General features: G+C 36.4%; 1 long non-coding RNA gene across 6 annotated transcripts; it reads right to left on the reverse strand.

Annotated features, from left to right (window-relative positions):
* Window positions 1-3,701: 3,701 nt before the first annotated feature.
* Window positions 3,702-46,023, reverse strand: Gm31409. Of its 6 annotated transcripts, none has more exons than XR_003948209.1 (6): window positions 45,892-46,023; window positions 19,138-19,209; window positions 17,598-17,725; window positions 16,851-16,948; window positions 12,049-12,103; window positions 3,702-7,772 (listed from the first exon to the last, which is right to left on the reverse strand). It is a non-coding gene; the product is annotated as a predicted gene, 31409 (long non-coding RNA). The 6 variants fall into 6 exon arrangements; XR_379704.3 differs by having other exon boundaries at window positions 7,748-7,772; window positions 16,758-16,948; XR_871006.3 differs by lacking the exon at window positions 19,138-19,209.
* Window positions 46,024-72,089: the final 26,066 nt, after the last annotated feature.

Consider the following 72,089-nt stretch of genomic DNA (forward strand, 5'->3'; position numbering starts at 1 on the left):
TCAGCAGAGACTATGAAAATCAGGAGAGGCTAGAACAGTGTTCTAAAGTTTCTTAGAGACCACAGATGCTAACACAAACTACTATACTGAGGATGGAGAAAAGTTTTATTTAGACTATGGCTTCAGGGGAATCAATGTATAGAAGCCTTTCTTTGTTATTTTGGCCTGTGATAGCAAGGTATGTCATATATAGTATTAATATTCAGCATAGAATGACCTGTTCATGTCATTACAGCCAGGAAGCAAAGAAAGGAGAGGCCTAAGTCCTGGTTTATTACCCAGGACTATTAGGTATGATCTACCCTAACTGCCTTTGCAAGGGTCTCGGTATTAAGGTTTCTACCAGCTCTCATAGGTATCATAGATTAGGCAGCCAAACGTTAGCACAAGCTTCTCTAGTAATATTCAAAATACAAAGTATAAGAGAATAATGATTACAGCGAATTGCTGACAATTTTAACTGGCTCTCTTTCTAATATATAAAACTCACCTCCATCAGTCAACAATTCCAAACATGTATGATGTATCTCAGCACTTACTCCTATGGAAACTACTTGTTTGTTGTTGTTTTAAAGAAAGAATTCCCCACATTGTAGCCCAGGCTGATTTTGAACTCATGGCAATTTTAGCATATGAACAAATAATGGAGTTTCTCAAATTCCTGGATTACACATGTTAAGTCACTAAGTCTGACACTGTTTTTTAATATCAAAGTTATTTTTGATTAACACATACTTACTAAGAAATAAAACCTATCTGTTAATTAATGATCCTGTCAAGGATACATTTTTGAAGCATTAGCTGACCCTAAAAATAATAGGCACTTCATAATGTCCCTGCAGTCACTATGTTGGCCCCAGTTTCTTCATCTGTAAAATCAAAGATTGCAATGATTACAGTTGTCCCTTAACTTGTAGCTCTGAAACTTGACACGGGTTCTATTTGTTAAATGCTATCCTGTCAATCTTATGAAAAGGCAATAAAAAGTTACAGTTGCCATTAAAAAAAAAAGATACTCTGGCATAATTTAGAATCTTCCCGATTTTGCAGTAACATAAACGTGAAAATAGAAGTAATCAGTAAAAATATTTTCCAAAAGCATTTCTTTTTTTTTAATATTTTTATTAGGTATTTCCTCATTTACACTTCCAATGCTATCCCAAAAGTCCCCCTAAACTCACCCAAACTCCCGTACCCACCCACTCCCACTTTTTGGCCCTCGCGTTCCCCTATACTGGGGCATATAAAGTTTGCAAGTCCAATGGGCCTCTCTTTCCAGTGATGGCCAACTAGGCCATCTTTTAATACATATGCAGCTAGAGTCAAGAGCTCTGGGGTACTGGTTAGTTCATAATGTTGTTCCACCTATAGGGTTGCAGATCCCTTTAGCTCCTTGGGTAATTTCTCTAGCTGCTCCATTGGGGGCCCTGTGCTCCATCCAATAGCTGATTGTGAGCATCCACTTCTGTGTTTGCTAGGTCCCGGCATAGTCTCACAAGAGAGAGCTATATCTGGGTCCTTTCAGCAAAATCTTGCTAGTGTATGCAATGTGTCAGTGTTTGGAAGCTGATTATGGGATGGATCCCCGGATATGGTAGTCTCTAGATGGTCCATCCATTCGTCACAGCTCCAAACTTTGTAACTCCTACCATGGGTGTTTTGTTCCCAATTCTAAGAAGGGGCAAAGTGTTCAAACTTTTGTCTTCGTTCTTATTGAGTTTCATGCGTTTAGCAAATTGTATCTTATATCTTGGGTATCCTAAGTTTCTGGGCTAATATCCACTTATCAGTGAGTACATATTGTGTGAGTTCCTTTGTGATTGGGTTACCTCACTCAGGATGATGCCCTCCAGGTCCATCCATTTGCCTAGGAATTTCATAGACTCATTCTTTTAAATAGCTGAGTAGTACTCCATTGTGTAAATGTACCACATTTTCTGTATCCATTCCTCTGTTGAGGGGCATCTGGGTTCTTTCCAGCTTCTGGCTATTATAAACAAGGCTGCTATGAACATAGAGGAGCATGTGTCCTTCTTACCGGTTGGGACATCTTCTGGATATATGCCCAGGAGAGGTATTGTGGGATACTCCGGTATTATTATGTCCAATTTTCTGAGGAACCGCCAGACTGATTTCCAGAGTGGTTGTACAAGCTTGCAATCCCAACAATGGAGGAGTGTTCCTCTTTCTCCACATCCTCTCCAGCATCTGCTGTCACCTGAATTTTTGAACTTAGTCATTCTGACTGATGTGAGGTGGAATCTCAGGGTTGTTTTGATTTGCATTTCCCTGATGATTAAGAATGTTGAACATTTTTTCAGGTGCTTCTCTGCCATTCGGTATTCCTCAGGTGAGAATTCTTTGTTCAACTCTGAGCCCCATTATTAATGGGGTTATTTGATTTCCTGGAGTCCACCTTCCTGAGTTCTTTATATATAGTGGATATTAGTCCCCTATCTGATTCTTTTATCCCCTTGCTAACACTTGTGGACTTAGCTGTTGCTGTCTCATTCCAAAGGCTCAATGATTAAGTTTTACTTCCTGCTAAAACTTTTTGTTAGCTTTATTAGAGTCAATTGAAAGAAGTATCTTCTTAAGCAAACTCTAGACAAGAATATTGGTGGTATAGTGTGATGTATAAAGGTAAGAAAATATATAATTCGTATTTCTTTTCTTTTCAATATTATATGTAAAAGAGGAATCAAGGCTTCTTTTTTTCATTTTTTATTAAGTATTTAGCTGGAATCAAGGCTTCTTACAATAGTCATAGAAAGGGGAAAGCCCCTCCTGCCATTTTTGGGGGGAAAAAAGAAATATAATGCTTCAACAATGCTTTATAATGCTATAGTGAGCAAACTAAAGCCAGCTGCTTCAATTATTGGTACAATGTTTTTATTAAATACCAACACATAAAAACATAATTCATAGACATTTGAAGTAGGAAAAGTTACAAGATACTTTTACTTTATAATAACCTGGAGCCAGAGGTATAGTCTAGGGTTATTCAGTATTAATATAGTATTGTGATAACACAATTTCAGTGTATGTTTAAAATATGAATTAATTGGAAGAAAACTATTTGGCTTTAAAAATTTGCCAAAAAGAGATATATTATTAAATACAAATTATTCATTTCAATGAGATTGCTTGAGTTCAGTTACTTAATTAGTTTTAAATGCTGAAGATTTGCTTCTTTATTAACTTTTAATATCTGTCACATCTCTGGCTAATTTTAAAGTTTTTCTCTTTATTATCATGATGATGATGATGGTGGTGGTGGTGGTGGTCATGTGACAGTAGCTGTGGGTCCTAGTTTCTATTGTCAACTTGATATAATGTAGAGTCACCTGGTGTGGGAGAACCTTGTGTGGGGAATAGCTTAGATGAGATTTCTATAGTCACACCTTGAGAGATTGTTTTGTTTTGTTTTGTTTTTTGATTTATGATTGATTTGGGAGGGTCCAGCCCACTATGTGTGGCACCATCCCTAGGCAGGTGGTCCTGAGTTATACAAGAAAGGTAGCAGAGCATGAGCCAATGAATAAGTCAGCAAGCAATGCTCTTCCATGGTTTCTGCTTGAGTTTCTGTCTGAGCTCCTGCCCTGACTTCCCTTCACTATAAATGGTGACAATCTTCCCCAAGTTGATTTTTGGTCTGTGTTTGATCACAGAGACAGTAAAGAAAGTTAAAACAGTGACCATTCAACATGGTATTGATTTTATTTTTCATTCAATCAAGTGTAGTACTCAACAAGTTTCATGCACTGATGCTCTTGGCATTGAATATTGATGAATAAAGATATGCACTTTCATGTTCATTACAGAGTGATAGTTGGAGAGAAGTATTTACTTAATTGTCACACCTAACATCAACTTAGCTTCAGAGTAATGTGTCCTTCCAATTCCTTTGTCAAAGCCCCAACACTCATTTCTTCAGAATGCTATTATATTTGATATGAAGAACTTTAAGGGAAGTTTGGGTTCCTGTAATCCAAACTAATTGATAACTTTATTTCAAGAAAGAAAAAAACAAACTACACCCACAAGGATGCCAGGTATGTGTGAGCATATCACAAATCTATGTGACAACACAGGGAGACAGAGACTATCTGTTGCACAAGAAGAGGAACATCTGTGGAAATAATCCAGAGCCATAGTGAACCAGACCGAATGGGTGCTAGGTGAAAGAACCCATAGGTTGTTTTGGAGAACTTTGCATTTACTATGAGGACTCACCTCATCCAGGTTTAGCATGAGACTATTCTATTAGCTAGTACATGCCCAGTGGCCTTGGTTCATCTCTTCAGACATCCACATTCTACTATGAGGGTATACCACTGCTTTTTCTCCTTTGTTCTGACCCCAGTTTTGTTCCCAGGAAGTACTGGGTGATATTCAGAGACTTCCTAAGAGGCAGATTTCAGTTGAGAACAGATGTTGTTAAAGTCATCCTATTGAGTTGAGGAACTACATGCTCTATGCTGTCAGGAGCCAGGACTGAGATGTGGTGACTTTGTACTGGTAGGGCCCTCAGAGTGAGATATGAACTGGACTTCTTTTTTCCCACGTTCCATCCTTGATGGTGTCAAACCCTTTCCCATGAATTCCCAGGTGTGTGTGCGTGCGCGCGCACACGTGTGTGTGTGTGTGTGTGTGTGTGTGAGTGTGTGCATGCGTGCGTGTGTGTGTGTGCACATGCATAAGCTCAAAAACACAGAAATCTGAAAATACATTCTTACTACACAATCTAAATGAGATCTAAAGGACGTTGGAGGGGAGTTTGATTTGCCTTGATACTATAAAGAGCTTCTTAGTGACTGTGGACATGAAAGATTTTAATAATTCCTAGAACATATTAATCTTCAGACAAAATAATCTCCATGTATAAGTACCATACATATCTGGCATATAAACTCCAAAGAAATTATGGCCTATGAACCTGGATACCACATTCACCAGCTGTGTAGCACAGAGAAAAAATAGCAGACTGTGAAACTCTATCCTCTTGCGTTTATTTAGATGCCTAGAAATAGTGTCTATGAAATGACTTACTTGGTGTCAGGCAAATGGCCTCTGTTCACTAAATGGTTCTATACTCATTATCATTGTTTCTTGATTAATGCAAATCTAACCACCATCATCTCAGCAGGCCTCGTTTTAGCACTCACATGACAGACATCAAAATCAAAATTGACCTTAGCAATGATTTACATTGGTCTCCTCATTTTTTTCAGAGAAAATTAATGCCCAGAGAAATTAAATGACTTGCCTGAGGTTACGGAGTCAGTTGGTGGCGGTGACAGCCCCAGCCACAGAGCATGTGTTTTTTTGCTCAGGTTCCAAATACTTTTCCTTTTAGAATATTTCATTAATGGCAGTAGCCATAGCCTAATAAACAAGTATCTGTAAATGTGGACTAATTGCATATGGACAGCCAATGAACTGAAAAGGACAGAATGATGGTTAAGGCTAAGTATTATGGTAGGGCTGCAAATTCACACTTAGGCTAACTCTGATGTACACAGTAATTGAAGGTTCTCACTCATCCAACAAATCTAATCTTCCTCACAGGCCACAACCCAGCCAAACAGGGGCAGGGTTCCTGGTGGATATTTTAACTGGCTAATTAGCAGTGTCTCACACTCTGCTACTTTTTTTTTCCTGGAAAGTGTTGTGTTTTACAGAATGTCCCTCACATAAGTGACATTATGCCCTGGCAGAAGCTGGAGGAAACACGGTGGCCATTGTCCTCTGTGCCCTTGGATTGTCCTAGGTCATGGCAATAGAGTAGTGGTTTTATATTCAGGGTTCTTATCGTCTATTTCAACGCTTATGTGCATTTATTCTTTGTTTCCTGAACACTTTAAGACACAGTTATTCTTTATATGTGTTTTAAAATATGCATGCAGTATCAGACTAGGGTGTTTTTGTAGCAGCTTCTGTACCACAAACACTCGTACCAGGAAAACCCTCAGTGGGTCTTTTGGCTTTGAGATCAACTCTTATTTTGGGACCAAGACACAAGAGTAAGAGCTTCATTTCTATCCACCATGTAGAGCAGTGTTCTCTCTCTCTCTCTCTCTCTCTCTCTCTCTCTCTCTCTCTCTCTCTCTCTCTCTCTCTCTCTCTCTCTTCTCTCTCTCTCTCAAAACTGTCACACTGCCATTCTTTCATGAGTCTGGGTGTGTGTGCCGAAGTGAAGCCATATCAACACAAACTTCACACTGTGAATTTGTCTACTCAGAAATCACAGTGAAAGTGGGAAAAATATTTCCTGCCAATTACTTCCACACCATAGTCTGAAGTTTGAAAGGAGTGAGGTGATGTTCAACCCCCAAGTTCCACACATTGCACATTTTTATTTGCTCTCTGTCTTCTTTCCCAGATCTCAGTAGCTAATGAGGAACTCTTCTTCTCTTCTTCTGAAACCTACTCAAGATTCCTCTCCAAGCATGACTCCCCGTGTCTGCTCAGCAATTTCACAAACACGGAATGCCTGGACTCAATTACAATAGGGTAGAAGCCAGGCTTAATTAAGACAAATATTAATTTACTACATTCTCCCAGAAAAATATTTTTCATTATAACATTTATGAAGAGTTACACCAGGTTATGTCAAAAAAATGTCTGAACCTCTTAGAAGATTTACCTTCTCCTAGGGTATATGAATGTATGCTATGCCACACTGGAAGGCAATGGTAGATAGTGACTCCATTCTCTCCTACCATATTTAGTGCCTAAGGTTCTGGAATGTCTCCTGACATTTTTTTTCTGTTCTTGCATATCTCATCCCTACTTCCCCACTAATTAAATAATATCAATTTTATCCTACTTATGCACATAAAGAAGCAGAATCGGAATTTAAATAGAAATAAAACCCATACCAAAGTTTCATGCCATAACAATATTTAGTCATTAACAGCTTAGCTCACACCTGCATTTCCCAAATCTTCTTCATTCACTTCCTAGAATCTTATTTTAAATAATACCCATACAGTAAAGTTTCACAAATAAATGCCATTGGCCATTTAAATTTTTCTTTCCCCCTGATTGCATACATTTCAAAATAAAATTCCTCTTTCAAAATACTTAAATAACTATATTTTCTGAATGACTATCAAATATCACTTTTTACAACTTTCCAAAGTCAGTTGAATAAAGATGTCATATTTTGTGGAATAAATGTGTGTTCCAATGTACTATTCACGGTCTAGTTATTCATGTGTAACCAAGACTTTATTGTAATTCTGTCTCTATTATTTTCTTTCTTTGCTTCAGTACAGAGTATCAAACTGACTGGCTCACGTATGTAGCCAATCACACTGCCATTCACCTACAACCCCACTCCTTAATCCTGGCTCGATCAAGGCATTTGTGTTTGATTCACTACTGCTAATACTCTTCTTTCTTTTAATTCATCCATTTGTTCTTTCTTTTTCTCCACTGCCCTGTTACTGTCCCCTTTTTTGTATTTGAATTCATTCTTTTTTTTTTTTTTTTGTTTTTTTTTTTTTTTTGTTTTTAAAGCCTGGGCACACAAGCACCACTCCTCTGCTTCTTTTGCATGCCTTTTTTTTTTTTCTTTTTAAGAAAGATTTATTAATTTATTTCATTTATATGAGTACACTGGAGTTGTCTTCAGACACCAGAAGAGGGCATCAGATCCCATTACAGATGGTTTTGAGCCACCATGGGGTTCCTGGGAATTGAACTCAGGACCTCTGGAAGTTCTAGAAGTCAGTGCTCTTAACTGCTGAGCCATCTCTTCAGCTCTGGAATAAGAAGAACAACAATATCAACCAACCAGAACCCCCAGAATTCCCAGGGACTAAACCACAACCAAAGAGGGACACATGGAGGGACCCATGGCTCCAGCTGTATATGTAGCAGAAGATGGCTTTATTGGTCCTGAGAAGGTTTAATGTCCCAGTGTAGAAGAATGCCAGGACAGGGAAGTGAGAGTGGGTGGGTTGGTAAGCAGGGGGACGGAGGTTTGGATTGGGAGTTTTGGGAGGGGAAATGAATAAAGGTGCTAACATTTGGAATGTAAATAAAGAAAATATCCAAATAAACGGAGGGACCTTAGGACCTTAGATGAAATGCCCTTCAGTCAGGAGAGAGGACTCATAAAGCCAGCCTCCAACAGGAAGACAAGGGCATCAAATGAGGGGGGGGGCAAGCCATAGTCAAAACTCTGATCCATAATTGTTCCTGTTTGCAACAATTACAGGGATGAAAATGGAGAGGAGCCTGAGGAAAAGAAGGTCCAGCGACAGGTCCAAAGAGGGATTCAGTTCAAGGAGAGTTCCCAAGGCCTGACACTATTACTGAAGCTATGGAGTGCTCACAAAAAAGGGACCTAGCATGACCTCAAGGAGCTGGAGGAACTACCCAGGGAGCTGGGGTGGGGGGGATCTGCAACCCTATAGGTGGAACAACAATATGAACTAACTAGTACCCCCACAGAGCTCATGTCTCTAGTTGCATATGTATCAGAAGATGGCCTGGTCGGCCATCAGTGGAAAGAGAGGCCCATTGATCCTGCAGACCTTATATGCCTCAGTACAGGGGAACACCAGGGCCAAGAGGTGGGAGTGGGTGGGTGAGGGAGTGGGTGTGGGAGGGTAGGGGGGACTTTTGGGATAGCATTGGAAATGTAAATGAAATAAATACCTAATAATAATAATTAAAAAAAAGAAGACCCAACAAGCAGCTGAAAGAGAAAAAGATAGTTGCACCCAACCAATGGACAGAAGCAACTGATCCCTGTTGTTGAATTAGGAAGGCTGATAGAAGCTGAGGAGGAGGGCGACCCTGTAGGAGGACCAGCAGTTTAAATTAATCTGGACTCCCGAGATCTCTCAAACACTGGACCACCAAACAGGCAGCATACACCAGCTGATATGAGGCCCCCAAAACACATAAGTAGAGGACTTCTGGGTCTGTGTTCATTCAGAGATGATGCACCTAACCCTCAAGAGACTGGAGGCCTAAGGGAGTTTAGAGGTCAGGTGGGGTGGGGGTGGGGGGACATCCATGTGGAGACAGGAGGTAGGGTGGGGAGGAGGTGTGGGATGTCTAGCAGTAGGAAGGTGGATGGGGGTAATAAAATATGGAATATAAAATAAATGCATAAATAAATTAATATTAAAAAAGCAAAAAGACATTCACGGAATACACTAAAACTCTAATCCTGTACTACGTCAGTGAGATCACACATACCTAGAAAGTTTCGCATGGCTCATCGTATTTTGAGCCATTTACAGTAAATTCTTTCACTACATGAATAATTGAGACTCTGGCTGATGATATAAGAGTTACCCTTTCTATTCCCCTCTTCTCTACATGTGAGGTTAGTGAGCCTCACTAAACAAATAATTATGCCTCACCCTTCAAACAAGACTTTCCCTTTTTTTCTCTTTTTCCTTCCTCTTCCCTTTCTTCTCTTACCTGCCGACTATCCCTTCTCGCTGATATCTCTCCTGACCTCTGCATTTAAGGGTAGCTGAAAACAACACACCTCTCTCCACTATGGATATTTCTCAGTAACTCCTCTGTTCTTCTTTAATATGGAATGATAATTGTTGCTTCAGCATCTGAACTTAGACTATTTGTTTCAATAGTTAAGTAATTAAAACTACTTGGATGCCTTTATGCCTTCAATTTTTAAAAGAGTTTATGCTTCTTTTTCATGAGATTCTACTGTTAAAGCATGTTTTTGTGCCTTCCTGTCCACTCCAGCACCAGGGTGCCTTGCCCTCGGAGTCTCCGGATACCCGCAAGGACCCACACAGGATCACCCACTTCAAGTCTCTGAAGAAGGAAATTAAAGATCTCAGAAGATGTAAAGATCTTCCATGCTCATGGATTGGCAGGATCAATATAGTAAAAATGGCTATCTTGCCAAAAAGCACTCTACAGATTCAATGCAATCCCCATCATAATTCCAACTCAATTCTTCAACAAATTAGAAAGGGCAATTTGCAAATTCATCTGGAATAACAAAAAACCTAGGATAGCAAAAACTCTTCTCAAGGGTAAACGAACCTCTGGTGGAATCACCATGCCTGATCTAAAGCTGTACTACAGAGCAATTGTGATAAAAACTGCATGGTACTGGTATAGTGACAGACAAGTAGACCAATGGAATAGAATTGAAGACCCAGAAATGAACCCACACACCTATGGTCACTTGATCTTCGACAAGGGAGCCAAAACCATCCAGTGGAAGAAAGACAGCATTTTCAACAAATGGTGCTGGCACAACTGGCGATTATCATGTAGAAGAATGCGAATTGATTAATTCCTATCTCCTTGTATTAAGGTCAAATCTAAGTGGATCAAGGAACTCCACATTAAACCAGAGACACTGAAACTTATAGAGGAGAAAGTGGGGAAAAGCCTTGAAGATATGGGTACAGGGGGAAAATTCCTGAATAGAACAATACTGGCTTGTGATGTAAGATCGAGAATTGAAAAATGGGACCTCATGAAACTGCAAAGCTTCTGCAAGGCAAAAGACACCGTCAATAAGACAAAAAGGCCACCAACAGATTGGGAAAGGATCTTTACCTACCCTAAATCAGATAGGGGACTAATATCCAATATATATGAAGAACTCAAGAAGGTGGACTCCAGAAAATCAAATAACCCCATTAAAAAATGGGGCTCAGAGCTAAACAAAGAATTCTCACCTGAGGGAAACCGAATGGCTGAGAAGCACCTGAAAAAATGCTCAGCATCCTTAATCATCAGAGAAATGCAAATCAAAACAACACTGAGTTTCCACCTCACACCAGTCAGAATGGCTAAGATCAAAAATTCAGGTGACAGCAGATGCTGGCGAGGATGTGGAGAAAGAGGAACACTCCTCCATTGTTGGTGGGATTGCAAGCTTGTACAACCACTCTGGAAATCAGTCTGGCAGTTCCTCAGAAAATTGGACATAGTACTACTGGAGGATCCCTCAATACCTCTCCTGGGCATATATCCAGAAGATGGCCCAACCGGTAAGAAGGACACATGCTCCACTATGTTCATAGCAGCTTTATTTATAATAGCCAGAAGCTGGAAACAACCCAGATGCCCCTCAACAGAGGAATGGATACAAAAAATGTGGTACATTTACACAATGGAGTACTACTCAGCTATTAAAAAGAATGAATTTATGAAATTCCTAGGCAAATGGTTGGACCTGGAGGGCATTATCCTGAGTGAGGTAACACAATCACAAAAGAACTCAAATGATATGTACTCATTGATAAATGGATATTAGCTCAGAAACTTAGTGTACCTGAGATATAAGAGACAATTTGTAAAACACATGAAACTGAAGAAGAAGGAAAACCAAAGTGCGGACACTTTGCCCCTTCTTAGAATTGGAAACAATCACCCATGGAAGGAGTTACAGAGACAAAGTTTAGAGCTGAGACAAAAGGATGGACCATCTAGAGACTGCCATATCCAGGGATCCATCCCATAATTAGCCTCCAAACGATGACACCATTGCATACACTAGCACGATTTTGCTGAAAGGACCCAAATATAGCTGTCTCTTGTGAGACTATGCCGGGGCCTAACAAACACATAAGTGGATGCTCACAGTCAGCTATTGGATGGATCATAGGGCCCCCAATAGAGGAGCTAGAGAAAGTACCCAAGGAGCTAAAGGGATCTTCAGCCCTATAGGTGCAACAACATTATGAACAAACAGTACCCCAGAGCTCTTGACTCTAGCTGCATATGTATCAAAAGATGGCCTAGTCGGCCATCACTGGAAAGAGAGTCCCATTGGACAGGCAAACTTTATATGCCCCAGCACAGGGGAACGCCAGGGCCAAAAAGTGGGAATGGGTGGGTAGGGGAGTGGGGGAGGGTATAGAGGACTTTTGGGATAGCATTGGAAATGTAATTGAGGAAAATACGTAATAAAAAAATAAAAAATAAAAAAGCATGTTTTTGTGATAATGTCTTGCAAAAGTCATAAATGCTCACTAACAGGGTCCAGTAATTAATGAGGATATAGAGGGGAAATATCAAATTTCTTACCTTCTCTCCTGTAATTTTTCTGTCAGAGAGCATGACTGAGAAGATAATGTGTATACTTCCAAATGTTTCAATATACATAGACATGGTGCATACACACACACACACACACACACATATAATGTATATATATATATATATATATATATATATAGTGAGAGAGAGAGAGAAAGAGGTTATACATGAATATTTTCAAGCAAAAACACAAACATAAATACATATTTTAAATGGATTTTTAGAATACATAATATTTTATGGACATTAATAACACTGAGTTATTTTAAATTATGTTGTCAAAATAAATATAATAGATCAAGCAAGTATTATTGCTACAGCACTCAAAGGTACTGATAATGTTATTATTGTTGATTTTTATTAAGATAAGATCTCACTATGTAATGGAGTTGAACTTGATTTTGTGTTCCTGCTGCCTCAGCCTCTTCAGGACTAGCACAATGCCAAGATTTGCATTATATTGTTGGTGATATAATCCTATCTCAAATTATTGGTGATATATTCTTATCTTAAATTGTCCACTGGAGTATTCAAACAAGACCAGACATTTAATCATGGTCAAATGAAATTATAATATATTTCAAGGCCAGGGATTTACTGTAAAAGCCTGGAATTTTACAGTTTATGGTATTAACATCTTTACAGAGAATGGGCCTTGTCTAACTGATTTTATATAAGCGTACTGAAGAATTTTGCTGATTTTGTCATAGAGTCTTTGTAATACGGTAAAAGTAGTAGCAGAATAAGTATTATGTATTATTAAAATATCATTTTAGCTGCTGTTTTCCAGATTAGAAGTGTTCTAGTAAAATCCAATTTTAGTTATCTTTGACTTTCTATGCTGAAAGTCATATACTGACAACAGTCCTTAACTGTCCCAACTGCTCTGTCTACCTCAAAAGGTGGTTTTACTAAGTGGTCCAAGAAGGGCCTCTAGCTCTTTCTGAGTTACATACTGGGAATATAAGGGTGGCTGCCTCTTTTTTTCAGGCACAATCTAGAAGCTGCACAGATTTCCTGTTATGTATTCCACTTGGTAGACCTCTATCAGACATATACACTGGATTTATACCTGATTTCCAGAAAAACTAAAGCATGAAGTACTTCTCTGTGTGGCTGTGTGATTAGCCAGAAAATCCATTTCACTAAAAATATGAGATGCCATATGAGGGATAAAAATCATCTCTGTCATATGTTGAATCATCCTGAATAATTCATAAAACAATTTGAAATGCATTCTCTTATTTGATAAAAGGATGCCACCAGTAGCCAAAAGTTGAGATCTTTCAGCACTGGTGGAATCTAGAATTTTATATAGGAAAAATATATGTATCTGCAAGATTACTGGAGTAAAATTTCTCCCATCTTCTTTAGCCCTGTTAATTCGTCTGTTCTGTTGGTTATAGTTGAGCTCTTCTTTTCCCTCGTGCATGTCAGAATGGCTGACTGTGTTTCCTTTATTGCAATAGTGTGGTTGTAGCCAAACATTGCAGCTTTCTCTTCCACTCTCCGTTAAAACACTTCATTTTTCAGAATTTTAAAACATCTTTGTAGAATGCTAAAAGATTCAATCAATGCTTCTGCTGTTCCAGTAGAGAATGAAAGCATTGAATAAGAAAATAAAAAAATTCAAATTTTTAAATCAATTTGTACAATTAGTTGAACCTAAAATCAAGTCCAGCCATTCATTGTTGATCCTCACTATGAGCCAGAAATATCCCTGACTATTTATTTAATTTAATGTAGTCCTCTCAAATATCTGTAATATATTTCTCAGGTTGTTTGTTTGTTTGTTTGTTTGTTTCCAAATTGAGAAAATGTAAGCTCAGGGGAGACAAAATGATCTTTCCAAGGTGCAAGTGACATTACTCTCTAGGTGTGTTAAAATACTTGTGGGTTTTCTAGCTTTTACATTTTGAGCAAAAAGTTAATGCTCATCTAACTTGTTTTACTGACATTGATAACTATGAATTTATATCAGTTGCTCACCAGTGAAAAAACTGTATCAGGACATTTCTTTAGACTAGTGATATTAAAATCCAGTGTCTTGGTTCTCCCGATGAAGGTCATCCCTGCGTACTATTTTTACAATGTGACTCATTCAATGACTGACAGGTGATATTGCTTAAAGTCTACTGCACTCATCTTTATCTTGAATTGTCATCTGTTTTAGTCCACCCCTTTACAAAGAGAGCACTGAAACTCAGGCACAGCTTGGCATGCTTCTTGATGTGTTTGAGAGCATGTTGGCACCCATAAAGACATGGAGCCTGAATTCTCATTTCTGTGACTATTGCAGGCAATGTGCACTGACGTGGAAATCCAGAGACATTTTCATCATGGTTAATGACAGTGTATCTAGCCAGTGGGTCATTACAGGCCTTATCCTCAAGTACTTCACACTTCTTGAAATTAATGTTTATTCACAACAATGATACAAGGTCTACAGCATCTTTAGATTCTGCCTAAATGTGACTCAAACCACTGATGAGTGACCATCATCTTTATCATGCTTTGCTAAACATATTTGGCTTTTCAAAAGCAATGGACTCTGAAAGAAAAGGTGTTCACAGTGAGTGAAAGAATGCACCAATATGAAATTCTATGGAATCCAGGGAAAATTTGTATCTAGTTCTTTAGGTGGCCAAACTGAGTCTCCTAAGTACTACTAAGCAGCTGGGAGTGGGAGATGTTGCTGTTTTTATTGCATCAATATGCAGTATGCTTGATCTTATTTCTGACAGAAAGCTAATGAAGGTGACTCTCTAGTATTTGTATCCCTTGTGGAACATAGCATTTGGAATTTTTTTCTACTGTCCAAAAAAATTTCTTCAAAGTCTATGAAGGACTCTGACGGTATAGCTATGATGGTATAAATAAATCATATTGTGTGTTACTAAAATACCATTTTAGCTACTCTTTCCTCAAATGGAAGTTCTATGTATTTTCGTTTTCTTCAACTTTCTAAGCTAATGTACTGGCTACAGTCTTTAAATATGCTGCACCTAACTCCCCTAATATTGTTCAACCTACCTCAAAAGGTGGTTTAATATCTTAGAAAGAAGATAATAAGGTATTGTTTGCATTGTTAATTTACTCTTTCCATTACTTAATTTATTTACTTCCCAAGTAAATAATTAAGGCATCTAAAGTATTTATTGAGCACCAACTACTTGTGCATCATTTCATTAGTTTTGGGGGCAGAGAAAAAAATTAGACAGTATCTCTGACTTCAAGGAATCTGTATAAAATTAACTTCACTTTGTGGGAAAAGAAAATGACGATTGTGGTTACAATAACTCAGAGGTGAGGCATGATGGAAGTTTAGAAAATATTAGGAGTGTGGGAGACATTCATCTCTTAAAAGAAAAGGTTTTGACTGAATATATATATATATATATATATATATATATATATATAAAATCGTTTTCATAGAGAAGTCACTAAGGAGACAACACATGTAGCATATATAAAAATAGGTATAATTAATTCAACAGTATTATCACCTGACTGAAAAGGACACAATGAAGAAGAGCTTTAGTCTATAGAAACAGAATTTGAATGTAGAAATAAAACGGAACTTGAAGGATCCTGAGAAAGGAGTAGTTTAGTAAGGTGATCCCTGGATGCTTGTTAAACATATTAGGGTGGCACATCTCACCAACTTCTTTGTATTAATGATTCCATTAAATAAAATTCCTTTTTATTTTTATTTTTATGCAATGTATTACAATCATGCTCTTTTCCTTACATAAACTCATACCACTTTCCTAACTCTCCTAACCATTAACTTCATGATCTTTCTCCATTTCAACCCTCTCTGTCTATTTCTGTCTTTCTTGCTTTGTCTCTCTCATTCTCACCCTTTCTCTCAAAAGACGAAAAATCTCAAAACAATACAAATCAAAATAAAGAAGCTAAACAACTAAAAACAAACAAACAAACAAACAAACAAACAAAAACCTAGCAAACAAAACCCAACCATAGAGAACAACCTATACTAGTGTGGTTGATGTACAAAGTGAGAAGTCTTTGGAGAAAACTGGTTTTCCTTTCTCCGGGAGGTAACAACACTTACAGATAGCTTCTGGGTTGGGGGTGGCGCTTTGGTCTACTTCTGCTCCTCAGTGAGGGTATTGTATCTGGTGAACTTGTGCAGGTCTTGTGCTTATTGTCACATTCTCTGTGAGTTCATATTTATATCAGTCCTATTGTGTCAGCATGACAGTGTCTCCTAGGAGGCACATACTATCTCTTGCTCCTAACATTTCCCAGCCTCTTTTTCCTCATAAGTCCTTAAGGAGGTTTCGCTGAAGACATCTATTTTGGAGATGAGTGATCCAAAGTCTCCCACTGGGTATTTTCTAGTTGTGGCCTCTATGTTAATTCTTATTTGCTTCAAGAAGACGCTTTTCTGATGAGGGTTGAGCAGTGTTTGGGACTATGAGTATAGCAATTTGTCATTAGGAGTGAGTTTGTTCATATGTTACTTTAGAAGAATAATAGTAGCAAGTTCTCCTCTAAATTAATGGCTTTTATTTGTATATATTCATCTCCACAGTGACTGGTGTAAAAGGATATCATGACTTTGACCATAACTACACTCAAACCACTCTCCATGTTTGCTTTTTATTGCTGTGATAAAGAGTATGGCTAAAAGTGATATAGAGAATAAAGAAAGGGTTTATCTGACTTACACATTCCATCTATGAGGGATGCCAGTGCAGGGATTCAAGGCATGAATTTAGAGGTAGGAGCTAAATCAAAGAGCACAGAGGAATGATGCTTACTGGCAAGGTCTCAGGCTTATATTCAGTTATCCTTTTCTGGTCTCCAGGCAAATCAGGAATGCAAGTGCTACATAGACACACATGCATGTAAAATACACCTGCACATAAAATAAAAAATCGTAGAAAATGAAATTTTGTCTTCTAAGACCATGGAGTAATAAGACATTCCTTTGGTACTGGGATTTGGTAATCATTTTTATCTTTTCAAAAGGACCTATTCTTCATTTTTAAAATAAAAAACAAATAAAAATGTATATAGTCATTGAAGTAGTGTTTTCAGTCAGAAAAGTGAATAGAAATTACTTTCAACTCAAAAAAGTGGGCAAGGTTTCCTGACTGTTAGCATAAGATACTATTTTAACCAAGTGACTAGAGAGCACACACTTTGAAATTTGATCATATTTTTCTGAGCTAAATCTTTTGTTATAGTAGTTGAAAACATGGTATATAAACAGAAAACAGAAGATGATGGAAGATTTAGAAGATGTTGGGAATGCATATAAAACTAACATATGTGTCCAGTTTGTTTTCTGTTACTTCACCCAACCCAAAGTATCATAGGAGAGAAAGAGCTTATTTTATCTTCAGAGGAATCAGTGCAGGAGCTCAAGGCAGAGACCTGAAGGCAGCAACTGAAGCAGAGGTCATAGAGGAGCACTACTTACTGATGTAGTCTCAACGATTTCCTCAGTCTATTTTCTCTCACCAAGAACCATTTTCTCTCATCTCTCACCCAGCACCACCTACCTGGGAGTGGCACATCCCACAGATGGTTGAGTCCTCCATTACCAGTCAGTAAATTTTAACGTCTGACAGTCATAGCCACAGGTCACTCTCATAGAGATTGTTCTTCAGTTGCTACTTCCACTTGGTTTCTATCAAACAGGAAAAAATAAGACCTAACCAGCACAATAAAAAATTTACCTTTATGTTGTACAATTCACATTTAACCAGTCATCAAAACAAACCCTAACTAAATTGTTTTATATTTACCTAAGACATAAACTCTAGGAAATTACTGTTGCAAGTAAGCTGCAAAATATTTCATTTGTGGATATTTTCTTCATGTAAACCCAGAGTAGAATCTAGCAAAAAAAAATATCACATGGAGATAACATGGACAATTTTGTTTAAAGTTTCTATACTGGTCGATGGCTCAACATATCAACTTTCATATGGTCTTCACATAGTTGTTTAATAAAGTTTCATTTTAAAATAACATTCATAGTATGAACTAAGTAAAGTCTATAGTATGCCAAGGATAATTTACATTTTGCTAAAAAGCATATTCCTCAGTTCAGTTCATTGTAATCTAAATAACTTACATTAATTCTCACAAACTGACAGTATGTATGCCTCCAAATACATTGTAATTTAAATAACTTACATTAATTCCTGCAAACTAGTAATATGTTTCCAAATTTAATAGAGCATGTGTACTGATAAGAATATACAGTTGCTTTCTTTATAAAATAATAATTAAAATCTTTAATGTTTCCTTAAATGGACTGAATTTGTTCTATCTTAGTTGTAGATTCTTTGTAAATGTTTTGAATTTTGACCTGAAAAATCACAATCTGAGTGTTCTAAGTGAAATTTATTTCATGTCTGCTTTTAGTGGCATTTAATCTTCATGTAATACTCAATACATTTATCACATGGACATTGCTTCTGAACTATAGTTAATAAAACTTTATAACAAGAAGGTTCAGTGTATTGCCTTTCCATTCCTATAATAATTTCTCAAAATAATCAAGTTGTAAGAGGACTTGCTCCTGCTCTGAGTTCTGTGGTTTTCAGTTCATGACTGACTGGCCCTTCTGCATCAAGGTAGGAGCACACAGTTAAGAAAAACTGCTTTCCTGTGGCCAGAGGAAGAAAAATGGAAGAAGAAAGTGCCAGAGTTCTACCATACATTTGACAGCTCCCTCTGGTACAGTAAGACCCACACCATATAGGTTCAACCACATCGCTACCATTCACAGTAAATGCCAATTCCTTACCACATGTATATTTTAGAGTATGGTTAAGATCCAAACTTTAACAGTGAGCATAAAGAATACTATCAAAAATATTATGTACATGTATGAAAAACCATTATTATATATAATGATAACAAATGTCTTAACATAAACACAAAAGTATGATAATTAAGTGGCTGCTGTTATTTGAAGGCAATATATTAATCTTTCTATGAAAATCAAGATATGGATTTCAAGAAATTTTATATGAAGGCTGAAAAATTTTCAAATGTATAAAGAAGGTATTTTATCTTAAGTTGACTGACCTTCTTGAGTGATACAAAATGCAGGAAAAGGATGAGTCACATTAGGTAATAAAGTTGTTTTATCTCAATGGCCTAGTGAAAAAATATTACAATAAATATTACTTAGCAAATGCTCAATTTTCACTTACCAACTCTTTTCCCTATCTGTAATGGAATATAATATACTCGAGATAATGTTTACCAACCTAGGAATACTTTTGCTGCTGCTTACAACTGGACTCTGTAATTACTAGCTCTTTCTACAGCCTCTGTTAACCCAGTTAAAGTGACCAGTGAACTCTCAAAGCATTGTTATTTTTATCTCTGGCACTGCACTGTGTACACTGGTCTTGCCTTCTTTCAGCATTCACAGGCTTCTTTCCAGCATCACCACACACTGAATATCAAGAGGTGTGTTCAGTTTCACCTCTTCCTTAGGACCTCCATGACTCTACTGAATATCTCAGTATTCTGGAGTTTCATGCACAACACATGACACATGGACAAAATGATTTGGTTTTCTCCGCATTAACTGCCCAAGATGGCAATTCACTGGCTATGAAGCTTCTGCCTAAGGCCTTGGAATGTTAAGGCTTGGATAGTGAGAATTGGATAGAATAGGAAATGTCCCTGATTGTTAAAACTAAAACTTACAGTTGAGCTAGTCTTCATCTTATCTATTTTCTTCACCGTCTTCCTTTAAAAAATACTTTCTTCACTAAGTCCTAACTCTAAAAGGAAGTTCATAATTGCCTTCCTCCATTTTTGTCAAGAAGGTTAACACCCAGAAGGGTGTAAATGAGGATACTTCATACTCACTTGGGAGAAAGAAGAAAACAATCAAGGGAGCCAGAGTGGGGTGGGAGGGATCAGGTGGGAAAGGGGAGGAGGAGGGAAAGGAGCGGGGAGCATGATCTGGTATGGGGAAGTAGACTGGAGAGAAGCCCTGAGGGCCAGCAGAATGAATGGAAATATTCAACCTCTGTAGGGGGACCCTCTAGAAAGTACCAGAGACCCAGAAGGTGAGAGACTCTCAGTATTCAAAGGGAGGGACCTCAGATGTAATGCCCAACAGTGGGGAGAGAGAACTTGTAGAGTCCACCTCCAGTAAAAAGACAGGTCACCAAGTAGAGGGATGGGGTTGCTATCTGGGTCAAAAATTCTGACCCAGAATTGTCCCTGTCTAAAAGAACTGCAGGGAAAAACTGGAGAAGAGACTGAGGGAAAGGAAGTCCAGTGACTATAGGCCCAACTTGGGATTCATCTCAAAGGGTGGCTCTAAGACCTGACACCATTACTAATACTATGGTGTGCTTACAGACAGGAGCCTAGCATGGCTGTTCTCTGAGAGGCTCAATAAGTAGCTGACTGAGACAGATGCAGATATTTTCACTCAACCAATGGACTGAAGTTGGGGATCCCTGTGATTAAATTAGGGAAAGACTGAAAGAAGCTGAGGAGGAGGGTGACCCTATAGGAAGACCAACAGTCTCAACTGTCCTGGACCTCTGATATCTCTTAGACATTGAGCCACCAACCAGGCAGCATACAAGAGCTGGTAAGTAACTCCCAACACATAGACAGCAGAGGACTGCCTGTTCTGGCCTCAGTGAGAGAAGAAGAGCCTAATTCTTGAGAGACTTGAGACCCTAGGGAGTGGGAAGGCCTGGTTGGGGAGGAATCCTCTTTGAGATGGAGTTGGAGGAGGAGGCAGAGAAATGGGATGAGGAACTGTGTGGGAGGACAGACCAGGGGGAGGGGGCAATGACTGTACTGTAAAAAAAAAGAAAGATAAAAAACAAGAAATTCTAGTAATATGGCTGATGCACCTTATCTCTTCTTCATATTCATATACAATTACTTTCACAGCTTGCTGCTCATTTTTGCTTTCTATAAACTCATATAGAAGTCTACTCAGTTGTTTGGTTTCTATTATTATCTATGAACTGTGAGCCTTGCAAATTCATCCTACAAGTTCCCTCTAAGTTTCTTTGCAATAGACCTTTCTTTCTTCTTTTTGCTGAGACCCAAACATCTATGATCATACCCATTTGCAATAACTTGACACTTCTACTTACATACTTCAAAGAACCTTTCATTCACTTTGTTTGTAACATATTTGGATTTTCTCTCTCTCTTCAGGGCCTGATTCTGGTGTGTTCCAATTCCTCATATCTGACTCTGATGAATTCCTTTGGTTGTTTTCCAATAGATGTCTTTGTTTTACCCAGCTGCCCAGTTCCCTAGTTACTCACAAGCCTCCTCCTCTTCTTCCTAGGCTCTTCAATAGTATGCCACCACTCTTTCTGTATAGTGTCCTACCTGCGATTTATTGATTCTGGAAATAGCTGCTTGGACACACTCTAAGTTCCATAGGAATGCTGTCCTTAGCCCTTCCTGTCTCATGCTATTTTTTTCTTTCTTTGGGATAATTATCTTAAATCACCTCACCTTCCTCCTAAGAGCTTTTGTAGACTGAAACTATATTTTTCAGTATTCCTGATCTGTATAGCACATTTTTCAAAATTGACCCCAAACACATAAATTCTTGATAAAAACATATTTTGCAACACAGAATGGCCTTCTGTAATAAATGCCATTAATTTCTTTTCACATAATACAAACTGGATTATAAGTATGGTTTTGTAACTTTTTGCCATGATGTTCATATTCTCTTTAGTTCCTTGGAATATAATAATATTAATAACCTATTGTTTTTGTTATTGTCACAGAATCTATTGAAGGATATGGAATATGATTGGCAACATACAGTTGTTTTAAATTTAATTCTAACACATTGAATTGTTTGCAGTTGAATAGATTTAAAAATAAGTAGGCCATGGTGAAATCAAGGTACAGAGGATGGTGTGCATGTGGTCTCTCTGCCATGTATTAAATTAAATATCTTGTGTTTTCTTTAGCCAGAGAAAGTTTTAAATGAACAATTTCTTATGACATTTTTTGGAGTTCATGGAGGACTTTTGATGTTTGTAGAGAGCTATAGACATTAAGGAATTAGAACTTCCACATGCACACATACATATAAACATAGTTATTGAGTAGTCATGGCTAATGTTTCTGATATCTGTGAATGTTCTATGAGTGCTCTGACATCTATGCACAAACCATCCCAAATGCACATAATACTGAAATAAATAATGTGAAGTCTCCTGCATTTTCTGTGTTTGATAAAAATAAATTTCATAGACTAGATTAATTTTATTTTATAAATAAATTGTTATTATTAATTGGTTGCATGATTACATGAAAGTGGCATTGAAGAGATGTTCAATTTTTGAACTAAATCTTTTTTAAATTTATTTTTAATTCACTTTACATCCCAATCACAGCCCCTGTCCTCTCCATTCCATCCTTACAAATACCTCCACCCATTACCCCCCTCTCTTTCTCAGAGACGAGGAAACCCTCCCTTCTGTACCACTTAACTCTGGGACATCTAGTATCAGCAGAACTAAGTACATCCTCTTCCATGGAGGCCCAATGAGGCAGTCCAGGTAGGGGAGTGGAGACAATGGCAGGCAATAATCCCTGTTCCAGTTGTTAAGGACCCACATGAAATGAAGACCAGGCTCCACATTGTCTGTCTACTACAAACGTTTAATCTAAGTGTGTGTGTGTGTGTGTGTGTGTGTTTGAACTTAATCACTTTACATCTCAGTCACTGTCTTCCATCACTGTGGGATGTCATTCCATCCCACAATCCATGCCTTTATTCCCCCATTCCCTTTTCTTCTGAGCCAGTGTAGGTACCCCTTACATCAAGTCTGTAAGGCTAGGTACATCCTCTCCCACTGAGGCCAGACAAGGCAGCCCAGCTAGAAGAACATATCCCATGTATAGGTAACAGCTTTTGCTATAGCCCACTCCACTTTAAACCAAATCTTTAAGAGACTATAACTGATGAGTGACAATAATCCTTTACTAAAGTATTTTCTGTGAATTTCATAAATATTCAATATCTAAAATTGTAATACTTGGAAATGAGTGAACACATAGTTTTTATTTTGTAAAATATTAGGTTTGCTATTTTTTCTTAATTTCGTCTTAGATGTACAATATACAGTATTTTTTTCAAGATTTATAAAGATAATATTGATCTGTTGATTGTTAAGAAAATAGTGTAATCTTTTCTTGGTAAGCTTGGAGAAGGTAAGAATCATGTATAAATTCCAGTTTAGTTAATCACCACTTAAACAGATTTGTAACTTTCAAGATTAATGTTAAGTATCTATGTAGCATAACGCATCTCGGATAAAGATATCAATATTTGAATAAATTTTCACCACGTATATATGTATGCATCCAAACTAAAATAATTTATTCCATTGATGTTTATTTAGAAACATTTTCCTATGTGTTAAAATATATCCATATAAACTTTTCCCCCAAAAGTACACTCATTTGCATCTTTTTAAGGTTTACACATAACTCTTGCATAAGTAAGGATATGAAGTTTGCCTTCTTAGAAAGTGTTTTTATCCCATTGAAACCAAACCAAAAAAACAGATGTGCCATCGCCTGTTTCGCAGTCAGAGCCGATCTGAAATGGCTGCTGTTCACTCAGGGAAGTCATAAAGAGATCAAATGACTTCTGGGCCAATGGAAAGCCTGACTGTCTCAGTGCTGTGCAGACCAATTTGAAGCAGTAATTAGACTGACTGGAAGCTTGTGTGAATGGTGAATTCACACAATTATGAAGCGCCTGGAAATGCTGCTTTCAATATTGAATACCTTGTCAATTGATTCTGATGGGGAATAAGGAAAATTCAGCATCTCAATATTGAAAGGGTGATAGGATGGTGAGTTGTGGTGCATTAAAAATGGGGGGGGGGGAGTGTGCATTCAGTTCTGGAATTAGTTTCATTGGTGAAAAATCCTAGTATTAGCTAATTCCGATGTAATTATGTCCTCCTAGGTATCTTCAGCATGTAGCTTTCCTTCTAATTTCAGAAATGTCTACAAATGTAAGGAGTTTCCAGGTAATAGTGGAAAACGCTTTCAGGAACTGAAACTTGATTAACACATGGCAATGGCAGGTCTTCGTGGTGTAATTAAAGGATGTTGCGTGGATGCTTCTGAAATGCCCATAAACAAATGTGACTTCGCTGCTGCTGCCAAATGAGCCCACTGTCCCACAAACGAGCTGAAAGCAAAAAGCTTGCTGTCCCGCCTCTGCAGTCTCAGTCTGAGGTGACTGCTGTGCAACATTACCAGAATGATTTACTGGAAATAAGCACACACATATATGCACCAAGATACTGTATTTAAGCCTCATCTTACTCTAATGAAAAAACGTGCCTACCATTCCTGAGAGTATGTAAGCCGCCAGAGGCTGAATACTGCAGGACTAGAAGGGAACAAAATGATGCTTCGTCGCAAGTAGTCCCAGAAGCCGATTCTGACAATACTAACTTTATTTATTTTAAAGTCACAATTATGAAGAAAGCCAAAAAATATCTGGAGATTCCTAGTCTTTTAGTAGTCATTTTCAAATGGCAATCCTTCCCTGTGCTATCTTCAGTGCCTGCATGTTTTCTGAAGAGTTTTTTTTTTTTTCTTCTTCTTCTTTTCTAAGGGAGACTTTGGAGGTGAGATCTTACAAGCCTACTAAACATTTGTACTCTGCATTATACTCAGAAACTTTTATTCTATTAGTGCTTACTAGATGCTGAGTACTAATTTTGCCTTTACAAATATTAACAATTTAATCCCTCTAACAATCCTATAATGTAAGTAGGTCAGCTTAATTTAGAACTACAGAACGTGAAACACGAGGACCTAAATAATGTACATGTGTTCATAAACGAGTAAAGCAGCCTGATTTAAACACAGGCATTTTTGTTTTGATACTCAGTGTTAATATTCATATGAGTTGTATGTGTGTATGCATAAATATACTATATACATATGTATATATACACACACATATATACCCTCAAAACATATATACATATGCATATAATAATAATAATAATAATAATAATAATAATAAATACAGCATTGGGAGGTTTCTGGCTTATCTTTGATGGTTTGGTAGACCTGTCTTTTTCCATGAATTTTAGATTCTATGAGTCTGGGGTAAGGCCCAAGTATTTGCTGCTCTTTGAGAAAATTTATATGGGTTATATATTTAGTATTAAATGTTTATGTATAATCACTCATAAATATCTCCCTGGTTGACAGGCTCAAGTTACAGTAGTGATTACTCTGCTTGTAGACAGATATTTTAAAATTTATATTTTAAAATACTTGGGTTGCTCACAGTGTCCCTTTCTACTATTATAAGGTATGGCCCGTCACCAATAAAACTCTCTTAGGGATGGGATTCAGAAGTCTAGAGATCAATTGATGAGCCCAATACTTTCTAAATTTGTGAAAACAGAAATAATCGTGAGCACCTCTGCTCTAATAAAAGTAAGATGCATGCTCTGTGCATCTTCCTCTTCTCATGATAAAGAGTTTTGTGGTTGCTATTGTAGATGTTTAGCCTCATTCTCCATGGTCTGGCGTGGAAACTTTCTTCAAGCCTTTCAAATGAGTCCTCCCCAGAAGCAGTGCTATCATCAATCAGCAATTTCCATGTTTTAAAATACCTTTGAATGTATTGAATGTATGAATCTATAATGCTGAATATTCATTAATCACTCTTTCCTCCAAGAGCACACAATACATACACACTTTAAACTTTGACATAAAACACTCATTTATGAATAATAAAGGGATTTTTCTTCTTCAAACACTCTCTCAAATCATATGTAACCAGGAACACGGGCAGCATTGCAACAGCAAGGAGGACAGAGAGAACATCAAGAAATCCAAATGAATTCCAACCCATTAAACGTAATGGTGTGGTGAATCTCAGTGTACCATCTGCTGGGGAACAAGGGTACCCTACTGGAATTCTACATCTTATTTACATAAGAGATAAGACTGTACCAGGAGACAAAATTTAGTTTTTCCTATATTCACATCTGGGAATAACCACATCTGTAAAAAATTTAATCTATTTCTGTTTTGCTATTGTACAGTAAAACTTAAAATGTCACTTTATACAAATATTAACAGCAATAGTGGCACTATAATTAATAAATTAATGACCTTATATCTAACTCCATGTAAAATTTATCAAAATGGTCCCATCTCTTCCATATTGACATATATACTTAAGACATAGAGATTAATTTATTGAAAATGCTTTATTCATATCTGTTTTTAAAAAGGCAACTTGATAGCAAATCTTTGGAACTCAGCTTGACTCAAGTTTAATGAAAAATACTTTGCTACTTAGTTCGGTTGTTAAAATTACTTAAATTTATTGAACCAATTAACTCTAAGCACTTTAAAATGTGTAATATTTAAGTGATAGCCCCAAATCAGATTATCATTGAAAGCAATAGAAGATCTAACTTTTAGAGTACAGCAGTCTCTGATTATCAGATTCAGATTCTTCCTCTTCTTCACTCTTTTACTCATTAAGTATGTCCTTCAAACATCACAAGACTAGCTGGAATTTCCATGAAACACATCCTGGACACCTAGGAAGACCACACCATTTATCTCAGTGTTTATCTTTAGTTTCTGGCATCACTCACAATGTAGCCTGTGAGCTGCACATACTTTGGCTGACTATATATATTGTTTAAAAGAAGTAAAGCAGAATCTCTTTTTGCAGGATCATTTCTCAAAAATTCTCAAGATATCAAATTCTTCTGGAACCCCTTCAGTGATTTCCATCACCAGGAATGTTGACTAATTAAGCACTTTTGCATTACATTCAGACACCAGTATTTAATTAAACACAGTTCTTGTCTCTTCAACTGCTCTCACCGAGCCTCCAGAAGTTGAAGAGTGTCTGCTGTTGACAATGGCAGTCCACCAAGTGGAAAATTATGCAAAGAAAATTGAGAAAGTAGGAAAAATGCCAAGTCTGTTGCCTTAGGGAAGGTGGAGAATATGAAAGTAACTACAGTACAGAGTACTTTGGTTATTGCTGTTGGCACTCTTGTTGATTATGTAATTGACTTTGTAAATTGATATATTACATGTTTATCACTTATCTTATCAAATCACAGGAATGGAAAACAATTTTGTTCTTGAACAATGATGCCCCATTACCCGAGTCCCATCAAGAATGTAGTTGGCTATGTAATTGACCATGGTGGTGAATTGAGCTAATTCAAATCCAGGCTCATACAGCAGAGCTTATCTGCTATCACCAATAGTGTGAAACAATTTCTTTATTATACCGACATATCTCACATCATATGTGAGCCCATTTCTTTTTCATTCAATTGGAGCTTTACAAACACGGACAATCCCCTACATTGTGAAGAGAAGATAGATTCATGTTTCAAATCATGGGAAACCATGGTGTTTCTTTTTATTATTATTATTATTACATATTTTTCTCAATTACATTTCTAATGCTATCCCAAAAGTCCCCCACACCCTCCCCCCCCACTCCCCTACCCACCCATTTCCATTTTTTGACCCTGGCATTCCCCTGTACAGGGGCATATAAAGTTTGCAAGTCCAATGGGCCTCTCTTTCCAGTGATGGCCGACTAGGCCATCTTTTGATACATATGCAGCTAGAGTCAAGAGCTCCGGGTTACTGGTTAGTTCATAATGTTGTTGCACCTACAGGGTTGCAGATCTCTTTAGCTCCTTGGATACTTTCTCTAGTTCCTCCATTGGGGGCCCTGTGCTCCATCCAATAGCTGACTGTGAGCATCCACTTATGTGTTTGCTAGGCCCCGGCCAAACCTACGGATAATAGGAGTTGATGAGAATGAAGATTTTCAACTTAAAGGGCCAGCTAATATCTTCAACAAAATTATAGAAGAAAACTTCCCAAACTTAAAGAAAGACATGCCCATGATCATACAAGAAGCCTACAGAACTCCAAATAGACTGGACCAGAAAAGAAATTCCTCCCGACACATAATAATCAGAACAACAAATGCACTAAATAGAGAATATTAAAAGCAGTAAGGGAGAAAGATCAAGTAACATATAAAGGCAGGCCTATCAGAATTACACCAGACTTTTCACTAGAGACTATGAAAGCAGGAAGAGCCTGGACAGATGTTATACAGACACTAAGAGAACACAAATGCCAGCCCAGGCTACTATACCCAGCCAAATTCTCAATTACCATAGATGGAGAAAACAAAGTATTCCATGACAAAACCAAATTCACACATTATCTTTCCACGAATCCAGCCCTTCAAAGGATAATAACAGAAAAAATCCAATACAAGGACGGAAATCACGCCCTAGAAAAAGCAAGAAAGTAATCCCTCAACAAACCTAAAAGAAGACAGCCACAAGAACAGAATGCCAACTCTAACAACAAAAATAATAGGAAGCAACAATTACTTTTCCTTAATATCTCTTAGTATCAATGGACTCAATTCCCCAATAAAAAGACATAGACTAACAGACTGGCTACACAAACAGGACCCAACATTCTGCTGCTTACAGGAAACCCATCTCAGGGAAAAAGACAGACACTACCTCAGAGTGAAAGGCTGGAAAACAATTTTCAAAGCAAATGGTCTGAAGAAAAAAGCTGGAGTAGCCATTCTAATATCGAATAAAGTCGACTTCCAACCCAAAGTTATCAAAAAAGACAAGGAGGGACACTTCATGCTCATCACAGGTAAAATCCTCCAAGAGGAACTCTCAATTCTGAATATCTATGCTCCAAATGCAAGGGCAGCCACATTCATTAAAGACACTTTAGTAAAGCTCAAAGCACACATTGCACCTCACGCAATAATAGTGGGAGACTTCAACACACCACTTTCATCAATGGACAGATCTTGGAAACAGAAACTAAACAGGGACACAGTGAAACTAACAGAAGTTATGAAACAAATGGATCTGACAGATATCTACAGAACATTTTATTCTAAAACAAAAGGTGTTTCTTGATACATATGCTAATTTTAAAATTAACATCAATTGTTAAACTTCTAGAAGAATTTTAATTGTACATTACAAATACAACTTTGAGTTTCAAGATAATTAAACACCCACCAAGTTTAATTTTTCAGAGCCTGCAAAATGACATTTAGAAGAAGAGTTGGCCATTTTCCTTCATATAACTTCAAAAGAACTTACATATTTTTCAAGGGGACCCTGCCATCTCTTGCAAGCAAAACTCATATCTGTTTACGGGAGTATGTGACTATGACATTACTTAAAGGACAGCTATTTGTAAATTAAGCATTAAAGATGAGTCTTAGATAAAGGCGGACTTTTGTCATATCTGTCATATTTTTGTAAGAGAAGGATCATAGACATGACTACATGTTCATGCAGACAGAGACTATAGTTGTGCTGATCAAACCAAGGTATTCCTGTGGTTGTCCCGAATGAGAGGAACCGATGAGTCTCTTGTAAAATTGGCACTTGGAACTCATTCCTGATTTTCTATTGTTTTAAATAACTAGATATTCAGCCTTTGGCATCTAATAGAGGTTTTCTTAGAACGGTGTAGTATGCTGTTGCAACATATTATCTACAAATATTTAAATTACCTTGGAATAAGATGATGTAAAAATCAGGAAAACAGGATATATAATGAGAGAGATCTTAAACTACTGAAAGAAAAATAAATTTTAAAGGTTTTGCTGATGAGCCTGGTAGCACAAACTTTTCTCAAAGAAATGTTTAAAAATATAAAGCTAGCCACTGATAAACAGATATTAGCCAGAAACTTAGAATATCCCAGATAAAATTTGCAAAACACATGAAACTTAAGAAGAAGGAAGACCAATGTGTGGATACTTCATTCCTTCTTAGAATGGGGAACAAAATATCCATGGAAGGATTTACAGAGACAATGTTTGGAGCTAAGATGGAAGGAAAGACCATCCAGAGACTGTGCCACCAGGGGATCCATCCCATATACAACCACCAAACCCGGGCATTATTGCATATGTCAGAAAGATTTTGCTGACAGGACCCTGACATAGCTCTCTCTTGTGAGTCTATACCAATGCCTGGCAAGCACAGAAGTGGATGCTCACAGTCATCTATTGGCTGGAACACAGAGCCCCTAATGAAGGAGATAGAGAAAGTAGCCAAGGAGCTAAAGGGGTCTGCAACCCTAAAGGAGGAACAACAATATGAACTAACCAGTACCCCCCCCCACCCCCCAGAGCTGTGTCTCTAGTTGCATATGCAGCAGAGGATGGCCTAGTCGGCCATCAATGGGAGGAGAGGCCCTTGGTCTTGCAAAGATTATATGCCCCAGTACAGGGGAATGCCAGGGCCAGGAAGCAGGAGTGGGTGAGTTCGGGAGCAGGGCAGGGGGAGGGTATAGGGGACTTTGGGGATAGCATTTGAAATGTAAATGAAGAAAATATCTAATAAAAATATAAAGCTGAAGACAAAAGCCAAACCTAATGAAAATTGCTTAAATTAATTAAAACAGTCTGAGGCATTGATTCCAAGCCTTCACCCACTGTCCCAAAGGGGGACACCAGCCAAGATGTAGGACTCAGGTAACACACACACACACACACACACACACACACACACACACTCATCCTAAAGACATTGCTTGTAAGGCCTTCTAAGGAAAGCAGTTAATTAGAGAGTAAAGGAAAGATGATCAAGGTGATCTTTGCTACAATCCAGAAGAAAGTCAGCACCCAGTCTTCTCTGGTCTTACAGGCAGAACAGAGTTTCTAGTAATAAATTTAAACACTTAGCAGACAATTCATGCAAAGTATTGGAAACAGAAATGCAGTCTGATTTTTACTTAATATTTAAAGTGAGAAGGAAATGGTGAATTTGAAGAATAACATTAATAATATTATCTAAAATTCTTGGGTAGTTATTGACTATCCAGTTTGCAAAGGGTATTACAATTCAGTTATCCACTGAAAAGCACAATTTTGGAAAACCCCAAAGGTTATTTCCATAAAATAGTTAGTTGCAGAAGGGAATGGTGTGTGACTTGTAGATTCACTCAACTATCTCATCAGAATCCTAGGATAGAGATGAGTGATTGTGGGTTGTCTTGTGATGGATTTTATGCAGTGACATCTCTCAAATATAAGGGGATGTAAATGGATTGGGATTCCAAGGTCAGCAAAATTACTATAGATCTAAAGAGAAAAGGACAGAGACATGATGAAAAAAAAGGCAAACAAAACAAAACAAAACAAAACATTTCAGAGGCAGTGCAAAATGAAGTAAGAGAACACTTTGAATACCAATATATGCCATATTTAAAGAAAATAGAAAGAATGACGTAAAGGACAGTGTTGTTATGAACAGAAACCTTATAGGCTAAGTGGGACTAGTGTGATCCATACAGAAGCCTGGATATCCAGCTTGGATAGCTGGATTAGACAGGAACCATAAAACTGGTATAAACACGGTAGACACAGCTGCAGCAGACAAATGTGCTATGGGCACAGAAGCAAGACTCTGAAGCCATAACTGACTATTTTCACACCTTGAAACCTTGGAATTTTTCCTGCTAGAGTTTGAACTTGCTTGAATTTGACCTCTTCATATTTTCTGACTTTTCCCTGGTGCATTTGGGGATGTCTATGTTTCTTGCCCACCCCCCACTCCATTATGGCAGGTTGGAAGCAAATAATTCGTTTTGATCTGCTTTGCTTCACAGGTCCCCAAAAAATAGAGAATATTTTGCTTCAGAATAGTTCATACCTGGATATTTTCCCCATAATTATTTAAATGAAACCAGAATATGGGATTTGGGGACCTTGAGAGGATGATTGATATTTGGATAGGATTTTGAACTTACTGCTGATTGCAATATTGGATTGAAGCATTTGAGAATGCAAGTGTGGTCTTTATGCATTTTTCACATGGAACAGATGTCCATTTGGGGACTTGAGGTTAGACTTAGCTGAATAGTGATATCTTTGCTACTCTGCTGGAATTCTTATATCCTCTGCAAGAGTAAAAATTGCTTTTAGCCACTGAGCCATCTCTCCAAAGCACCTCCACATGAACATTTTCCTTTGATGTTTTTCAGATCTCTGGGAATAGTAGGTTTAACTATTTACTCAATAATTTATACTCTTTTGCATATAGTTAACCGATTAATTAAGTTCAAGAGAATTGTGTGTCATGAATGGGAAAGCTATCCTGTTCATAGTATGATTACCATCAATATATGCAAAGCTCTTCTCTTGTTTTAGTTCATACTTGATGGCTATTATGCAGGATATTTCTACTCTTATTTCTAGAGGATAACCACATTGATATATGCCATATGTATACAATTTAAAGAAATCTAGGTTCTCTGTGGAGTGTCCTTGTAACCGTGTATATTGTATTATGCTAAAGATTAGTTCTGAGACATTAACTGTTTCTTTTTTTTCCCAAGCACTTGTTCTCACCAATGTTGTTGAGCATATTTATTTATAATTCATTCTTTGCAATAGATACACTATTTTGCCCTAAAGGCTCAATCTACCCATTTTACCAATTCCCTTGGTGTTAGGCGCTCTTGTAACTTCAAATTCTTACTTCCAAAATATTAGTTAGAAATATCCTTATATTCCTTCCCCCATGCCTGTACACAGATGTTTGGGAATTTCATCTAACAGTGATATTGTTACATGTAGTTAAGGTAACTACAGAGATTTTACTTAAAGGATAAAGATAGAATACATAAATTTGAGTCTTAAAAATAGCATTTTCCAGCTCGTGAGTATGATACTTGCTGGTTATTACTTGAATCTGCATCAACTCACATTTAAAAAAATGCTATGATCCTAAAAAAAATAAGAAACCTTATACAATCAGATTTACATTTCAGTGCTAGATGATTTATGTGATTAATACAAATGCTAAAGTGTATCATTTTGAACTTCCAAAAATTATTTTGGAGTAATTATATCATATGTAATCTTTGCTATTCCAGTTTACTGTGGTCCTCTTGGGAGAATAGGAGCTCATGATTACCTTGTATGGAATAAGTGAATGTGTTCAGAGAGCTCATTTCTGGATCTTGGGGGCTCCTTGTTGTAGTATCAAATCACAAATCCTTACTACTTTTTTATTCTAAAATGAATATGATATGTATAGTTTCAAATTGTTTCTCCCCAACCTAGAAAGATCTATTGCTAGTATGAAAGAAAAACATTACCTCTAATTCAAAATATCTGATGAAGAAAATATAAAAGTCATAATTTACTTATTGATAAATTCTGTTCAGATCGATATCACTGAAAATCTTAGCAAACTGTCCAAAAGCAGCAATAAGGAAATGATTCTCTCAAAACAGCATTTTTAACTAAAAGAAAAGCAGAGTTTTTTCCCTACAAGAATGTCTAGAAAAATAATTTTCAGTTCATTTTATTCAGAGTCCAATTGCCCATTGTAAGTTTAAATTGCTTTAAATGCACATTTTTTGCACATCCAAGAAATAGAGGATACAGAGAAGTTGGTTGTGAGCATTAAGTAAGAGGAAATGTATGTGACTACTCAAATGGAATATTTGGCGCCATTTTTAGGGATGAAGTATCTGCCAACTGTCAAATGTCTTGCTAGATGAGGACAGGGGAAAGAAAGCTAGAGCAGGCTGGAGAAGAGATGCTCCTATCATTTACCCATCATGCTTCAGCACTATCCATTCAACACTGTCAGGAGTCATCAGTGTCTTTTGCTTGATGCTCAGTTCTACCATCTGGACACTTCATTCTGCCTCTGAAGAATGTGATGTGTGTGTGTGTGTGTGTGTGTGTGTGTGTGTGTGAGAGAGAGAGAGAGAGAGAGAGAGAGAGAGAGAGAGAGAGAGAAAGAGAGAGTTAAATGTTATTCCTCATGTTTCTGTAATTCTTAGATCCTGGATAAAATTTAGAATAATGGTCACTTACATTTTTGGAGAAAATAAAAAAAAAGAACAACTACTTTCATTTTATTAGTGTCCCATTGCTCACTCATGTGGTCTTCATGAAGTCTTTGAAGCATAGTGTCTTTATTGTTTTACATATTGCAGTTCCTTCAAAACTACCAAACCTAGAGAAAAATGTATACTGTTATCATTTCACTAGAAACATATTTAGCAAACATTTCTGATATTATACACACTAGTTGAAGCTTTGCCAAGATTCACAGATTCTGTGAAATCAGACCTTAAAATAATAAACTAAGCTTTAGATGTAAATCTTTAAGTGTCTAACAGAATGTATGTTTACTATAATAATTAAATAAAATAATAAATGAGATCTTCTTCCATTTGTTATGGCACTGACTTTGTCAAAATAATTTCTCATGTCCTAATAAAACTTTCCTTAGTCTAGAAATATAGCAAAATATATTTCAAAGCTACATGAAAATTTGTACTAATGCCATCTAATGAGAAGTCCCCAAACAATTATTTGGGTAAATGAATGTTTAGAAAAATAAAACTAACTTGCTGTTTGTGCTGCTACAGAAATTTTTGAATATATGAAAACACCTTTAGATTCAACAGTGCTCGGTTAACTAATTCTAGTGGTTCCTTCCTGAGAGGTTACTACTTTGAAATCCTACAAAATGTCATTTATAATATCATATCATCCTGGCACAGACAACTGAAGACTTCTCAAATGCACAATATGAAATTGCTAATAGAGTGTCTTGAATAATAAAGTAGGGTTGTACACATAGAAACTGGCATTATCATATACTTATATGTTCAATATTTTTTCATGTATAATTCAACTGTATAAGGTAGCTTAGAGATTTATTTTGCTTTATCCAATATAATGTTTACTTTTCTTTATGCTATACACAGGTACAATAAAATATGGCATGATTATGTCACTATTCAGTGCTCGATATTCACATAAGTAGTAAAACCTCATTTTCACTGGCTCTGCTCTCCAATACATCTGCAATTCCTTAATGGAAGCTTAGGTAGAGTGGGAAAAACGATCTCGTGTTCCTGGGTTGTATGCTGAAAAATAAGCAATCTACAAACCAAAGGCTAGCAAAGGAACAACAGCTGATTTCTCAACGAAACTTTGAGAGTCAGAGGAGAAGGGCAGTATACTTCAAGTTCTATGAGACTATAGGTGCCATCTTTGACTACCATACCCAGCAAAACTATCTCCTAGAGGTGAAATAGAAAAGGTATTTTCCATGTTAACAAAGATGCTAAAAAATTTATGTCCTTAAACTCATCCCTATAGAGAATATTGGAAGCAATTCTTCCAAGGGAATTGAAGAATATGCATAGTCAAGAGACTACAGAAACAGAATAAGTAAGTCTTATTAAACTAAAAGAATAACTAAGATCTCAAACAGCAACATATAATAATAATAAAATATAATAAGGCTATTCCCAATGCTATTAATTACACTCCACAACCTGTCATTGAACCCTATTGTTGAAGCCAACACATACTTATGTCGTTAAACTGGGAGAAATCAACCTGGTGCTCAACTGGAAGTTTTATCCCTACTGATTAATGTTCATGATGCTGGAAGGTACTATACATGCTACCTGAGGAGAAATGTAATCATCACTCTCACCCAGCTACAAAAACTATGAGCTACAATAATGAGCTGCCTACAAGCTATGCATTCTTGTCCAATACTGGCACAAATGTTATGGAATAATCAAGCACTTTTGATTAGCTTTAAAGCCCATTGAATGAGATAAAACTCCGACACTGTTAATGAGGCCCAAACCTGAAACTAGTGGTTATGGCCACTAAAGTTAAAGTAGACATAGCAATAAAAGGACTCCTAATGCTACATTTCTTTACTGATAGATTAACCCTCATCAAAGAAGTTTTATTTCATTCAGTAGATGGTATTAAACATAGAGTCCACACCTTGACAGTGGATAACAGAGAGAAGCTTTGGTGGCACTCTTTACAACACCACTTCTCTAAAGTCTAAAGGATCTGAGAAAAGAAGAGGAAGACAGAACATTATTAGAGGCTGAGGTGATAAACAACTTTTAGAAAAGAGCATTTTCTGGACACAATAGAGCTGATGCACATGTGAACTCCCAGAAACTGTTACAGCATGCATAAAACTTGAACAATTTCGAGCCAGACAAAAATCCCAGCACAAACCAGGTAGTGGCCATAAAGTCCTACCCATGGCCAAGAAGCTATTTGCAATTGTGTGTGTGTGTGTGTGTGTGTGTGTGTGTCTGTCTGTCTGTCTGTCTGTCTGTCTGTGTGTGTGTAATCTGAATATATATTGTGAATAGAATGACAATGACCATGGCAAGTTTCTGTGGTTTAGAAATTTGGGGGCATATGCTGAGGAGCGATATGTCTGTATTGCATGTTTAATTTATTTTAATATTTTGAAGATTCTCCATAATGATTTACAGAGTGACGGTACCAGTCATATTCCAACCAACAATGAATGACAAGGAGGTCCCCTTTGCTCACATTGATGCCATCATTTGTTGTTAGTTGTTTTGTTGATCTTAGCCATTATAACTGGGGTCAGATGAAGTCTCAGAGTTGGCTTAAAATGTATTTTGTTATTTCCTAAGAATTATGGATATTTTAAAAATTATTTTCCTTTTATTCCTTCTATTAAGAACTCTGTTTAGATCAATCTTATTTTTGACTGGGTTATTTATTTTCTTACTCCTATTTCTTTCTCTTTTTCTTTCTTTTCTTGTCTTCATTTTTTGTCCTTTATGTATTTAGGATATTAATTATCTAACAGATGTAAAGCAATTGTGAAATCAGCAGATCCTCTGTACTAAGTATGTGGTGCTCAGGAATATGGCACCAACTTCAACCCCTAAGGGTCAATCTAGATATTTACCAATAATATATTATCTAGGAAATCACTTGGACTAACCTGACAATTTGAAGGGAGAGTTTTTGTGTGTGATACTAGAAGTTTTGTTAGTCTGTGTTTCTTATGGGAACAATGTCAGCTCAAGTGACTCAACTTTCATATATATATATATATATAGTGTTTCATATATATATATATATATAGTGTTTGTGTGTGTGTATATGTGTGTGATCCCTTTTTATATTTTGTACAATTTAATTTCTTAAGTCTTTATCACACAGTTGTGTTGTTTTTAGTCCTTAGTTCTGCCTTTTTCCTTCTGTCCCTCTTCTCCATTTGGATCTACTTCCTCACTATTTCATCTCCCACTTAATATCACTTGTATCCCACCAAAGCAAAGCTATTTTTCTTCATCCATGATCCCTTTGTACATTACTGATTTCTGTGGCTACTCCATGCTATATAATCATGTCTAAAAATTTTCAGATGAGAGTCTTAATATTTGGTACTTATCTTTTGAGTTTGTATCACCTCACTCAATGTAATCTTCTATAGGCCTATCTATTTACATGCAAATTTCATAATTTAATTTTTCTTTACAGCTGAAGAGTATCCCCTTGTGTGTATGTAGCACATTTCCATTATCTATTAGTCTGTTGAAGGACATTACAGTTGCTTTTATTTCCTGGATTTTGTGACTAGGGCAACAGTGAACATGACTGAGAAAGTACCTATGAAATAGTACCTCCAGGAGCAATCAAGTAAGTAAAGACCAAAGACACAGAATGGGAGAGAATTGTGCCATCAATATATCTGAAAGAGGGTTACTATCCAAAATATACGAAGAACTTAAAAATAAACAAAGGGTCTAGTAAATGAATGACACGGTTTAAAAATGGACTAAATATCGAAGCAGAGAATTCTTGACAGAACTTCAAATGGCTAAGAAATACCTCAAAAAGAGCTCATCATATTTAGCAATGAGAAAAATACAAATTAAAACAACTTTGAGGTTTCATCTCACCCCAATCAGAATGACTAAGATCAGCAAAACAACTGGCAACAAATTTTAGCAAGATTTTGAGGAAAGATGAGCCCCATTCCCTGTTGGTGGAAATGAAGACTGTCAGAGTCTGTTGGTGGAATTCAGCATGGAGAATCCTCAAAAGACTAGAATAAATCTAGTGTACTACCCAGCTATATCTCTCTGTGGCATATGCCTAAAGGACTCACAATCCCAAACAATGGCTTTGATAGTATGGAAAGTTGTTATGCAAATAGCGATTGAGGAAAGCAATCTGCCCAGCTGTTACTCCTACGAACCACAACAATGACCATTACCATAAGATATCCCTCAAGGTGCAATTGTGGTACTTATATCTTAGCACTAACCAACAGATGTCTAATTAGACTTAAGACCCCCTTTATGGGAGGAAATAATGCCTAGGACTGGAAATGTAGTAAACTATCCGTGACTAGTGAGGTCATGTATCTTAGAGGAGAGTGTAATTCTGCCACATTCCTAAACCAATACAATTCCTAACCTCTTTTTAAATATTTAGACCCACAGACAAGTGTAGCTTTCATCGAAGAAGTTTCTTTTTGCAATAGACAGGCACAAATAATTGATTCCTAGATACAAAAACAAAGCTGAACCTATTAAATCTCAGCAATATGGCTGCCCAAACAATATGAACAATCACAAACACTAGGTGTTATGAGAAGGTGTATAGATAGGGAAATCTCACATGGCTGCATCCCTAAATAAAGAGCTACAGGCAAACAATGAATACTGAGAGGTAAAATTAGGCTTCTCTAGGAATGAAGACTCAAATGATTATCCAATATCAAAGTCAGCTCTAATCCTTACAAGTAAAATTAAGTGAGTTGAGCAGGTTGTGTTACATTTATTTACTTATGAAAAAGAAAATCATAAAGAAAAAGTGGTAATAAATTTAAGAGTGTGGAGTAGGGATATAGATGACATTCAAGAAGGAGAGAGAGAAATGATGAAACTACGTGTTAGTTAAATGTAAACAAAACTATTCAAATTCTATTCTTATGTCTTGGATTGGCTTTTTTACTCCATTTATCTCTTTGTCTTTCTCTTCTTTGAGGTGTTTAACCATAGTTCATTGTTTTGAACTATTTGTCTGACATTCTTTCTAGGTGAATTTGCAGGTGTATTAGTTTATTGGGATTTACATGACTGGAGTCAGTCGGTTAGTTTTTTCTTTTGTTTTTGTTCAAGTTAACATTTGTTCTTTCAGCAGGGCTGTTTATCATGTCGAGGAGGGGGCTGATTCATACTAGGGTTTGGATGTCCATTTACTGATTGATATTTGGGACTACAGCTTCTATACTAGATCTTCTCCTTGGCACCTGCAGTAGGTTGCTTGGGTGACTTGGTCCAGGGGTTTGGGGCAAGTTTCAGCTTGCAGTGTGAATCAGCATTGGTTCCCAGTTTGAGTGAGAGCAATGGGAGGGACCCAAATCAGTCAGTTCTGGTAAGACTCAACAGGATGGAGTGGCCTTCATTGATATTTCCTTCAGGTATGGAAGATCCCTAATAGTCTGAGGTATGGGATCTATTGAGTTGCAAAAGAAATCTGGGTCAAAGGCATCAACAACAAAGGCCAAAAATGGGTGAGAGGAGCTTTTGTTGGTAATGCAGGCAGCTTACCTATATCTCAGCCCCTAATCAGACTAAGTGACATTTGGGTATCTTAAATAAATCATAATTGAAAAATAGTTGTAACATTGGAATTATCGTTTTATTATTACTTATCAACACATATAAAATACCAGAATCTGAGGGTGTGGGTATTTAGTAGTATGCGTGCTTTTCACTATAGAATTCGTTTTTATAATTGTACCTTTTTGTTTGAAATTCTAATGCATTGAATTTACTTGGCTATTTTAAAGACTTTCTCATATTTATTTTTATGTGTAAATGTTTTGTCTACATGCATGTATGTATGTATACCAGCTGCATTCAGTGTCAATAGCAACTAGAAGAAGGCGTTGGATTCCATGCAACTAAAGTTATGGACAATTATGAGGTGACACATATCTGCTGGAGATTGACTTAAGGTCATCTGCAAGAGTAGCCTGTGTTCTTAAACCATTTCTCCAGCCTCTGATGGTCTATTTTCACTTGATTTGGGGATATGCTTTTAATGTAAAGACCTGCCTTCTGCTGGGTCCCTATTACATCCCCTTTACTTACTCTTGTCATTTGAAATGCATATGCAGTGCCCAGAAGTGCTTCAGCATTCAGGACTCTATCCTCAACCCTTCCCATGTTTTTCAACTGCATTACATTTGAAAATCAAGATTATAATCTTTCAAATGTTACGGCATCATCCTAGACATTACTTTTAAATAACCTTTCTAAACACTCTGATCAAAGTCCACATCCTTGTTGATGTCTTGTTTAAAACATATCCTCTCATGAAATACAGAACTGAAACTCAAAATTCTTGTCCTATTTGTGTGTGTGTTTAAAATATTTTGTGAATAAGACCTGACGGTGAGAGACTGTAATCACGGCTCTAGAGGAGGCCGAGGTAGGAGGATTATATGTATAAGATCTGTTTCAGTAACTTAGACCCTGGCTAAAACTAAAAATTGGAAGAAAATCTAGGGCTTTTATGGCTCAGTAGAAGAGTAATTGCCTAGCACGAATGAAGCTTTAGGTTCCTTACAACAAAGAGCAAAAGAAAATATACATTTGGTAAGTAAACATAATTTTCTTTTCAATTTTAACAGCAGACAAACCTTCAAGTTTTATGAATTCTGGATATGAGGAAGCTATTCTGTGATAGAGTCCAATCTTTCATCTCATTTCTATCTTTGAATTAAGTCATTTTGTTACTTCATGAATATTTGAATTAAATATTTTTGTAGTCATAGTTTCCATCTTTTAATTATTATCATCTAATTAATAGTTAATCCCTGTTAATATATTAATATATAATCCCTGTTACTAAATATAATATTAGTATATAAGCATACTTTCTCCCAAATTAGCACCATATTTCCTTTATATTTTTCTACTCTTTTTTTCCACTCTTCATTGGACACTCTCTTTTTGTTTGTTTGTTTGATTTTTGTTTTGTTGTTGTTGTTGTTGTTGTTTGAGACAGTGTTTCTCTGTATAGCCCTGGCTGTCCTGGCTCACTCTGAAGACCAGGCTGGCCTCGAACTCAGCAATCCTCCTGCTCTTCCTCCCAAGTGCTGGGAATAAAGGCATGTGCCACCTCTGCCCAGCTTCATTGGACACTCTTGTGCTTACTTGGTTGGTTCCTTTCTTTCATGGTATTTATATTCAAGTGGTAGGATATTTTAGCTGATTGATTTTAATTCTGTACTTACTTTCTAACTTAATGCTTCTAATATAGATCTCTATAAACAAAATATAGTTTTCACGTGCATTTTAGAAGTCTATCTTTGTTAATATTCTTTGTTAACATTTGGGGTCTCATTATGCAGCCTTGGCTGGCCTGGAGTTCACAGTGCAGACCTGGCTGGCCTTGAATTCACAGAGATTTTCCTGCCTCTGCTTCGCTGATATTGGGATTAAAAGCATGAAGCACCATGCCTGGCTTTCTTTGTTAATATTTGATTTGCTTATGTATGACTTTTCTATTGTTCCTTTTTTGTTGTTGTTGATATGATGACGCAAGAGAGGTATTATCAAATAGGTACATGCATCAGAAAGTAATTTTAATATAAGCATGTCATTTTTATTGTTGTAAAAATTACATAACAACATTTTATTGACTGTGTTTCTGGCTTTAAATGTACATATGATTTGTTTAAATGCCCACAACTGTCTAGCCATTGGTTAATCTATGTATCAGTTTATTTTTTCTGCTTTTGCTTTGGTAAGATCTCATAGCCCAGACTAGCCTCCATTTTTATATGTAGCCAATCTGAGCTTGACCTCCTGGTCTAACAGCCTCTATTCCCCAGATTCATAGGCATATGTAACCACACCTGGCCTTTTGCATACCAAATTAACTGACCAAGTCAAATTTGACTGCAATGAAAGTCCATGTGCATACGGGTGGTATTGTATGTATCATGGGGTGAATTTCAAATCCTCTCTGATGCTTCTGCACAGATTATTCTCAATGCTTGCGGTTATCATCCTTCTCCCCCTTGGTTGTCACCTATTCTTGAAGATCAGGTGAATTGAAGACCTCTTTGATAATTTCTCTTCTACTAACCAAATCTGTCAATGCAGAAGCTAGAAACGGTGTCTCTCTCTTTACTAACTAAAGCAAGGTACCATCACTTAATTTACTCTACTGCATTGTAATCATAATTCTCCCAGACTTGGCTTGAAGCAAGCATTCAGTATGTCTAGTGCTTGGCATGTACTAGCCACAGAACACTCAGCTAGCCAGATTTTATAAGAAACTTGGCATTTTTCCCTTCATATTCTCGGCAGATAATAATAATGATCATGCTATTTTTACTAGGGCATTACTGTATAGAATATTAATATGTAAAATTTAATTTATCTTATAACTGCAAATTGTTATATAATTTTTATACATTTTTAAAGTGAGTGAAAAATGAAGTCATAGATTGGTAAGTAAACTCAAGGTCACACAATGAGTGTCAAGGCCAATTTTATTACCAAGAAATTTCAATACTAGTGTGTGGATACTGAATATAGGCTTAATAAATCTGATGCAGGGTGAATAAATATCTACCAAAAGGCAGTAAAACATACATCAAATGTTTCAATGGTTATGAGGTTTTATGAATTTTTTTGGTATATATTGCTTTCATTGTTTATTCAAGAAGATCCACTTGTTAAAGCAGGATGGAGCCAAATAATTTCTTCAAAGATCTGTGGCAAGTTTTGTGATATTCGTATAGAGAAAAACAGGTATTTGCAATAGTTTTAATATTAAATTTTAGAAATAATTTGATAATATACAAATTGAATTTCTTCACATTGTGATACTGTATGCAAAAATGTAACAGTTCATTCATAATAACTTCAAATTGACATGATAAGGACACAAAAACTCACTTGGATTTCAGAGTAACATTGACTTATTCTTTGAATTTATATTGATCATTGAATCAATATTAAAATGCACTTTTGGTTTAGGTTATATATATATATATATATATAATTACAATTTGCAAAAAATAAAATAATTTAATTGGTTGCTTTTTTTACTGTTGATATTCTTTATAGAGATTTGAAATTCATTTTTATTTTTTCAACCATGTTAATCCCACATAAAGAAAAAAATGTCTTTTATATTCTAAAAATTTATTATGGATTTTTTTAAATATGGAAAAAGAGCAATTCAAATAAAATTTAAATCAATTTTTGATAAGCAATAAACTTGTTAATTAAATCACTCAGAATCTGTAAAAATCATGCATTTCAACACACTCACACACACACACACACACACACACACACACACACACACACACACCCTTTTCTGTATGTTAAACATCTACCCTAGCTTACTCACCACCCCTGCATTGAAGTGATAACACTACATATCTCTGGGTTTATTCCACTTCCTTTTTTTCTCTTCCTAAGCATTGTCGTAAAAATAAATGAATATTGTTCCACTGTGCGTGCTTTTACACTCCTCATGATGAGAATGGATTCGTGATAACTCATTTATTTTCTTTTCTTCTAACAATCTTTGCAGCAGGAATGAGATGCCTGAATTTTAATGCCTAATATGATCTTTGGAAGACTATAAACTTTTAATAGACTTTACACATAAAGTGAGAGAGAAGATAAATCGCAGAGAAGTCTGTGGTTTGATCCCAGGAAATCCTGATTAATAGCCCCCAGATTGTGTTAGACCACCCTGAATATTTCCTGAAAAAAAAATACTGGTTCATTTTATTGCCAAATAAATTGGAATTGAAGATATCAACATCTGACCAAGTAGAAATATAAATGGAAGGAGAAGAAAACAAGTGTTGCTTTATTTGACACATTTGAGACAAAACTCAGTTTATTCGCTCTGTGTACTGTCTATGGCTGCTAATTTTGTATGATGAGTACAATGGAATTACAATAAGGGATGGTTTCCTTCAGACTTATCCTCTGTGAGTTTCCCCCCAGAAATCTTAAGGCCAGAAATTCAGCATTATCTGTAAAACCTGATGGGAAAACATTGACTCTTCGTGTTTTGTTCAGACTGAAAGATTTCATTGGCTGGATTGTCACCTTCTGCATAGTTTACTGGGTGATTTTTCCAGTTTTGTTTCATGTCTAAATTGTTAAAAACATCTCCTATCCATTGTTATGTTCACGGCACTTAAATAAGTCTGACTCTGGAGGCCTGAACAGAAAGAAAACACAAACATGCTCCAGAGTCACAAAATGATTTAGACATTGATAATGCCCAAGGGGTTTAAATCACATGCATTTGTTAATTTTATTTTATTAATGTCATTTTAAAACAGAAAATAAGTATTCTATTATTTAAGAGAAAAGCAAGAACTCAATCTGTTGCCATAAAGAAATATTAAAATGATTCTGGCAAAATTGCATCACCTTTTTAATGAACAGGAGGAGAAAACACTTTAAAGAATTAGTTGGTAATACTGCAATATACACAACCCCCTGAGCTTTGCCTTTTAAAGCAGCATTCTGCTGTTAAATAATAAAAGGAAAGCCCTATTATTTTCCCAGTTTCCCTTTGCTTAAAGTGATTGATGCAGAATTTTACTGCCATCCAATGGCAGACGCCTCACATAGCTCAAGTAAATGTCTAAAGCTTTCTGATCAAATTGCAGTCTAGGGAATTTAACTTATGTAGCACACTCAGAACTAACATCAATACATCTCTGTTTGTTACATAGTGAGAAAGAAAGATGACTACAGTTTCAATTTATTGTGTGTTCTCCAAATTCAATTTAACAGTGAATTACTAATATTGCTGAACATAATTACCTAAATGAATAAATCAACCCAGGCTGCTCACTAGAGAGAACATTAGAGCATAATATTAATTTTTACATGCACCTCATCATATTAGTTTAAAAGGTTTCTTTTTACAACTAACAATCTTTTCCTACCAGGCAAAATAGCCTTTATTAAATGATTGTTCTCAGATTTCTTTCTGTTGTTTGGAAGTCACTTGAATCTTTTTACTTACTACTGTAAGTCATAATTCCTGATTAACATTAAATTGCATACTGCTTTAATTATAATCTCGATTCCTAAATGATTGAGTATTTAGATCATTTCTCAAAAAGGCAAAATAAAAATTACGTTGATTACTATGAATGAGTTTCTGCTTTAAATATTCAAGCTTAGATATTTACAGTTCCTGATTTGAGGTAGAAGTGCTGAAGGGTAATACACTAATTTTACTTTTCATTAACATTAACTAAAATATATTTGAAATTATAGTAAATTGCTATGACAAAGTGATTGAATAAAAGTTTGTGAGAAAATATATTTTGACTTATTTACATATGAATGACGTTTTATTAAAAATTTTAAGTTTAGTCCATTAATTATTGTAAATAAAGTCAATTAAACATGTGCTTCATATTGATGAAAAGTCACGGCTTTCCCAATGTCATTTTGCTTAATAAAATTTTGCTCAGAGAGAGAGAGAGAGAGAGAGTGTGTGTGTGTGTGTGTGTGTGTGTGTGTGTGTGTGTGTGTGTGTGTGCGTGTGTGCGTGCGTGCCTGCCTGTGCACTTTTCCCCAGAACACCCTCTGGCCTGTTTTTTTATTCCTAGACTAAATACAATGAAATTGAAATGCAATAACATATTCATTTAAACAGAAATTGCATTAGGATCTTTAGGTCTAATTGTTGTTAAGCCAAAGATATCTTTAAAACTTCATAGTGAAAGAGATTTTTATAAAGAATCGAAACACAGTTTTGGGTGTTTGGGTGGAAATAGATAAAGTGAGACGCTTTTTCTGACATTAGGAAGATTTTGATGGCGAGTCAGAGAATGGAGGCAGGCCTACCTCTGAGGACTGTGGACAGACTGACGGCAGTGTCATCACAGCTGATCCGGAGAGGCTTCAACATTGGACTGCTCAAGGACATCGTGAACCTTTGGCAGGCATCAGAATGAAACTGAACCCTTCATCCTGGAAATGCCAAGGCAACCCAAACGGACAGTCTTTTGGGGGATCGGGTGGGGCATCTGATGATTTTTAACTGTTTTCATTGTCTGTACTATGTTTACATTTATCATACATATATAATAATTACCTAACCGTTTAAGTCCTTTCTAATCAGGATGCTTTTCTAAGACAGCTGAGGGTCTCGGGTTTTTAAATGTTCAAGTAAGAACCCCAAGTCCTCAAGTGAATCAGCTTTGTTATTGACAAGATTAGAAACCTAATGTCAAAGACAACATTGTCAATAAAAAACTCGTTTGCTTCAGGTTTCCAGACAATGTTTAAAGTTTGGAATGAATGGTTTGATCAAAAATACAAATCAAAATTTTAGGCTTCAATTCAATTCTACCTACATTAATTTTTAATATATGTTTTCATAGCATGTTATTCACTATACAATTTAAAATATGGATTTACATTTATATGGCATTAAAGCACACTTTAGAGAGTTTTACATTTGAACACACATTATTAAATATGAAAAATCAGATTATGTTTGTGAATGTTTTTAAAAGGCTCAGTTACATTCTCTAGATTTAATTAATATTACTCTACCAATTATCTTATTCATGAAGGTTTTTTGCTTTACTACCAAACAATAACCCTGCCCCAGAGGCTCCAGAGACTGAGTTCTTCACCTGTGTGTGCAGTGAAGCAACTGAACGGAGGTGTAAATACTACCTGCAGTTTCACTAAACTTGTGAACAAAAAAACAGTTCTACAGATAGTAGTTTTCTATCCCTCTCCTCTCTTTTTGTAACAAACAAGCTAAACAAATTAATTTCTTTGTGTAACTGGTGGAGGATTTTGAAATGTTTCAATTGCCTGACACATTTGATTCTATAATGAATTTAATTTCCATTAACAGGAAAATCAATAAATATGTAAATCTTACAAAATGTACTAATTCAAGAGAATTTGAAGAATGTCTGTTCTTTTATAATTCAAAATATTAAGAAAGACTAAAACTTCAATCTATACCTATATCTATATCTATATCATCTATATCTATATCTATATCATCTATATCTATATCATCTATATCTATATCTATATCATCTATATCTATAACATCTATATCTATATCTATATCTACCTATCTAGCTATCTAGCTAGATATCTAGCTATCTATATATATATTGCTTAGGTGAACAAAAATACTATGAGGGTTTTTATAAAATTCTTAGTGAACTTCTGATCATTCTTACTATCTCAAGTTATGTACTACCATATTACATCTACCTTAAAAACACATTTCAGTGCTAAGCTGATATTATATAAAGGCATTAGAATATTCTTTTTGATTAATGTCGATGTCTAGTTATCAGTGATATGTGGGACGTGTGCAGATGCAGAGGAGTGCAGTAATAAAATGAACAGAAAACAGGATCACGGAAGACAGAATCTCTAAAGTGGTAACCTACCAAGCTTTGGATCTTTGAAAACATAAATGTTACAACATATGAAATAGTCTTTTATTCATTTCACCACTTTCTAATGTCATACTCTTTTGCATTACTTAAACAAAATTACTAGGAAGAAAAATTATTAGACATAAAGCTGTGATTAGCTGCAATCTTCTGTTGAATTTCTTCCCAGGGAAAGAAAGTCTTATGCCATTGAGTAACACAATCTCTCTACCAAGACACAGAAGTTCCCACAGCTTTCCAATTTCATCAGCAGTGAAGAAGCCCATTACGCTTCTGCAAGACAGCACTGCTGAAGGCTTCTGCCAGCCATCTAATGAAATGATAGCTATTTGAGCCAAGCATGCTAATATCAAATCTGATCAAACCAAAGAATTTTGAAAGCACAGAGTTTGGTTTTTTTTCCCCCCAAAGACAGCATCAAAATCTGACCAAGATGAAAGTAAAACTTCTGATGAATATACACCACATGATTAAAACCCTAAGTCCCCATGGTTTAAACCTTGAAGACATTTTAATTATCTATTTAACATCTTGCTATTCCTGGAATTCTGACTGAGAATGTTTCTGACATAGTATTTCATGGAATGTCCCTTTCTCATACTGAGCTGCTTTTATACTCCAGATGTAAACACAAAAGCCATCCTTTCATCTTTTTACACTCAGTCACATGAAAGGGAAGGTAAAAACTGGAGAGACCACTTTTTCAGTTATTTGCCTGTAGATGTAACTTCCAGTATAAAATTAATAATTTACTCTTATGTGTAGACATTATTTATTCTAGCTAAAAATTTTTGTCGTCTAAAAAGTATCTTCAACAGATCTTTAGTTTCTTTAATGTTACAAAATCTAAGCATTGGATACACTGTGGTCTTCGTGCAGAAAAATTAAGTACTTCAACATTTCCACTGATTTTTAAATCTGACCAAATTAAACAGCAAGCAATTTAAAAATTATTTCCCAAAACTTCAAAGTTGTATTGCTAAATTAGTTTTCTTTAAAAAAAAAAAAAAAACACTTCTATCTGAGTTTAATTCTTAGAAAACTGAATTCTATGGAAACCTTAGAAGAAAACTTGAAGTTGACATACTAAGAGGATTAGTTTACTATTTTAAGATTTTCAAATATAGTATTATTTTAAAAGAGAGTAATAAATTTGATCCCAATTGTCCTGATGTTGTCTGAACGGTCGTCATGTTTGTCATTTCGTATGATTATTGCCAAGAAGCTCAGTTGTAGGAAAGAATTTTTATTATTCTGAGGTCATGTGAGCCTTTACTCCACATTTCCATGTCCATTATAAATTTTAAAGGATAATGTACTATAAATTTTATATTTGTGTGATTAGCATGGGGCAAACAAGACCCCTAAGTATATAATAACTTTCTGCATCTGACTGCAAAATAGGCAAAGCTCAATGATATCCAATTTTAAAATGCATTTAATTCATAATAGGATTTGGGGCGAAAGGATGCTTTTGTTTGGGTTTATCACCCTTATGGTGCTGAAGGTTCCTCATAGAAGACAGATTTCATCTTGGAAGGGGGTGTGAGCTAACTCAGTTGAAAGCCTCATGGTGTGGCAAGCTCCCAGATAAGCACTTGAGAGCCATCCTGGCTGCTCAGAGCAGCCGCTCTGATTGCAATTTCACAAAGCCAGGTTCCTGCTGTCCTGGCTGCAAGGTTTGTTTTCTTCTGTTTGTAGCAGGAAGTGAGGTGATGCTTGATTTTATAGTAATTTTTAAGGCTTAAAGCTTAATTTGGGCCAAAATTCCTTAGAACTGATTTTTTTCTCCTATTTTCCCAGTGCCATTAAAGTGAAAATTGAAAAGTAGCCCTTCTGTTTTTCTTGTTGTTGTTTATATTCCACCCACTGACTGCTTCCTTCAGCTCCTTTTCTACTTTAGAATGCCCTAAGAGCCAAAGGAATAAAATATACAAGATCCTGAGATCTGAGCATCATGAAAGAACTTTGTGGTTGAGAGAGAAACTGTATAAACAGGCTGACATGTATCTGGGTTGGTTCTAGACTCTGCTTGATGGCTGAGAGCTTTTTGAAGTAGGTCATAGTTCCATTCTTCTTTAAGGGCAGGTCATGCACCGCTTCTTCCTAACCAACTCTGAGCTTCTAATAGGACCTCCTCTGGAATGAACAAAATATTGAGAAGGTCATAAAATAGTCATAGAAGTTGAATAAGAAATTCAATTGCAAAATAATATTTAGAGAAGTAGAATAAAAGTATGTACATGATATTATAAAGGGGCTAGAGAGATGGCTTGGAAGTGAAGAACAACTATAATTCTTCAGGAGGATTGGGTTGAGACCCAAGCATCATGATCAGGCTGCTCAGAACCACCTCTAACTCCAGTTCTAAGGGATCCAACTTCTTCTGGTCTTTGTGGGCATCTGCACTCGTTGAATATTCCACCCCATCCCCTACCCCTCCACATACAAATGTGCATACAACTAAAAAATAATAAAAATAAAGTTTTAAAAATGTATTTGAAAGAAAATTTAAGATATTTATTGCAGTTTATAATTTAAAAAGAACACTGACAGTATATTTTGTGTGATGTTTATTTTACAATATGGAGTACACATTTCAAGTCAGAGGTAATATTTTTAACACAGTTTGTATCAAAATAGTCAAAATTCTAAATGTATACTACATAGTTAGCAAACTGTTCTTAGATAGGATGGCTAAAAAATAAGATTGCATCATATTTAGAAAATTAACATGACTTATGATAACACATTGTTCTGACAATTTTTAGTCTTAACATTAAAATTGATTATGTTTATTTCAGTAAATCATTAAAAATATAAATTAATTCACCTCAAATATAATTATTTTTAAAATAATAAAGTTATTAGGGCAGTAACATACATCTTTAGTTATTAAATGCATTATTTAGGAAGCATAGATTTAGACCAGAGAGAAGACTCAGTGGATAAAGGTACCCATCACATGATCTCACAACCTGAGTTTGACCCCAAGTACCCACATTTAAATGGAATGTGACAATAAAATTAACAAAATTGTCCTTTGATCACCACACTGTACTATGACATGCATGTCCACAAATACACAACACACACACACACACACACACACACACACACACACACACACATACACACACATACAGACAAACACACAAATACTAGAAAAATATTTTCTGTTTAAGAAAAATATAAATAAGAGAAAGTATAGTTTATGTCCACTTGTCCTTACAAAACACTCAGGAGCAATTCTTTTTTTTTTTTTTTCTGATCTTTCTTTATTAGATATTTTCTTTATTTACATGTCTTTTTTTAATTAGATATTTTCTTTATTTACATTTTCTCATTTTCCCTGTGAAAACCTCCCTACCTAAACTCCCTCCTCATGTTCACTAACCCACCTACTCCCTCTTCCCTCTTCCCCATCCTGGCATTCCTGTACACTGGGGCATTGAGCCTTCACTGGGACCTCTCCTCTCAATGATGCTCCACTAGGTCATCCTTTCCTACATATGCAACTGGAGCCATGAGTCCCTCCATGAGCTCTGGGGGGTACTAGTTGATTCATATTGTTCTTTCTTCTATAGGGCAGCAAACCCCTTCAGCTCCTTGGTTTCATTCTCTAGCTTCTTCATTGGGAACCCTGTACTCAGTCCAATGGTTGGCTGTGTGCATCTACCTCTGTATTTGTGAGGCACTAGCAGAGCCTCTCAGGAGACAGCTATATCAGGCTCCTATCAGCAAGCACTTGTTGGCACCCACAATAGTGTCTGGGTTTGGTAACTGTATAGAGGATGGATCCCCAGTTAGGACAGTCTCTTGATGGCCTTTCATTCAGTTTCTGCTCCACACTCTGTCTCTGTATCTCGTGCCATGGCTATTTTGATCCCCCTTCTAAGAAGAAAGTATCCACATGTTAGTCTTCCTTCTTGAGCTTCAAGTGGTCTGTGAATTGTATCTTGAGTATCCTAAAATTCTGGGCTAATATCCACCTATTAGTGAGTGCATACCATGTGTGTTCTTTTGTGACTGGGTTACTTCAGTCAGGATGATATTTGCCTAAGAATTTCATGAATTGGTTGTTTTTAACAGCTGAGTGGTATTCTATTGTGTAAATATAGCACATTTTCTGTATCCATTCCTCTGTTGAGGGACATCTGGGTTCTTTCCAGCTTCTGGCTATTATAAATAAGGCTGCTATAAACATAGTGGAGCATGTGTCCCTATTACAAGTTGGAACATCTTCTGGGCATATGCCCAGGAGAGGTATTGCTGGATCTTCCAGTAGTACTATTTTCTGAGGAACCGTCAAACTGATTTCCAGAGTGGTTGTACCAGCTTACAATCCCACCAACAATGGAGGACTATTCCTCTTTCTCCACTTCCTCACCAGCATCTGTTGTCACCTGAGTTTTTTATCTTAGGCATTGTGACTGGTGTGAGGTAGAATCTCAGGGTCATTCTGATGTGAATTTCCCTGATGACTAAGGATGTTGATAAGTGGATATTAGCCCAGAAACTTAGAATACCCAAGATATAAGATACAATTTGCAAAACACATGAAACTCAAGAAGAACAAAGACCAAAATTCGGACACTTTGCCCCTTCTTAGAACTGGGAACAAAACACCCATGGAAGGAGTTACAGAGACAAAGTTTGGAGCTGAGACAAAAGGATGGACCATCTAGAGACGGCCATATCCGAGGATCTATCCCATAATCAGCTTCCAAAGCTGACACCATTGAATACACTAGCAAGATATTGCTGAAAGGACCCAGATATAGCTGTCTCTTGTGAGACTATGCCGGGTCCTAGCAAACACTTAAGTGGATGCTCAGAGTCTGCTATTGGATGGATCACAGGGCCCCCAATGGAGGAGCTAGAGAAAGTACCCAAGGAACTAAAGGGAACTTCAACCCTATAGGTGGAACAACAAAATGAACTAACTAGTACCCCCTGGAGCTCATGTCTCTAGCTGCATATGTATCAGAAGAAGGCCTAGTTGGCCATCAGTGGAAAGAGAGGCCCATTGGTTGTGCAAATTTTATATGCCTCAGTACAGGGGAACGCCAGGTCCAAGAAGTGGGAGTGGGTGGGTAGGGGAGTGGGTGGGGGAGCATGTGGGGGACTTTTGGGATAGCATTGGAAATGTAAATGAAATAAATACCTAATTTTAAAATAGGATGTTGAACAATTCTTTAGGTGCTTCTCAGTCATTCAGTATTCTTCAGTTGAGAATTCTTTGTATAGCTCTATACCTCATTTTTAATAGGATTATTTTTTTCTCTGGAGTCTAACTTCTTGAGTTTTTTTATATATTGTATATTAGCCCTCTATTGGATGAAGGATTGGTAAAGATCTTTTCCCAATCTGTTGGTTGCCATTTTGTCCTATTGACAGTGTCCTTTGCCTTACAGCAGCTTTGCAATTTTATGAGGTCTCATTTGTCAATTCTTGATCTTAGAGCATAAGCTATTGGTGTTCAGTTGAGGAAATTTTCCTCTGTGCCCATGTAATTTAGGATTTTCCCCACTTTCTTTTATTTTAGTATAGGTGTATCTGGTTTTATGTGAAGGTCCTTGATCCACTTGGATTTGAGTTTTGTACAAGGAGACGAGAATGGATTGATTTGCATTCTTCTGCATGCTAACCACCAGTTAAACCAGCACCATTTGTTGAAAATGCTGTCTTTTTTCCCCCTGGATGGTTTTAGCTCCTTTGTAAAAGATCAAATGACCATTGTTGTATGGGTTCATTTCTTGGTCTTTAATTCTATTCCATTGATCTACCTGCCTGTCACTGTACCAATACCATTCAGTTTTTTATCAAGATTGCTCTGTACTACAACTTGAGGTCAGGGATAGTGATTCCCCCAGAAGTTCTTTTGTTGTTGGGAGTAGTTTTCACTATCCTGTTTTTTGTTTTTTGTTTTTTGTTTTTTGTTTTTTGTTTTTTGTTTTTGTTGTTGTTAGAAAAGATGAATTTGGAAATTGCTCTTTCTAATTCTATGAAGAATTTAGTTGTAATTTTAATCAGATTTCATTGAATCTGTAGACCACTTTTGGCAAGATGGCCACTTTTACTATATTAATCCTACCAATTCATAAGCATGGGAGATCTTTCCATCTTCTGAGATTTTCGATTTCTTTCATCAGAGACTTGAAATTCTTGGCATACAGATTTTTCACTTGTTTAGTTAGAGTCACATGGAGATATTTTATGTTGTTTGTGACTATTGTGAAAGGTGTTGTTCCCCTAGTTTCTCAGCCTGTTTCTTCTTTGAGTAGGGAAAGGCCACTGATATATTTGAGTTCATTTTATATCCACCTACTTTGCTGAAATTGTTTATCATATTTAGGAGTTCTCTGGTGGGACTTTTGGGGTCATTTAAGTATATGATCATATCATCTGCAAATAGCGATATTTTGACTTCTTCCTTTCCAATTTGTATCCCTTTGACCTTCTATTATTGTTTAATTGCTCTGGCTAGTACTTTGAGTACTATATTGAACAGGTAGGGGAGAGTGGACAGCCTTATCTAGTTCCTGATTTTAGTGGGATTGCTTCAAGTTTTCTCCATTTAGTTTGATGTTGGCTACTTGTTTGCTATATATGCTTTTACTATGATTAGGTATGGGCCTTGGACTCTTGATCTTTCCAAGACTTTTGTCATGATGGGGGTGTTGGGTTTTGTCAAATGCTTTCTCAGCATCTAATGAAATAAACATGTGATTTTTTTTTTAGTTTGCTTATATAGTGGATTACCTTGATGGATTCCATATATTAAACCATTCCTGCATCCCTGGGATGAAGCCTACTTGTTCATAATGGATGATCATTTTGATGTGTTCTTGGATTCAGTTTGCAAGCATTTTATTGAGGATTTTTGCATCCATATTCATAAGGGAAATTGGTCTGAAGTTCTCTTTCTTTGTTGGGACTTTTTGTGGCTTAGGTATCAGTGTAACTGTGGCTTCTTAGAACAAATTCGATAGTGTTCCTTCTCTTTCTATTTGGTGGAATAGTTTGAAGAGTATTGGCATTAGTTCTTCTTTGAAGTTCTGAGAGAACTTTGCACTATGCCCATCTGGTACTGGGCTTTTTTTTTTTTTTTTTTTTTTTTTTTTTGGTTAGGCAACTATTAGTGACTGCTTCTATTTCTTTATGGTTTATGAGACTGTTTAGGTCATTTATGTGATCCTGATTTAACTTTGGGATCTAGTATCTGTCTAGAAAATTGTCCATTTCATTCAGATTTTCCAGTTTTGTTGAACATAGGCTTTTGTAGTAGGACCTGATGATTTTCTGGATTTCCTCAGTTTCCTTTGTTATGACTCCCTTTTCATTTCTGATTGTGTTGATTTGGCTACTGTCTCTGTGCTCTTTAGTTAGTTTGGCTAAGGGTTTATCTATCCTTTTGATTTTTCTCAAATTATTAGATCCTGGTTTGGTTGATTCTTTTAATAGTTCTTTTTGTTTCTACTTGGTTGATTTCAACAGAGTTTGATTATTTCCTGCCATCTACTCCTATTGGATGTATTTGCTTCTTTTTGTTCAAGAGCTTTCAGGTGTGTTGTTAAGCTGGTAGTATATGCTCTCTCTAGCTTCCTTTTGGACGTACTCAGAGCTATGAGTTTTCCTCTTAGAAATGCTTTCATTGTGTCCCTTAAGTTTGGGTATATTGTGGCTTCATTTTCATTAAACTCTAAAAAGTCTTTAATTTCTTTCTTTATTCCTTCCTTGACCAAGTTATCATTGAGTAGAGTGTTCTTCACCTTACATGTGTATGTGGGATTTCTCTTATTTTTGTTGTTATTAAAGACCAGCCTTAGTCAGTGATGATCTGATAGGATGCATGGGATTATTTCAATCTTCTTATATCTGCCCGGGCCTGTTTTGTGACTGATTATATGGGCAGTTTTGGAGAAGGTATCCTGAGGTGCTGAGAAGAAGGTATGTTCTTTTGTTTTAGAATAAAATGCTCTAAGGCTATCTGTTAAATCCATTTGCTTCATAATTTTTGTTAGTTTCACTGTGTCTCTGTTAATTTCTGTTTCCATTATCTCTCCATTGATGAGAGTTGGGTATGAAATCTCCCACTATTATTCTATAAGGTACAATGTATGCCTTGAGCTTTAGCAAAGTTTATTTAATGAATGTGAATGCCCTTGCATTTGGAGCATAGATGTTCAGAATTAAGAGTTCATCATGGTAGATTTTACCTTTGATGAGTATGATGTGTCCCTTCTTATCTTTTTTGATAACTTTAGGTTAAAAATCAATTTTATTCGATATTAGAATGGCTACTTCATCTTGTTTCTTATGAACATTTCTTTGGAAAACTGTTTTCCAGCCTTTTACTCTGAAATAGTGTCTGTCTTTTTCACTGAGGTGGGTTTCCTATGTGCAGCAAAATGTTGGGTCCTGTTTACATAACAAGTTTGTTAGACTATGTCTTTCTATTGGGGAATTGAGTCCACTGATATTAAGACATATTAAGGAAAATGATTGCTGCTTCCTGTTATTTTTGTTGTTGGAGGTAGAATTATGTTTACGTGGCTATCTTATTTTTTGGTTTGTTAAAAGTAGATTATTTTCTTGCTATTTTTAAGGTGTGGTTTCCCTCCTTGCGTTGGAGTTTTCCATTTATTATCCTTTGAAGGGCTAGATTTGTGGAAAGATATTGTTAAAAAAAAACTTTTTTGGCATGCAATACCTTGTTTTTTCCATCTATGGTAATTGAGAGTTAGCTGGATAAAGTAGCCTAGACTGGCATACTATATGACATCTGCCCAGGACCTTTCGGCATTCATAGTCTCTGGCAAAAAGTCTGGTGTAAATCTGATAAGCCTGCCTTTATATGTTACTTGACCTTTTTCCCTTAATGCTTTTAATATTCTTTCCTTATTTTATGCATGTGGTGTTTTGATTATTATGTGACAGAGGAATTTCTTTTCTGTTCCACTCTATTTGGAGTTCTGTAGGCTTCTTGTATGTTCATGGACACCTCTTTCTTTAAGTTAGGGAAGTTTACTTCTATAATTTTGTTGAAAATGTCTACTGGTCCTTTAAGTTGGGAATATTAACGCCCTTTATACCTATTATCCTTAGGTTTGGTCTTCTCATTGTGTCCTGGATTTCCTGGATGGTTTGGGTTAGGAGCTTTATGCATTATACATTATTTTTTACTGCTGTGTTAGTGTTTTCTATGGTATCTTATACATCTGAGATTCTCTCTTTCATCTCTTGTATTCTGTGGGTAATGCTCACATCTATGACTACTGATCTCTCTCCTAGTTTGGAGGTTGGTTTTTTTTTTTTTTTTTTTTTTTTAATCTCTAGAGTTGTGTCCACTTGTGATTTCTTTACTGTTTCTACTTTCATTTTTAGATCCTTGATGGTTTTGTTCAATTCCTTTATCTGTTTGGTTGTGTTTTCCTATAATTATTTAAGGGATTTCTGTGTTTCCTCTTTAAGGGCTTCTTCCTCTTTACCTATGTTCTCCTGTATTTCTTTAAGGAAATTATTTATGTCCTTATTAAACTCCTCTATCAGCATCATGAGATATGATTTTACATCCAAATCTTGCTTTTCTGGTGTGTTGGGGTATTCAGGACTTGCTGTTCTGGGAGAACTGGGTTCTGATGATGCCATGTAGCCTTGGTTTCTGTTTGTAAGTTTCTTGTGCTTGCCTTTCACCATCTGGTTATCTCTTATGTTAGTTGTTCTTGCTGTCTCTGGCTTGACTTTGTTTCTCCTGTGGGCCTATAAGCCTGCGTAAGCACTCCTGGGAGACCAGCTCTCCCCTGGCAGGACTTGTGCACAGAGGCCCGAAGAATAGCCCCATCTCCTGGGTTTAGATGGAGGCCAGAAAGTAGGAGAAATTCTTGTATTATATCAAAATATGAAATTCCAGAGGACCACCTTTACATTACACACTACACTCATGTGATGATGTAGTTTAAAAACTGTAAATAAATCACTGCCCAATGTCTGGTAATTGATCATCTGGGCTCCATGACACTTGAGTTGTCCCAAGGCCCCAGTTCCACCATTTGAAACATACCTTACTTGTCTTGTAGGCTCATAAAAGCTCTACTCACACCTGCCACTGTCCTAGGTAATCATCCTACAGTTCTGACATTTCCAGTATGCTAGGATTTCACCTTCCCCAGTGGCCTTTACTGGCCTCTCACAGTGATTTTCTAGGGACACATATGTAGGTCAGTTATGTGTTTTTAGGAAGACTAGGTCTGTACCACTTGTCTAGTTAATATGTTACAGTGCTCTAAGTAGCCAGCCATATCAAGAATGATTTCCCAAACAAGAAGGATGTGCTTATTGTGAGTTCAGTATATATATATACATATACACACACATACACACACACACACACACACACACACATATATATATATATATATATATATATATATATATATATATCATATATACATACACACATACATACACACACACACACATACACACACACACACACACACACACACATATATATTGCCTTGTAATCCTTTGTGGAGCTTGATAAATAATGATTGATAGCTGGATATTCAAATTTCATAGCATTTTTTTCTTGGTCCTTGCCAGAGTGCTCATAAAGACAGTATTGGCCTGGGGTAGAATTCATCACTCTTTTATACAGCAGCGGTAGGTAAGTGCAGAACATTAACTACTGCATGTCTCACGGTTCTCCAAGTAAGTATTCACAAGAATACTTAAGAATACTTGCAGCATAAAAATTTATAATAAACAATGTAGATGCAGATCTCTATATTTTATACACTATGAAAATGACTGTGCAATAACAATAGTGATGGAGAAATGTTTAATTGAACATGTACTAGAGCCCATTTGTTAAAGGTAAACTCAGAAACAAAAACACCCAAACAAGAAACTAAATTTATTTTGCAGGAATGTTTTTATTAGCACACAGGTTCAATGGAATCTGCAGTTCAAGTTACAAACAAAATAAAATAAAGTAGACATTTAATATAATAGGCATATAACAAATATCAGTGAGAGAATATCAATGAACTTGGCATATGATTATCAAAACGAAGAAAGATTACCATCTGTCTCCTGAGCACAACATTGCAGAAAGAGGATCAGGGCATATCACGCCGGCTGTGGTGGCACACGCCTTTAATCCCAGCACTCAGGAGGCAGAGGTAGGTGGATTTCTGAGTTCGAGGCCAGCCTGGTCTACAAAGAAGGTTCCAGGACAGCCAGGGCTATACAGAGAAACCCTGTCTCGAAAACAAGAACAACAATAAAAAAATTCACATACACACACACACACACAGTTCTAAAAGTGGTTTAAATTGGAGAATGAAATTGGCAGAATGATGTTTGATGTTGCTGTCATGGTGTTCATATGGTCTTTCTCTGGTTACTCAGGTACAAAGCATGTCTTCTACTGCCCTGATAGGAAACACAAAGTGAATTAGTTTCTTAAGTGGAACAGAGTGGGCTGTTGGTTTGCTTGATTCACAGGCAGTGCGCTGGGCACATGATTTCACTTAATTCTAATAATAAGCGGATGATGATTACAGGGTGCTATTTACTCACCAAATTTACAATTACACTAGAGGTGAAGTTTAATTTGAATTAGTAGTACATTAGGCTTAGTAAATAATTTCCTGAGCCCTCCAGAGGATGATCTAAAATGCCAGCACCCACTTGTACCATATGGATGGTCAATATTACTTTCTGTTAGAGACTCGTGATGAGATTACAGAGAAATTAGAAACTAATTAAGCATATAGAACCAAAGTTTTCATTCCCAAGTCTATTATATGCAGTGTATCACTCCTCCAGGAGCGCCTTCAACTTCACTTTAACAAGCTGGAAAGACATTAAAAAGATGAATGTATCAACAGTCCTAATACATATTTGCATATGATTAACAATGCAGAATAAAGCACTCTCAAAACTACACTTGGGTAGGGATTGTTCTTTTGCTACTGAGATATACCTACTGTGACTATTAATTGGTGAACAATATGAATTCATACATTGCCTTATATTCAATATTGAAAAATTGAGCCAAGAAACAGTTTGAAATAAAACAGAAAGCAGTTTAAATTAAGCTGACTTTACATTTTAAGAGATGTAGCTTATTGGGTTTTTTTTTTTCAGATATATGTGTGAAACAGCTAACAGTATTTTCAAATGATGAGCTCTAGCTACCATCCCTATGTGAATTTGATCCCTTCATTGGCACCAGCTCAGAGTTAATTGAAAATACTGTTAGCTGATATAAGCAAGTATTTGAAAAAAAATTACATTGCATCTCTTTTTTAAAAACGTAAACTTGACTTAATTCAGATTCTTGTATTGTAAGCTAAATGAGGTCTGAAAGGGCCAGACTTTCATTGTTTGGAAAACAACAATTAACTTTCCCCTTGCTAAGATTTCATTATCAAATCTTGTTCTTTCCATAAGGGAAAAGAGTTATGCACACAGTCCAGTGGTCTGAGACTGGATACCACAGTCAGAGAGGTGAGAACAGAAAGGAGCATGCTATACCACAGAGCTCCTGGAATTTTCGTTGATTTTAAGAGTTTGTTTTTTTATTACTATTACTTTGTGGAGACTTTTATACAATGAATTTTTACTATATCCACCTCTTCATCCTTCCAAATTTGTCCCTTTACCTACCAAACCAACATGTCCTTTTTAAAAATCTTTTGATTTTTAGCCATGTAGTCCAATTTGTGCTGCCCATATATGCTTGGATATATAGCCTTCTGCTGGAGCATGGGCTACATACCATGGGCCAAACACTTAAAGAAAACCCACCCTCCCTCTTCTTTAGTTAGAGACAGGATTTCCTGTTTCATACGGGAATCTTGCTGGCTTGAGTTTGCACAGGTCTTCTCCATACTATCACAAATTCTGTGAATCCATATGTGTACATGTCCTCTTTTGTCCTGAAGATACTGGGTCCTTCTACTCATGGACTGCATATGGCTCTGAGAATCACTCTCCAGGACAGTCACTGAGCCTTGAGATGGGATGGTAAGATATAGATGCCCTGTATACCAGAGACTAGGTAGTAAAGGGTCTAGTATACCAGAGACTCTTATTCTCTGCACTTTGGCCAGTTTAGGGTCTCTCTGTTAGTCATCATCTGCTTCTGAAAGAAGTTTCTCTGATGAGAGTTGACATGTACAAGACCTATGGGTGTAACAACTCATTAGAGTTTGGTTAATACTGTATTTCTTAGGACCTGTCTAGCTAGAGATGTTTGGTACCAATAACAGTAGAAGATACGAGTTGTACCTGGTAGAGCTTGCCTTAGATCCAACCAGAAAATGGTTAGGTATGCCCATGATTTCTGTTACAATTGCACCAGTGAGTATATTGATAGTCAAGCCATTGTTGTACCTGTCAGTATTTAGAGCCAGGCAGAACTGATGATCATTTGTCTCATCTGCTGGCATGTATCACACCTCTGGCACTATGAAAGTCCGTAGAAATGAAGCTTCCAATGAGAATCGCCTTCATTTCTCCCTGCTTTATGACTTGTGTATGTTGTGAAGGCAGCAATAGGATCTCTCTGTCAATTTTTAGGCACAACCAAGAGCGCTGGGAATAACTATTAATATTTTAAGGTCTGTGGGACCTCACTCGCTAACAAACACTAAAAATTGTAGCACGCATGGAGATTTTTGTTATTCTGTGGACTCTAGTATGTGTGTCCCAGTATTGAGTAACACCAACAAAACTCTTTTCATAAAAGTATGTGTGTACATATTTTAGAGGCTTCTAGGGTAGTAGGTTTCCATATGACTTTTTGGAAAGACCTTTAGTATTAATTGTTCCTCCTTAATTGATACCTTCTCTACCTTCTGTTCCCATGCCTCACCCCAATTTAACAATTCATTTTCAATTATTTCCTCTTAATACTGTATGCTACTATGTTCTTTCTTCTCTTGAAAGCCCACAGCCACTGAAAACTTACTTAAATCTGTCTTCTCTATGGGCATTGCAAACAGAACACACATATTTGAAGTTCAAAAGTAATATGAATTGAAAGAACGCATGTGTTAAATGTTTTTATCAGTCTGGGTTAACTTACTCAGAGGGATTATTTCCAATTCATTTCATCCACCAGGGAAGGGCATAATTTTGTTTTTGTTTACTGCTAAATAATATTTCATTGCCTACCCATACAACCTTTTCAAGCATTTTTCAGAAGTGTTGATTTATTAGTTATTGCAAAAAGAACTGCAATGAACATGATTCGGTGCAAGGAGGCCAGCATTACATGTTGGGGAAAGGACAGCATCTTTGACAAGTGGCAAATAGACAGCTGTATAGAAAAGAACAAACATGATCCTCATCTTTCAATTCGCACAAAACTCAACTCCAAGTGGACAGAAGACTTCAAAATATGACCTGATACCCTGAATCTTATCCAAGAAAAATTGGGAAATACACTTGAATTCATTGATAGAGAAAAGCTTTCTGACCAAGACACCAGTAGAAAATGGAGGAAGAGCAATAATTGGAAACTCATAAAACTAAATGATTTTTAAGTGTTTTACTTACACTACTATAACTCTGTAGTATAACTTGATGTCTGGAATAGTGATGCCTATGGTAGACTCCTTATTGTTTAGGATTGTTTTAGGTATCCTTGATCACGTGTGTTTCTATATGTAGTTCACAATTATTTTATCAACTTCTGTGAAGAATTGAGTTGGATTATGACAGGGACTTCTTTGAATCTTGCTTTGGATAGGCTGATCATTTTCACACCATTAAACTTACTAATCCATGAGCATGGGAGGTCTTTTCATAATCTGGTATCATATGTAATTTCTTTATTAAAGTATTTTACTACTTTACTATGTAAATGTGATGATTTATAATTTCTACTTCCACTGTTGATCATTTGTACTTTTTCTGATATGTGTTTATTTAAATAAATTGAATGTTTATCCATTGGATCCTTGTAGTGTTGTCTAAAATTGTTTGAGTTCTGCGTATAGTCTGCCTATCTACAAAGGTATACAATGGTCTAATCAGTTTTTCTCTTATTAATCCATAGTCCCAATCTTATCATTATTCCTGTTTGTGTCCCCTTACCCAATACCCCGTTCCTACTAGCTTTTGTAGATTCTTCATAATAAAAGATACTTGTCTTTCTGAATCTGAATTTATACACACAAGCATTCCATTCACATATTTTCCTGAAAATGGCATATTTTTGTTATTCTTTGTGTGCAAATAATACTCCAGGGTGAATACTTAATATTTTTAACCATTCATCCCTTTATGGCCACTTGAGATAATTTCAATAATGAGTTACCTATGATGAATAATGTTGTAATAAACATAGGTATGCAGATTTTCATTTTTGTTGACATCTATTATTTCAGACATGTACCCAGGGGTATTAAGCAAGATCATATCCTGGTTCTCACTCTTTGAAATTAAATTTCAGATGGATTATAATAGTGCCTGTGCTAATTACATTCATGCCAACAGTGTATCAAATCCCCCCTCCTGGGGAGACTCACAGATTTTTGTCTGTTTTGTTTTTTGTTGTTTTGGTTTAGTTTTTTTCTCTTTTCTTTTTCTTTTCCTTTTTCTTTTTCCTTTTCTTTTTAATGCAGCCATTCTGATTGGGAAGAGAAGAAAACTCAAGGTACTTTTTAACCTGCATCTTCCTTGTGATAAAAGGTGTTAAACCACTTTTATATACGTACTCACTATCTGTACTTCTGGTAAGTATTTGCTCAGTTAATTTTTATAGATTTGCGTTGTTATGAGTTCTGCACGAAGTCTACATATGAACTTCTTGTCAGATGAACAACTGTCAAAGGGGTTCTCCCGTTCTGAAGCCTGTATCTTTACTCCATTATTTCCTGGACAGAAGCTTTTTAATTTGACCTCATTTATTAACTTATAGCTACTTCTTCTGTAATGTTCCCTAAACCTTATGTATAGTAAAATTTTAATAGATGTAAACATTGAAACTAGGCTCTACAACTCTGTACTTTGATGGATTATGATTTTTTTTTTGTAGTCATCTCTATGGCAAAGAGAACTTTCTCTGATGAATGGTAAAGATTACACTTACCTGTGACTATAAGGATATATGTTTATGGATTATTATTACTGAACATGTGTCTAGTAACTTAGTGGTTGTAGAGTCTCCTCAACAAGCCATGATTTCACTATCACTAAGTAATTACATTGGTTCCTAGTAGCAGGCATGGCATCTCCTCTGTTAAGCAGGTCTTAAATCCAGTTAAAGAGCTGTTGGTTACATCCAAGGCATGCATACCACTACTCTACCCATATGGTTATCATTCCTGCTGGTCATTAATGTGGCTCATAGGATAAAATAACAATATGAATGTCGGAAAAGGCCACCAGAAAGCATACTATTAACCATTTATCAAGGTAATCATTAAACTACATAAATAATTTTAATGAGCTTTTCTCATATGAACAGAAAAATTCTCCCCCCGAAAGCCAAAAATCATTTTTAAAAACAAAAACAAAAAACAAACAAACAAACAAACCAGCCCCAAACCAATCAATCAAATAAACAAAGACATCAGAAGCCCTCATTAGAATTGTTGTCTGGGGCTAAGAGACTTCCCAAATAGCCAGAACCTGGAAACAACCCAGTTTCCCTCAACTGAAGAATGGATACAGAAAATGTGCTTCATTTACACAATGGAATACCATTCAGCTATTAAAAGTAAAGACATCATGAATTTTAAGGGCAAATGGATGGAACTAGAATATATCATCCTTAAGGAGGTAACCCAGACCTAGAAGGACATGCATGGTATATATTCATTGATAAATAGATATTAGCCAAAAAGTACAGAATACCCATGATACAACCCACAGACCATAAGAAGTTTAACAAGAAGGAAGGCCCAAGTGAAGATGTTTCAGTCCCACTTAGAACAAGGAACGATATAATCATGGAAGGCAGAGGGAGGGACTTGTGTGAGAGAGGGGAAGGAGATGGAAAAGGGAACAGAATCAGGATCAGGTATGGAGAGAGAGACAGGAGAGAAGTCCAGAGTCGTCAGGATAATAAATAGAAATATGCGGCTGCCAGGGGAAGGGGGCTCTAAAACGTCCCAGAGAACTGGGATGTGAAAGCTTCCCAGGACTCAACAGTGGGGAGATGGAACCTGAAGAGACCACCTCCAGTAGATAGACAGGGCCCCCATTGAAGGGATGGGGGTCACTAACATATCTTCAAAATTTTTGACCCAGAATTGTTCCTGACTAAATGAAATACAGGGAGAAGCCTAACTTGGAATTTATCTCATGGGTGGATACCAAATGCTGACATTATTATTGATGCCATGTTGTGCTTGCAGATAGGAGCCTAGTATGGCTGTCCTCTGAGAAACTCTACCAGCAGCTGACTGAGACAGATGCAGATACGTTAGAGCCAACCATCGGACTAAGGTCAGGGACCCCTACGAAAGAGTTAGGGGAAGGATTGAAGGAGCTGAAGAGGATGGCAACCCTATAGGAAGACCAACATTATCAACAAACCTGGAACCCTGATAGCTCCCAGAGTCTAAACCACCAAACCAAGAGCATACATAGGCTGGTCCTTGGCCCTTGCTACATATATAGCAGAAGACTGTCTTGTCTTGCCTCAGTGGGAGAGGATTCACATAATCCTTTAGAGACATGATCTCCATGGAAGGGAGATGTGGTGAGGGTGGGTGTTTTTGCAACTGGTTACTTTGGAGATGGAAGGTAAGTCCCTATTACTGAAGACACTGTGCACTTCAGAAACAGAGACCCTGAGGTCAGAACTGACCTGATTTCCCCCTCCCTTAGGACTAGCTTTCATGGTACCAGAGGCACCTGCAAGTCTCCAAAGGAGAAAGCAGCAGCTGCCAGCACAGCCTACCCAGCTATGAATTAGATTTTATACAAGGTGAAAAAGACAGATCTGTTTCCTATGTGACCATCCAGATAAGGCTATACAGTTTGCCATTTTTTAGTTTTTTTTTCCTTTGGCAATTTGTTTGTGGCCAGGTGACCATAGCAGTGTGAGCATACCTCTGGGTCTTCTGTTCTATTTATCTGCTCCAGTACCTACATGCTGCTCTTTTCACTACGGTTCTGTGGTAATTATCTTTCTTCTATCTACCGTTCTTCACTGTGGTCAAATACCTGACTGAAAATAGGAAATTTTTCTCCCATTTCAGAGGATATTATGGTGGAGAGTACATGAGGGCTGGGGTAGACTCAGTCACTGGTAGTGGGAGCTTACTTTCCATCATAGGAAAGATAACAATTTGAGGTCTTGGATGGAAGCAGGGGAGGATTATATTCAAGGCCCATGCCAGGTGACATATTTATGACACAAGTTCCTTATCGAAAATGGTTCCACAATGTCCCAAAGCACTGTCATCTTCTGTGGAGTGCTTCAAACTAACAGTTCTGTATCCTGCCATTTGAATTCAATTGTGATACCTCTAAACATTGCACTTTTACCTTTTTGTTTGTTTGCTTTTATTCAAGCGCGATTTACTAAACATCGAAGAAGGCTCTAGAAGACTGAAAGATCATGTTCATTTATGGAAATAATGAGAACTTCATAATGATCATATTTTCAATTATAATCTCAAATTCAATGTAATTATTAAAATTCCAATGACATTCTCCACAGAGTTTTGTTTTGTTTTGTTTTGTTTTGTTTTGTTTTGTTTTTGGAGGAGGGGTGTGTACGTCAATAAAAAACTTCACTCAATGGGATTCTGCCTGTCCATTCTTTCCTCTTTCCTTCCTTAATTAAACTTCCTTAGAACACATGCAAAGACATACCCAGAAATGTATCTCCAAGGTCATTCGAAGGCTCATCAAGTTGACACTCAAGGTTAACCATCACATTTCCCAATAACAGATATGTGCGTCCTTGAAGAGCTTAGTTCTGCCTAACTATGGCAACAATGCAGAAGCTAGAGCACAGAGGCAAAGTGTTAGAGCAACATTGACAAGTAGATCTGTCTTCCCTGTCACTTCTGTTACAGGCAGGACATCAAGTAGTTTCCTGGCCTATCAGGACAGGGTTTACTGGGGAATCTGTAGCTTTGAGAAACTTACCCTCCGGAAACAGATGTGAGGGGAAATGCAGGGCCTAATTTATATGCTAATTTGGCATTTCCAAATTAGTAAAGTTAAAGCATTCAATTCATCTTTTAAATTGTGTGGTTATAAAAAAAAAAGTTGAAAAGAAAGGGGGAAATAAAACACATAATTCTGCTTTGCTGGCAGTTGCCAGGAGGAGCGTCATCCAAGAATCTAGTGTCTAGTGAAGACAACGTGCTTCTGAATTCCTTGAGTAAGCAGAGTTAAGCGATTTTCTATACCAAATGCTTCCTCTATGTAACTAATTTTTTGTTTAGTTAGAGAGGGTACCAGTTGGAATACTATTGCAACAATGTTGCATAATCACCCTGCAGAAACTCTGTGGCACTTTGTAAGTCTGCAATTACACCGTTGCGGTTATATTTTAACTTTGTAGCTGTTGATGAGTTCATCTCGATTAAACTAAACTGGGCTCTGTTTTATTTTAATCTACTCAACAGTGTCCTGTTTAAAACAACAGCTAAGTATTTTGGCAGGCAGAAAGAATGACAACTCAAATTGCCAGAAAATTACAGCCTTCCTTTTCTTCCATGTGCTAATAAACCACTGACATGGCAAAGGAACGGACAAGGAAGTGGAATCCTGTTCAGGAAGCTGTAAACATATTTTAAAGCAGAGTTACTACTGTAATTTTATATCGTGACCCCATGGACGCTTGGTGTGAACAGTGAAATGATGAATGGCTTGCATACAGTACTTTTCTTTCCAAAATTGGCATCCACAGAGCTTTCCCCTTGCTGCTGAGGGATTTAGGTATGAGCACAGCCCCACTTACTGCTCTCTTCCAGTTCTTCAAGCCCTTTCCAAGTTATTTCGTCATCAAAGGGACTCATGTCTTGAAAAATCACAATTTAATAGACTTCAGTCTTGTAAATACACACAAAATTCTATGGATTATTTTGTTACTTTACTGATGCCTGTAACAGTAATAATATATGAAAAATAAAGTATTAAAAAAACAAACTAAAGACTTTGTAGCACAATTTAGGGTGTGTGTGTGTGTGAACCCAGGTCTTTAAACATATTAAACACTACATTGCTGTAATACACCCTCAATCCATATTATCTCTTTTTAATAACTGAGGAAGAGAGATAGAGATGTGCATGCATTTGTGTATGTGTGTGGAATTTTGAGATGATGAGTTTCTTAACTAATTTGTTGTTTTACTATTATAGTTTAAATAAGCATAAATATTGTGAAATTAATTAATATAAGCAATAGAAAAATTCCTGGTAAAAATGTAAGATGTTTGAATTGTTAAAATTTTTATTTTTATTGCAACAATTTATCAGATATTTATAAGTGACTTTATGTTTCAAACATTAAAAACAAGCATTGAATCATTAATATATGATACCAAGTGATTTCCATAAATAAAGTTTGACATTAATATTACATGTGGTATAGGATAATGTTAAGCCTTATGATATCTACTTTGTAAATTTTAGGGCACTTGTTAATAATGAACTAAAATTTTAAATAAGTATATTTACTTAGTAGTATTGTTCTTAGAGTATCATTTTATAAGTAAGCTTTGTGTTTTTTTTTATTATAATGCAGTGCAAATTGGCAAGAGAGTATCCCAATATTTAACTGTGTTTAGATGATATCCATAGTTCATTATCGCTAAAAGCCAAGAATTAATCAACATATCATAGAAAACTAAATATTTCAAATATGAAGAGTTCACCAATTCAAGATACAGTAGGATGCCATGGAAATTATAAATAAAATCATTTGCACCCAGAAGGACTGCAAAATCTACAGCTAATGAGATTTATAATATAACTATGGTACAAGGACACTGAGCAACTCAGTGTGACTTATAGTGACTTATGTGACTTATAGTGATCAACTCTTGTCTGCGGTTAGACTTGAAGAAGGAAAAGTGTTCCACTTCCATGTGAATGGCAGGGAGCATGAAAAGTTTTTTAGAGAATTTTGGTACTGTAAACAAGATATGTGTATAGAATTCTGAATTGTTCTATAGTGCCCAATCATCTTCTACAAGTCTAGAGATTTAACTTCAACAGCATAACTTCTCTACGTTTTAGTATTTCAACTAACAATTATCCTCCAAAGGGTTATTCTTAAAGACTGGGGGGTTTTGGTGAAAATATTCTTCAGCATTACAGAGAAATGAAGAGGTGCTCGAAGTTAAATTCATTCATAGGCAATGAGATATTATAAACATATTTCAAAATATGTAACAGTTTGCATTCATAAAATTGTCTCAGGAGTCCATCCTTGTTTATCCTTCTACGGTAGATTTACATTAGAAGGCCCAGGAAGGAGATGAATTGATGAAGTCCAAGTACACTGAAATGTTTCTAAAAAAAAGTTAAAAAAAAAGACTTTCATTTTCTTTCAAGAACATGCTCTTTGATACTTTTCATTCTATGTAATAAATATCTGAAAGCGGAGAACATTTTTTTAAATTCCTGAATGCATGACTTGTGTCATTTTTGGTATGTGAGCCATTTTCGTTTGCCATGAATTATTCATGGACCTACCTTAATTTTAATTATCAGCTCAACATAGTTAAAAATCACACTGCACCTAAAAATATAAGCACTATCACCCTGAAGCTGAGAATGCATTATTCTTTTACATGATTGCTACCATGCTGAGGCCGGGTTGCCACCTTTTCCTGTGAAACCACAAAGAAGTTCTGTGTGCTGTTGCCTTCGTCAGAGGCACACGTTAGTTTCCATTGCTCTTGTTAGGAACAGGCCCTTTGGCATTCTTCTTTTCTCTAATACTTTTTTTTTTATTTCACAAAGTTTATTTTATTAGTGTGTTTTGTTGAGCCATTCTGCATGCAACACCAATAACAAAACGAATGACATTTCACTAAGTAATTGGCTTGATAATTTGAAGGAAGGGCAGAAACTCAGGCTCCAAACATTGAATATTAAAAGGCCACCAAAGAGTCATAGTAATTATAAGTTCTGACCGAGTGCACTATTGTTGAATTAGACTCCCAGATCCTTTGTGAGATGTAGCCTCCAAGAAACTACCTGATGCAAGAATATAGGCTATTAAAATATGAGAGCAATTCCCTTTATTCTGTCCCATGTTCTTGAAATATTGAACAAACTCTTCCATGAAACAAAGAAATTATGAATGTGTAATACATTCCAAATTCAGCAAAAACATTAAAAGCTGAATTTGGGGATGTTACCCATTCTTTGCCTCTCTTACTGATGTGTGTGTGTGTGTGTGTGTGTGTGTGTGTGTGTGTGTGTACTCATGAATTTATATACTCATGAATTTCCATAATAGTCATATGCAGGCATATAAATATTGTCATCACACCTATTTAAAATTAAGGTAACTGAAAAGAAGATGAGTTTCTAGGATCTCCCTGCTGGGCATTACCTTGCTTGAAACTGCTTAACTTCCTAGGTCAGACAAAATTTAATGCACTAGAATAGTAAAGATAGGAGAGTAAATTTATACTTTCATTTGTTTTTAAATGAAACAGTCCATGAACTGAAATTTAACCAAAGCAAACTGCCTTCATGGGCCAGAAAAAAATATGTGTAGATGTATTCATCACAAGGTTACAAAGTATAACACCCTTTGATATTCATTTATAGAAAGTCACTCTGAAAATATTTTAAGCTGGGGCTATAGAGATGGATCAACAATTAGGAGCATTAGTTGCTCTTCCAGAAGATCCACTTTCAATTCCTAGCACCCACATTGTAGCTAACAATGTCTGTAACTCATGTTCCATTGGGATCTGATGCCCTCTTCTGGCATCCTCATGCACTGCATATTCACAGTGCATGCATAGCATATATAATATTATCTATATCTAATATTATATATGTATATATGTGTATATATGTATATATATATATGCACTGTGAATATATGCATGCTAAACACTAATCAATAAATAATATTATTCTGACTTAGAGCAATGCTTATTTCTGTGTCTTTACCTTGTTGAGTCTAATTAATGAAACTATGTAAGCAAGCGAGGCTTATCACTTTGCTTTAAGTAACAGATCCTAGATTTGTCAACACTACATGAGAGTACCTTTTTTAAAAATTAATTAATTAACTAATTAATTAATCTTCCTTTCCTCGGGATCTTCTCCATTTCCATCTCTGTAATTCATGCATCTCCTTTAGGGTCTGAGTTACCTCACTCAGGATGATATTTTCTAGTTCCATCCATTTGCATTCAAAACTCAGGATGTCCTTTTTCTTAATAGCTGTGTAGTATTTCATTGTGTAAATGAACCATTAATTAATTAACTAATTAATTAATTTTTTACACTCCACATTTTATCCCCCCTCCATTCACCTTCCGACTGTTCCACATCTCATACCTCCTCCCCATACCCTGTCTCCACGTGGATGTCCCCATCCCCCCTATCCGACATGACCTCTAAACTCCCTGGGAACTCCAGTCTCTTGAGGATTAGGTGCATCATCTCTGAATGAACACAGACCTGTCAATCCTCTACTGTATGTGTGTTGGGGACCTCATATCAGCTGGTGTATGCTGCCTGTTTGGTGGTCTAGTGTTTGAGAGATCTCAGCGATCCAGATTAATTGAGACTGCTGGTCCTCCTACAGGGTTGCCCCTTTCCTTAGCTTCTTTGAGCCTTTCCCTGATTCACCAACAGGGGCCAGTTGGTTCTGTCCATTGGTTGGGTGCAAATATCTGCATCTGACTCTTTAAAGCTTCTTGTTGGGTCTTCCAGAGTGCAGTTTTTTGTGAGCGCTCCAAATCCTCAGTAATAGTGTCAGGCTTTGGTACCTCCCCTTGAGCTGGATCCCACTTTGAGCCTGTTGCTGGATCTTCCTTTCCTCGGGATCTTCTCCATTTCCATCTCTGTAATTCATGCATCTCCTTTAGGGTCTGAGTTACCTCACTCAGGATGATATTTTCTAGTTCCATCCATTTGCATTCAAAACTCAGGATGTCCTTTTTCTTAATAGCTGTGTAGTATTTCATTGTGTAAATGAACCACATTTTCTGTATCCATTTTTCTGTTGTGGAACATCTGGGTTGTTTCCAGCATCTGTCTTTGATTTGTTGTACAGTTTATTAGGTATGTGGATGATAATTTTTACAGAGCTTATAAAACAGAAAATATAGTGGCCATGACTTCTGCAGTCTGCACTCCTCTCCATCCTCCAAAAGATCTTTGAACCCTTAGGTGCATCAGTTTTTGCTGTGCTCAATCAGGAGTCAAAGACCTCAATTGTGCGTAGCTATCTCCATGTTCATGCTTAAATTCCACTACACACAATAACATCACCAGTTGGATCAACAAATAAATTAGAAATAAGTTGGCACTATTGAGATGAACTTGTTTCCCATTATAATTTTTTTCCTTTTATTATTATTATTTTAATTAGGTATTTTCTTCATCTACATTTCCAGTGCTACCCCAAAAGTCCCCCAA

This window comes from Mus musculus, chromosome 9 (genome assembly GCF_000001635.26).
Source record: "Mus musculus strain C57BL/6J chromosome 9, GRCm38.p6 C57BL/6J".
NCBI lineage: Eukaryota > Metazoa > Chordata > Mammalia > Rodentia > Muridae > Mus > Mus musculus.